This window comes from Macrotis lagotis, chromosome 8 (assembly GCF_037893015.1).
Source record: "Macrotis lagotis isolate mMagLag1 chromosome 8, bilby.v1.9.chrom.fasta, whole genome shotgun sequence".
Taxonomy (NCBI): domain Eukaryota; kingdom Metazoa; phylum Chordata; class Mammalia; order Peramelemorphia; family Peramelidae; genus Macrotis; species Macrotis lagotis.
The window spans coordinates 111,960,583-112,032,671 of record NC_133665.1 but is presented as its reverse complement, the minus strand read 5'-3'; the positions used below and the strand labels follow the sequence as shown (position 1 = coordinate 112,032,671).

The following is a 72,089-nucleotide window of genomic DNA, read 5'->3' as shown; positions in this document are numbered from 1 at the left end:
GTAAAGCACTGAGAATATAAAGACCAAAATAAAAAAGTTTCTGCTCTCAAGGAGCTTATAGTCTAAATGCCTTTAAGAAATTATTCAGGCTAACCTTTTCATTTTACAGAGAAGAAACTAAGGGCCACAAAGGAAAAAGGAACTTGTCTGGAGTTACTTACACATAAGAAACCTGAGGAAAAATCACAGTCCTCCTGATTCTCAGGATTGGGTAATGTCATTTCTGGAGAATTTATGGGAAAACTTTGACAAGAATAACAGGAAGAAAAGGCTTGGAAGGATTGCAAACTGCCCTAGTGGAGAAGTACCCACATTGATGAGATCATGGATCCACTGAGGTTTGATCTAAACCCCACCTCAAACCCTTTAGGATGAAAAAATAACCTGGAAGTCATGAATCACCAGATTTTTCCTGCTTTTATTCTTTCAGACAGCTGAGAATTTCCTTTATTGGTGTATATTGTTGTTCTGCTCCACCAACGAAGTGGACACACACACACACACACACACACACACACACACACACAAACCTACCTCAGAGGGAAGGGGTGGGTTGTGGGTCACTAAATGCATTGGGGTGGGTTGTGGGTCACTAAATGCATTGGGAAATGAGTAAAAAAAATTCAAGTAAAAATTAATTTTGATTTATTCTTCCTCCAAATCTCTCCAAAGTTTGAAAGGATAAGGATTCCTTCCTTTAAATGAATTTTCAGTTTTCAGTACTTCCTTTATCTTCACTCATGCAGAAGTACAAAAATATCCAAAAGCAGAAGTTCTAAGCCAAGTCACTGGGTGCCTCTTCTATCTCCTACCAGCCCCCAGCAACAAAGCTGATCAGAATTAAGTGCTTTAACTAATTTTTGAACTCTTTTTGACCCTCAACTTGAGGCCACCCTGAAAGGATCTATATTTGGTACAGACATTCTTTATAGGAAGGCTCAGTGGGCAAAAATCACAGAGGAAGTGCAAAAGGGAAAAAAGTGGAACAAAGTTTCCATCAAATAGATCATTTATAGCTTTATTCAAGAAGACACTCTTGATGCGGGAGAGGCATGAAGCTGAAGAAGGAAAGCAGTGCCTGAAAAATATTTAACAAGCTTTTAAAGGCTTTGTTGGATGATAGACTATGTAAAAAGGCTCTATAGTTCTCATGTTCAGGAACTTTGGATAGGCATAAGAAAAAGAAGTCAGCAAATGCATCATTGCTGACATTGGATAGAAAGTTCAGTAACCATGTGAGTGTGAGGAGTGTGTGTGTGTGTGTGTGTGTGTGTGTGTGTGTGTTTTAGGTGTGTTGTGTTGTGTCTATTTCTATATATCACAAGAGTCCTGAAAAGATGAAGAGACTAGTTTTTTAATGAAAGGAAAATAACCAAATAATGAGGGAAAATGAGTTCCAAGAGTTCTTGAGAAAAGCTTCCAATGAATGATTGGATGGATAGGTGGATGAATAGATGGATAGGTGGATGGGTGGATGAATGGATGGACAGATGGATGTATTTTAAAAGCATTTATTAAATATTCACTTATGCACAGAGCACTTTGCTGAGCCCTGAGGATGCAAATAAAAAAAGGAAGACCCTGTTTTTATAAGAAGCTTACATTCTAATAAGGAAAGACAATATATATAGGAGTTTCAGCTTTGAGTTGGATGGAACAGTCTCTATGGTCCTTAGATTGAAGTGATACATCTTCTTTATCCTATTATAATATTCCATTATTAAAACCCTATCTGTTTCTGATATTGAATCACTTGACATGCCAAGGATTTAGGTGGTAAGAAATTTATTTTTCCATTCCTTAGTAACTGTGACTACTTAGGAGTCAGGGACTGAAGCACTAGAAGAGGAAGTTGTCAGATCTTATCTCTACAATGATTATTTCTCTAAACTCTCATGAAGAGGCAGACTGGGAACAGGGCCTGTGGTAAGGAGCAAGGGCACTACTGTTCTCAGAGCTCTTGGGCTTATCTACCCATAGGTGGCAGGTGCCTGGAGGCTGCAGGGACAGCAGACCATTTCACCATAAATGTTGATGTGCTCCAATGTCCATTCTAAATTTCCATGTACCTTCCTTTAGGTTTCACTAGACTCCCTTTTCAGTTAAACAAATCCACATGATTTCAAAGAGAATGAACTGAAAAAAATCTGGGTTTGGACACTTTCTTTTTTTTAACTAGATATGTTTCTTTTTTTGCAATCTAGACAAAAGTTTTCCTGGGCTGGTAGCTTTTGAAACTTGATAATCTCATAAGATTCTTATTTCTAAGCAGAGAGCCCAAAGTCAGACCAAAGAATAAGAGAATGATAGAACTAAAAAATATCCTGGAAGTTATCTAAGTCCACACTTTAATTTCATAAAACCTAAAAAACAGAAGTGAAGTTGCATAGTAGAACCAAATGGCTTAACTCTAGTTCTATGGTTCTTTTCACTACTTAATAGTTTCCTCCTTGAAAACAGTCACACTAAGTCTAAGGTCATAGAATTAGACCTGGAAGAGACCTCAGAAGTCACCTAGCTCAATGCCCTCATTTTGCAAATGAGAAAACTGAGACCAGAGGAGATAAAAGACTTGACCATACACAGTGTGTTTGTGGGAAAGAGAAAGAGACAGTGACAAAGACAGAGAAAGACAGAGAGACAAAGACAGATAGAGGAGAAGGAAAAGGCAGAGAAGAAGAAGAAGAAGAAGAGGAAGAGGAGGAGGAAGAGGAGAAGGAAGGGGGAAAGGAGAGGGACAGGAGGGGAGAAGATAAGTGATAGTAGCAACCAACCCAGTTGGCATCAGCCAACATGGTGCCAACTGGATTGGTATTACAAAACTATACCAGGAATAAGATTCAAACCCAGAAGTTCTTATTTCAGAGAGGGTATTCTTTCTGTTTCTCTGTTTCCTTCTATCTCACATATTAAGCTTTTGACTGGTTTATGTTGTCTTCCATAGTCTGCAACTCGTTATCTATTCCAGCTCAGATAGGGTTGAGAAAAGAAAATTCTCCATCAGAGGAACCACACAGGGAGTTGTCACTGACTTAAGCCAAATCACTTCAAATTACAGAAAGAAAACATAGCTTATAAATCCTGTAAACCGTAAGACAAAGACAGGATGTGATACTTATCCATTTGAGCAGAGGTCTGGGAAAGAGTTTGCAAGTGCTAACAGCTAAATGGCTGTCAACATGACAAATCCCAGAATCAAACATTACCATTCAGAGACTGGTAGAAAAGGGGAAAAAAAAACCACTTCTTTTTATCATGCTTTCCCCCTCCCCCCCCAATGAGTAAAGTTTATAACCAATTAAAGAGTAATTCCTAGGACATGAAAATAATAACTAAAATGTAAAAGTATTTTTTTTTAATTCTGGAATCAAAACCATACATTCTCATGGATCTGTAGTCTCATAGAGGTGTTTAAATATAGCCCTTCAGTAGGATGATCACAATACATCTAAGCATTCCCATCCTTTGCATCTCTCATTCATGTCCTCTCATGAGTTCACTCATGCTGGGGCCCTTCCTTGAGTTTTCTTTAAATTGCAAGACTATCAGTTGAGCAAACGCTGTTCAAAGAATTTCAATATCTTTGATTCTTTTGCAACTCATGAAATAATCAGCATGAGAGAAATTAAATGTACAACCATAGAGTTTAGAGATAAATGAGACCTTAGAAACAATATGATTTAAAGTTCTCATTTTACAAAGAAGGAAGCTGAAGCCAGAGAGACAACTCAACAAGTATTTAAGTTCTAGCTTTTGGGTATACAAAACAAAGAATGAAACAATTGCTATTCACATGTGGAGAAGAGAGAGGGACACAGTAAGTGCACATTAAAGGTAGAGCATAAAGAAAAAATTTATATAAGCATATATATCCAAAATACAAGATAGTTTAGGAAGGATTTCACTTAAAATTGCAGATATGAGGAAAGAGTTCATGTAGAAAATGGTACCTGAACTGCCTCTTAAAGGATTAGAGGAGCATTCTACAAATGGAGCACATTGGTAATGGAGCACGAGGCAAGAAAATGGAAAATGGAGCATGATGAGTAAAGAAATAAGAGAAGACCAGTCTTGGCTAGATCACAGAATGTAGGAATGGGCATAATGTACAATGAAGCTGGAAAGAAAACTTAGGGTCACACTGTAAAAAGGTTTTTAAAAAGCTAAGAAGGGGAATTTATCTTTTATCTAAGAGATAATAAGTCTATAAGGTTGAATGAGGTGAATAATCAATGATCAGATCTATACCTTGAAGAAAATTACTTAAGCAGTATTGGGAGAGACTTGAGGCAGGAAGACCAGTTAAGAGGCTAAATAATAATGTGTAATAAACTAGATAAGAGGCAATGAGAGCCTAAACTAAGGTTATCTTTGTGAGTGGACAGAAGGGGTCAAATGTAAGAGAAATTTAACATAAGAACATTAAAAGGACAGACAAGATTTGGAAACTAAGTACAGAGTGAGTTACAGTAAGACATCATGTACAATGACAAGATTGGACACCAGAGGCACAGAAAAGATGATGATGCCTTTGACAGAAAGAGGGAAGTTTGAATGAGAGGAAAGTTTGAGGGGGAAGCTAATGAGTTCAGTAGTAGACATGTTGAGTTTAAGATGCTTCTGGGATATCCAGTTGGACATGTCGGATAGGCAATCCATGATTTAGGATTAAATATCAGGAAGGAGAGGTAGTTCACCCAAAGTCACATAGGTAATAGGAACCAGGACTAAGGTTTAAGCCCAAATTTTCAAGTCTCCAAATTCATTGTTATTACATTCCAAGGTAACTAATAATTTCTTAATTGGTAAATCTGATGGTTTATTCTCAGTCCTAATTCATGCTTGACTTCTCTGCAGCATTTGACAATGTCAACTACCTCTCTTTTTCAAAACCCCTTACATACATTTTCTTATGTTATTTGGTTCTCCATCTATCTGGGAAAACTAGGTAACACAGAGATTAGAGCTCTGAGCCTTGGTCAGGAGAACTCAACTCCCTGAATTCAAATCTGGCCTCAGACATTTAACTTGTTGTGTGACCTTAGGTAAGTCACTTAATCCTGTTTGTTTCAATTTCCTCAAGTATAAAATGAGCTGAAGAAAGAAATGGCAAACCACTCTAGTATCTTTGACAAGAAAACCCCAAATGAAGTTATGAAGAATCGAATATGAATGAACAACAAAAAATCTCAACCCTCACCTTCTACCTGTGTAATTTTGCACAGGCTATATTTCCAGGACTGTAAACATACTTCCTCCTTAATGCTAACTTTTGGAATTCTTGCTTCTTCAAGGTTTAACTCATGTCTCAACACCTGTGGGAATCCTTTATTACGAGTTGTTAGCATCCTCCTCAAATAATTAAGTTGCATGTAAGTTCCCTGAAGGCAGGAACTGTCTTTCATTTTGCCTTTGCATCCCCAAGTGGCTACCACAATTCCTTACACATAATTAATAGTATTTATTGCTTAACATAATTATATATATAATATAATTATACTTAATATAATCAATATAATCAAATAATAGGCATTTAATAAATGCTTTGGAATCAGATTGAATCACCTGATAGTTCAACTTCTGATAGTGAACCTCTACAAACTTAACTAAGCTGATCCTCAATGGAAACAATATATATATATAGTCCATCCCCAGATTTGTTCTCAAACCTTGGGTTGTTCTGAAGAACTTAGTAAATCAGTGTAGCAGTTTCTCAACTTTTTAAAGAAATGCTTTTCATTTTTACAAAAAATTATCATACATGTTCACATTTTTTCATTAAACAATCTATAAATGCAATTTCCTTGGCTTGCATTTTATTCAAATAAAATGTGAAATTTATTATATTTTTATAATAACATACAATTAAATATTAAACATAGAATTTTAAATCATGATGAATATAGATATTTGTTTTAAAAAATAATTTATAATTTTGATATTTATAACAAAATAATCACAATGAATAACAACGATCCATTAATAAATATTTATTTTTAAGTATCCACCACTGTTCCAGTATATTAAAAATACAAAGGAAGATAAAAATAATTTCTGCTCTCAAGGAGCTTACATTTTAATGGGAAACTCAACATGTAAATAAACAGGTACATACAAAATACTACAAAATATAGAAAAGGTAATCTTAGAGAAGGCATAGCAGCCAGAAAGCTGGATGACATTTGATCATCATATATTGCAGTATCTAATGATAAACATTTACAAAAAGGCTGCCATGAGCATAATTACTGCTCTGTTAAAACATCAATTTCTGAGAGTGAAGTAGTAGAAAAATACTGTTCATAACTTGTAAACAACCCCCAAATCATCAATTCATACTTTGATATCTGGGAAAGTGGGACAAAATATATGGAAAAGGAGGCTTCAGAAGTAAATCATACAAAAACTTCATTACTCTATATAATGGAGATTTTCTGCAAAGAAAGAATCCTACCTGGACATGCCAAGGACAGAACTCCATCATGAAGAATGAAATTAATTATAGTTTTCCCTAATTGACAAATGGTCAAAGGATATGCAAAGGCAATTTACAGATGAGGCAACTCATAGTCATATGAAAAATTACTCTAAATCATTAGTTATTAGAGAAGTACAAATTAAAGCATCTCTGAGGTACCACCTCACATCTCTCAGACTGGCCAATATGACAGAAAGGACAATGATCAATGTTGGAAGGGATGTGGGAAATCTGGGACACTAATGCATTGTCGGTGGAGCTATGAACTCATCCAACCTTTCTGGAGAGCAATTTGGAATTACGCCCAAAAGGCAACAAAAATGTGTATACCCTTTGATCCAGCAATACAACTATTGGGTCTATATCCTGAATAGATGATGAAAAAGGGTAAAAATATCACTTATACAAAAATATTCATAGCAACCCTGTTTGTGGTGGCAAAGAATTAGAAATTAAGTAAATGTCCTTCAGTTGCAGAATGGTTTAACAAACTGTGGTATATGTATGTCATGGAACACTATTGTTCTATTAGAAACCAGGAGGGATGGGAATTCAGGGAAGCATTTGAATGAACCAGTGCTGAGCAAGATGAACAGAACACCCTAACAGCAGCATGGGGGCGATGATCAACCTTCAAGGATTTGCTCATTCCATCAGTGCAACAATCAGGGAACAATTTGGGGCTATCTGCGATGGAGAATACTATCTGTATCCAGAGAAAGAATTGTGGAGCTTGAACAAAGTCCAAAGATTATTACCTTCAATTTAGGGGGGAAAACTGTTATCTTATTATGTAATTTTGCTATCTCTTATACTTTGTTTTTCTTCCTTAAGGATACAATTTCTCTTTCATCACATTCAACTTAGATCAATGTATACCATGGAAAAAATTTAAAGACTAAAAGATTGCCTTCTGGGGGGGGAAAGAAGCACGATCAGGGGAAAATTGTAAAACTCAAAATAAATAAAATCTTTTTAAAAAAAAAACTATATGTTAACAGAAAAAAAAAGATTTATTTATGGACACAGGAGTCATCCCTAAGTCAATTGTCTGTGTAATGCTAAAATCTGAATTTATAATCTGCAAGAAAAAAAGAACAGTATTGAGGGAAAGATATGGTAAACAGTTATGAATATTTAACCCTGAATTATTTAAACAAGCTGTTACAGATCAAAAATGGGAAAGTGATAACAAACATAAATGATATCAACATTGACTGTAATAACTTCATCCATATGTTGTCTTTATAAATAAATTAATGCAAGTAAGCTCATAGAGTCCAGAAAGCAGTTTAGTACACAAACATTTTAATTATTTAGAAAACAGAAATACCTACCAAAGACAACACTAGATTAAAATATAAGCCCTTCTGTAAAAATCTTTCAAAGGAAAATAGACAATGAGTAATATTGTTTCATAAAACAGAGAAGAGGTGAAGGGTAAAAAACTAGTCTAAATAAATTTGACAAGATATCCAATAAAATAGTTATCCCAAGACCATTCAAGGGTGAAATGAGAAAGAGGGTTACAAAGAGAAGGAAAAAAAAAGAAATGATTTACAAAAATTATTACCAAATACAATTTTCACAGTCAAGGTGAGTGCAACCTTAAGGTGCTTACAGAGGAAGCAGAAATGACAGCAAACAGAATGAAGACAAGAAAAGCAGCTAAGTTAGATCTCTCTACAGAGAGGAGACCCATATTAAAGGTAATGCTATTGTGAGGGCATGAGCACCTTTTTTACAGTATATCTGAAAGACAAAAAGATAACAAAGTCAAAGAAATATTCTCTGATCTTATTGATTTCATCTAGACAAAAATCTTTATGGGGGCTCTCTATATATGAATTGAGGGAATCCTCAATAAGGATCTTAGTCAGATACAAGTAGACCTGCAAATGCTATTCACCATGAACCACATCCTTACCAACTCAAAATTGACTGAATAATGAAGAGACTATAAGATTACATTGTGCTAATCATTTATTGATTATAAAAATGTAAAACAAAATGCTACCTCACTAAACAGAGAGATAGATATATGCTCACTCAAAGTATTTGTCACTGCAATGGAGGAGACCCAGCTCTGAGTCCAAGTTCAAGAGGGATCCCATATGAATGATATGGTCCTCCAGATACTCACACTTTGATAACTGGATGTGGATGACATTGTGGTAACTGCAATAAGACCCAAGGTATTGCAGAAACTACTAGATATGTAATCACTCAAAGGATTAATAGCCTAATCATCCTTCCACACAGGAAAGATCAAATGGATAAAGAATGTTTATTACCCATATTTCAATATGTTTCTGAATAGCACCCAATAGAGCTTATCTAACAGTATGTTTGGCTCCACAAACAGGTGATAGGCATCTTAGGAGAAAATACCAAAATTGATGACATCACAGATCATTTTAAATAATGATACAATAGGTTGCCATGTTTTTCAGTGCAAAGTCTCTCAAAACCTGGTATATTGATGATCATGCTACTCATAATTATATTTGAACCACAAACCAAGAACAATATTTTATCTTTAGAATAATAGCTACAGCAAACCCAGTTTCACACAAAGAAGTATTATAAGGAGAAGAAAAATTTACTCACTGATAAACCAAAGAATTCTTTATTTACCCATTCATAACAAGATTTTTATGTTCTAATCAGTGTTTCAACATGTTATCACAAAAGAAATATATTAATTATTCTTGTTCTAATGCAAAAAGACCATGTTCTTCATGCGAAATGAGTTCCTAATCTAGTCACATTTAGAAATACCAAAATCTTTAAAAATAAAAATAGAATTGATTTCATCAACCAATAAAATAATAAGAAAATCTTCATTTATTTGTAGGCAGAGCTTAAAATCCAATAGCACAGCTCTCAGGGTTACCTCCCTATCATGATTAGATATTAGAGAGAATATTTTGAAGATTTCTCACCTATAACTTGGGAATAATAATAATGATTTACCTACTTCATAATATTATTATAAGGAGATTTCTTTATAAACTGTATCTAGGGGCCATTAGGTGGCATAGTGGATAGAGCACCAGCCCTGGAGTCAGACAAACCTGAATGCAAATCTGGCTTCAGACACTTAATAGCTGCCTAGCTGAGTGACCTTGGGCAAATCACTCAACCCCATTGCCTTAAACAAATAAATTCTATATAACTGTATAACTGTATATCACTCCAGCAAGCTGAGCTACCATCATTATGCTGCACATTTCCCTAGAAACATTGTAGCTAGAGACTACACATGCTTAAGAAGTTGACTATTAAAAGTCACTTTCTTTTATACCCCCAGAATCTGAAGAATGAGACCAGGAATTTAAAAAAAATGTTTTGACAATCAAATTTATTTTAATTTTGGTATAGATAGAGAGACAGATAGATAGATAGATAGACATACCACTTGTTAAGAGATTATCAGTTTCAATCCCAAAACAAGTAAAATGTGGTAGGTAAGACGTAAGACCAAGAATTTTGGAATAGTTCAAGTCAAGGATGTTTTATTGCCTCTATTTAGGTGCCAAGGAGATTCTAGATCCTCACTCCCATTACATTGAAGTTCTTTAGGGAGCTAATTAATCATAAAACATAAATTCTATAAAGGACCTTAAAGATTATCTAGTCCAACCTCCCATCTTTTATGGGATATTCAACTATAGATCTCTTAATGCTATCCCTGAATTCAAGGAAAACTGAGCATATAAATTACATTAAAATCACATCTCACAAGGCCCCACCAGTGTTTTTTTAACCATTCTAACCCAGAAATGCTTTAATTTAGACATTTATTTATTGAATTGCTATAATAACAAAATAAGCATAGAGTACTCTCTCTCACATTTTGTGAACACATATGATCAGGAAACACATGTGAAAGAAAGAACACAGAGAGAAGGCATAGAACCAGGGCAATTCTGCCCCTAGGACTGCATCCTTACTAGAACCTCTCTGCCTACAAAGTTTTCACTGCTTCCTCACAGGTAGCTGAAAGTCATCAGTTGATTTTCTAATATCACTTGGATTTTCTTCACCAAACCTCAAGTTGCTTGGTGAACTGGACTACAAGCTACAACAGCCATCATCTACCTGCTCATCTAGTTTCACCACTACTATCTGATTTTTCTCTGTTTATCTGCCGCCATCTGCTGGTTCCACTGCTATGGAATGGCTTCCTTATAAAAAAAAAAATGTTCATAGCTCTTTTCTAACCCATAAATGCAGGACTATTGTCTAACCCATAAATGCAAGACTATTTCAACTTTTGGAGAGTCAGACAGACCCAAATCTGAACTCAATAACTCAAGAAACCCTTAGAGCAAATCTATTTTTTGAATTGGGTTGGTTCCTTCCTTGTGCAACTTTCTTGGGTCTGCCAGCTATTTGAGTCGGAAAGGAAAATTCCTTCCAACTCCCCTAATATCCTTTATCACTTATACAAATTCCAGACAAAATGCCTTGAAATTTCACTTATCAAAATTAGAGATGTTAGAGTAGCAATCTTTGTCCTGTTTTCCTGCTGACATCAACATTACCATTCATCTTAAATATTAATGACCAAGAGAATGATGGGTCACAGAGTAAGAGAGTGGTAGAAACAAAATTGGAAACCAGATTGCAGAATAGTCCTCTGCTATAACCTTACCCTGTTTGGATACTTTATTACTTCCACAAGGAGAACCCTACAGCTATCAACAGTTATAAAATCTGCTTTCATTGAGTCTGTATTTTCAGATAAGTTCACTCATTTAAATGAAGTCAATGTTAATTATTTCTGACCACTTTTATTTTGATCCAAGACCACTAAGGGGCTGTGAGACTGAGAGAGAGTCACTTTCTTCTTCAGGAATTGATTTACTCACCTGTCAAATCAGGAGTTTGGCTAAATCAATGCTTCCCAAATTATCTGGACCATGGTACTTTTGGGGCTTGAAATCCCAAAATCTTAGAGTTGGAAAAGAGTCTTATAAAAGTCATTTAGTCCCAATCCATATCCATTCAGAAATTTTCTTTATAGCTTCAATGACACATGGTCATGCCATTCATATCCAGACCAAAAAATAAAAACAAAAACAAAATAAAAGCACAGAATCTGAATGAACACTAGTCACTTTTTAAAAAGTTCTCTTATGATTTTCCTTTCTTATGATTTTCTCATGGCTTCCTTTCTTTTCCCTTAGTCCTAATTCCTCATACACAAAGTGACTAATAGATAAGCATGTTAAACACAAATGTACATGTACAGTGTTCACTAGACTGTTTGAAACTAGGGAGGAGCTTGGGTGGAAGGGAGGGTGGAAGAAAATTGTGTAACTTATAAATATGCAAGTGGATGAATGATGAAAAACTTTCATAATATGTAATTAGAAGAATAAAATATCAATCAAAAAAACTAAGTGGTCATTCAAACTGAATTTGAAAACTGCCAGTGAGAGAGGACATACCACCTTCTGAGGTATTCCATTTTATTTTTGAACATCTCTAATCAGAACCATAACTAAGGATGTTTTGTATCTAGGAGAGGTAAGGAAAGGCAGAAGGAAGGAGTAGAATGGGTCTGGGTGTAAGCTTACATCAGGTATAGGCACAAAGAGCAAAGAGTATTCCCAGAGACAAAGCTGTTAGCACCCTGGAGCAAAGCACCAGTTACCCTGCCCTTAGGTGTTTCTCTTATTCTAACTGCTAAATTATTCCTTATCTCAAGTTGAAAGCCCCCCTCCTTCATAGGACAACCCTATAAATACAGTTATCATGTCTCATCTAAGACCGCTCTTCTCCAGGCTAAATAGCTCTGGTTCCTTCCATCTGTAACAACAATCATAATAATTATAACACACCTCCAGGTTTTATGAATATGATGGAGAGTGGTTCATCATCAAATGGAACTTATGAAATGTTAAAGATCCAAGAGTGAAATCAAAAAACCCTCCATGGGCAACAACTGTATAAACTCGACCAACAATAAGATGAGAAAGAAGTATTAAACAAATATCTATGTCACAGGAATCTGTTTATAGAAGGGAAAGACTTATGATGGCAAGTCCAGATTGGGTCATCACCATCAGAAAATATAGAAAAGATGCTATCCTTAAGGAACAAGAACTAATTATTGGTGCAGATTATTCAAGTAGAAACTGTGCAGAACATCATGATCTATTGTAAAATTTTATCACCTATGGAATATCTAGTAAAACATGAACTTTTGATGAATTATATGCCAGAAATTTTTCTGTCTTCTATAAATTAACAGGCAATAAATTCCCATTCTATAAATATGGAACACAAATATGGAATCCTTAAGAATACAACAAATAATGCTGTCCTAGAACCTGAGCAGAATCACTAAAAGAAAATCATTCCACACAAGTAGTTCTGTGAATATGGATCTTGGTTCTTTGCCTACCCCAGCATTTGTTCTTTTATTTTAAATGAAAAAAATTAATCTGAGGCTCTGGTATTTTAAGGTTCATCAGGTAAAAAGAGAATGTAATCCAGTGGTCTGGGAATCAAGGCCTTATTTTACAGTTGAGAAAACTGAGGCAGACAAAGGTTTAATGACTTGCTGAGGTTCACACAGCAAGTAAATATATGAGGCCACATTTGGACTTCGGTTTTCCTGACTCCTGACTCAGCTACTTTTAAGAGCAAGAGCAATGTTTTACATGTTAGTAAAAAGGAAAATAAATCTAAAAAGTAAATAAAATAGTTTTTTATTTCCCTTTACTACCTGTATGACCCTGGTTTAAGTCATTTATCCTCTCTCAGACTCAGTTTTTTTCTTCATTTGTAAAATGGAATTGATAATATCTACCTCCCGGGATTGTTATAGGAATCAAATGAAATAATATATGGAAAATGTTTGCAAACCTTAAAGGGTCACATAAAAAGTCATATGAATCTTTATTATCATTATTACTAATGTAATCCAAGTGTAACTGGAAGGGGGTCTCTCATCTCATTAGTGGAGATCAATGTCACACCTGGGGTAGATATTCCTTTCCCAGTTTCTGTTTGCTATTGACTCAGGGGAAAAATGGGTTTCTTTGTTATTTCCTCCATATGATCACTGTGGAACCGATATTTGGTGGGAAATGAAACCCTGAATATAGAACTTAGGGTCCTTCTTTCCCCACTAAGAAACAGTGATCATAAGTGTAGCTTGTTCCTGAAAACTTATCTCCAAGACTAATAACACACAGGGAAGTAAACAGCTATCATTCTAACTTGATATCCCTTTTCTCACCTAAGAAGAGCAACCAACCTCCTGCTTCCTTTCCTGGAATGAATTAGTCTCCCTTACAGAAGGGTAAGGAAGAAGAGGCTAGAAATGGCTATCCTACCTTCTTCTGAGTCACACAATGACATCTCTGTGCCTCATTTGAGGGGTAGCTTTATTACTATCATCATTGTTATTACCTTGCAAGTAAATATTATAATACAGATCCTTCCTTTGGCCTCATCACCAAAGCCTGATTAAAATATTGTCATTAAAGAGAGGAAAAGATTTTTCAGTCTACTAACAGAACTCTTTCTTCCAGATTGTAAAAAGTCTATCCTCGTTCAGTCCAGCCTGAAGCTAAACTGTTCCAAGAGATAGAAAAAAATATTTTTGAGCAACAAGACAGCCAGCTGTTTGGAAAGTGAGTTTATTATTCACAAACAAAACTGACTTTTTCTAAAGCACATTTTAATGACCCAAGTCATCTTGATTATTTTCCTGGACTGAGTTCTTTATTAAAAGCAAACATACTGTGTGTTTCCTTCTTCCTTCAACATAACAATAAGAAAGAAAGAAGAAAGAAAAGAAAGAGAGAAGGAAGGAAAGAAGGAAGGGGGAGAGAGAGAGAAAGAGAGAGAGAGAGAGAGAGAGAGAGAGAGAGAGAGAGAGAGAGAGAGAGAGAGAGAGAGAGAGGAGGAAGAGGAAAAATAAAAAGGAACAGATATAATAAAGTCATAAGGTTTTTATTTCAACTTATTTTCATTTCCTCCAGGGAAATCCTATATTAGCTCATCCTGGGATCTTGAAGGCTGTCTCAAGTAGACACTGCAGGTTACAATGAAGTTTCTGATCAACCTATAATGAAAATGACTAATCCTACTACAACAAGTAATGGATCTACTCCAATCTTAAATGTTTATGGTTTCCCAGAATTTTCTCAAAGCCTCATCATCTTTGTAAGGGCTCTCAGAAAAAAAAAATATAGCTTACCACAGTAAGAATCACAAGGTTTCAGAGCTGGAAGAAAACTTAGAAAAGGTCTAGTCCAACTCTTTCAACGTATGTAAGAGGAAAATGAAAGTCAGAGGTAAAGTGACTTACTCAAAGTCATACAGTGAATAGCATTTTTGTGTTGCAGCTGGCTACATTCCAGTACCCTTCCTTGACTCCCAATGTGTTTATCTCTCATTTGTCTAGGAAGCTGTGACTTCCTAGAAGGCAGAGAACCAGGTGTTTTAAAGTGACAGCAATGTATACAGAGCACTAATGATGGTCATGATAAAGCTGACATTTACAAGCCACCTTAAAGTTTGCAAAGTGCTTTAGATGCTCTCCCTCTTTCCTCCTCTCTCTCTCTCTCTCTCTCTCTCTCTCTCTCTCTCTCTCAACACCCTTTTGAGGCTGGTACTATTATTAACTGCATTGTACAGGGACACAAACACCCGTGATAACCATAACCATTCCCAGTACATTGTCCCATTCATTTTCACTCATTACAAGAAATTCTCCTTTGGGAAAATAAAAGAAGCCAGGTTGAAAAGACGTGCTGTAATGGGGACCCGTCCCTATTGTTATATGAAAATCCCAGGCCTGCTGGCGCCAGTGGCAGTGTGGTTTGCCCATATCCAGAGACAGAATCTAGGCCCCTGGCGTCCAGGGTGAACCCAGCTCATTCATCAAGGAAATTCCATTCTTCCAGAACTCCTTTCAGTTACCTTAGCCTTCCTATACAAATAAAGGAGCACTAGGGGAACTATCACAGCCTCACTGACCATGCTAAGCCCTCCTGTTGAGTTCTCCCCACCCCAGTAAGAAAGATTACAACCAGAAAGTCAGCCTATGTTGCCCTGGTTGAAGTTTCTCTCAAGGTTTTTGTTTCCAAGAACACCTGACCCCCTGTGTAAGTGAGAGCCAGAAGGAAAAAAGAGGAGGGGAAGGGAAGAGAAGGAAAAGGAGAGAGAGAGAGAGCTCTGATAGGTCTAGAAAAATAAGATATAGCTATTTCTACCCATATCTATAAATAACTAGAAATATGTGTATATGTATGTATTTTATTTGACCTAATAGGTATAAAAATTCCCAAAGCCTATTCATTATATATATATATATATATATATATATATATATATATATAGAGAGAGAGAGAGAGAGAGAGAGAGAGAGAGAGAGAATGCTACAAGAGTCTTAGTGCAGGTTTAAATAGCTGGGAATTAGTTTTAAATTGCACTGAGACTTTTGGGACAACCCATCTTTCATGCACCCATATGTATATGTATATGCACACACACACACACACACACACACACACTTGGAGCACTAGCAATAAAAACACATGATAATCATATCACTATATATATACAGATATATATAGATACACAGATATATATATGAAAACTCCTATTAAACAGGAAAACCCGTAAGTAGGGCATATGCAAGGGAATATGGTAAGGAAGTAACCAAAAAATGTGAGGTCTGGCTACTTTGAGCTATAGCTGGATATCAAAGCTCTTTTTTCCTTCCTTCTTCCTTTCTTCCTTTCTTGCTTCCTTCCCTTCTTCCTTCCTTCCTTCCTTCCTTTCTTTCTTTCCTTCTGTCCCTTCCTTAACCCAACAAGAAATAATGTGGGGCCAGTAACCAAAATCGCATCACTTCTGATTACCCCCATCCCAAAATGGTATTGTATATAGAAACAGGCATCTAAAAATCAAATATTCCACTTGACCCTGCCCACCGCATACTCTCTCCTTAGTCATAAAGAATAAAAGATGGTGAGGCGGCTAGATGGATAGAGCACTGGCCTTGGAGTCAGGAGTACCTGAGTTCAAATCTGGCCTCAGACACTTAATAATTACCTAGCTGTGTGGCCTTGGCAAGCCACTTAACCCCACTGCCTTGCAAAATCTAAAAAAAAAAAAAAAGAAGAAGAAGAAAAGACAGTTGAATTTAGCTGACTTTAGCTCATCAGCCCAGTTGTTTAGTTATAGCTGTATTTTTCTCCCCTTTTCCCTATACTTAGCTGTCCTTTGTTTTCACCAAATTAGTTTGTAGCTCTTATTTCTTTGCTTGAACTTACTGTCTTCTTAAAAACTCACCTTCTTTACCTTTCTAAAAAACTTAATTTGTGAACTTTTTGCAATAACCTGTGGCCCTTGTACAGTATCTTGTGAATTAAAACGTAAGCCCTTTCTTTAAAAAAAAAAAGTTTAAGTCTCTTTCAGCTTTCTCTTCCCAGAAATATCTCCAAAGTCAAATCCTGAAGTCACTACCAAAGTGATCAAATCTGGCCCAGAGTCTACTCTCCATTTCTATGGTCTGATACCTCAATGGCCATGACTCTAGATGGGGCTTCTAGAAGGCAAGCATTACAAACTTGAGGTCAGGATAAATATGAGAAGCTAAGACACAGTCCGACAGAGAACCTGTGCCTCTTCCCATGAGTGACTTTTCCTGCTTGATTGGGAAGATGGAAAGGTTACTTTGGGGACATGACTAATTCTCCCATAGAAGACACAAGTAAAAAGATGGTTACCAGTCACTGAGCAATGAGTTTGGGGAGAGTTGAATATTTGATTTAATTCCAGGTTATTGACTCTCACTCTGCTTCACAAAATTCCTTTGTTTTAAATTTAGTCATTGACATTGGAGACCATTAGAAAGTAAGGTCCTAAAGGGAAAGAAACGGACTTTTTTTGCCTTTTTCTACCAACAAAAGCTCATTGACGGGCTGGTTTTAGCTTAGTAAATGGAACACTGATGGGAGCTTGTGAGCGGTTGGTTTAAATAAACTATTACCCCAACAGTACCAGGGACAAAGAGGGTAGCTTGAAAGGAATATTGGGGGTGGGCTGCAAAGAAATTGGCAAAAAAAAAAAATAGCTTGCAACACACTCTGGTTTTATCCAAAGAAAAAACATGATGATGAAAAAAAGTTATGTGAGGAAAAGAAATTTTAAAAAACATTTTCTAAAGTATAGCCCAATGGAAATTATTTTATAAAATGATATCATCCTTCTATTAAAAGAAGAAATGGGCTTGTTCTTTCCCTCTTTCCAGTAGTATTTTAATCCTGCAAACCTCAAAATATAGGCTTGGTATATATCATATTATTTTTATTATTATTATTATTACTATTAGAACTAATTGCATATATTTCCCATTTAATGAATTGAATTGCATTGTGTTATACGCAAATATATCTTTATGTGCAGATTTTTATGTTCTTTTCAATGACAAATAATATTAATGATCTAAGAATACACACATCAACAGTTTTGGATTAACATCACAAAGTACTTCCATAAACCAAAGTCGTGAGTGAATATTTTTTGCTTTAAATTAAATTTTATGGGATTCTGATTCCTCTTAGTCAAGAGGAATGGACTCAGTTGTCTCTAAGATTCCTTTAAAATCAAACACTTTTCAATGATTTATTCAATAAATACTTAATGAGCATTCATTATGTACAAAGTACTGTCAAGTAAGATACAGGCCCTGTGCTGAAAAAGTCACAGAATACAAACACAATAAAATAATTCATTTACAGATTGCAAGTGGATCAACAACAATAAGAAAATCTAATCCTGAAAAAGTAGATTAGAGATTATTTTGTAAATCTTTAAGGATCATATAAATAGGAGCTATTAATTATACTACCACCCCACCCACTTTTTAAAAGTTAATTTGAAATGTAACCCTAAAAATATGAAATAAAAATTTGAAAATATATTTAAAATACATAAATTAGAAGCTACGTATACCTACCAAACAGAAATTCCTACAGCCAAGGGGCCTCCCAAAAAACCACATTGGTTTGAATTCCTCCAAGTATGCTATGAGGTCCTGGGGGAAGAAGGGAGAACAGGAGAAGTTGGAGGAAAAGAATGAAACCAGGTAAAGGCAACCAGATTATGAGTACAAGACCATATTCCTTAAGGAGAGTATGGAAAAGGAAAAACCAAATGAACTGAAAATACAATATCAAAGGGGTTTTAGTAACCTTCAGAACAAAGAAATGATCCATAAGGTACTTTGGTGAGAGCTGTGTTGGATAGTAATTTGACATGTCCTATTTTGAATTTGTTCCCTTTAAAGTCAAAGTTAGCACCAGCTGCTGTCAGTTAAAGGAAATATCAAGATCAAAGGGAGAAGAATGTTAAAATATGTGCAATGAAAGGGTAAAAAGAGTGGACAAGGAACTTCTGGAAACTGATTTCAGTGTCAAAATAAAAAGCAAGAACTAACCAGGAAAAAAACCATAAAACTGATTCTTGAGACAAATTAAAGAAAGTCTTAAATATAAGTAGAGGAGTTTGGAATTTACATGGTAGGTAATGCAGAGCAACTGAAGGTTTTTGAACAAAGAGATTGTCTCCAAGCAAGAAACTTTGAAACCAGAAGAAAGGGAGATGAAAATTCTTGCAAATTATAAGATGTTATCTTATATTTCTCTCATACTTCTTTATCAGATTGTATGGGAGTCTTTTCTGTAAAACTCTAAAAAGCAGGACTAAAATATCTTGTAGCCATCTCTAACATTCCTAGAGATTAATTCTAGAATTCTTAGATATCTGAATATGGAGAACTTTTAATCACATAAAGTTGGATTTAAACAGTATAATTATATAATAAATAAAACATATAACATACTTTATATATTATATAATATATAATAATGAGAATATATACTATACAATAATATATAATAAATCATTTCTCCTACAGGGGCATCATGTAGAGATAATAGGAGTTTTAAACTAGAAGGTCTGAGTTCCCTTATAGTCCTCCATTTGTAATTCTCATTGCCACTGCCTCTCCCTCCATACTTCCTTGGATAACTCTAGTTAAGTTATATAACCTTTCCTTAGACATTTCAAATAAAATGGTCCATTCTTTTAATCATTGACTGGTCACTACCAAAAACAAGTGTCAACTAGCAAACTTGTTGACCACTACTCAGTCCCAAATCATAGATCCAGAGCCAACCACAAAGGGTACTTGTGCCCAGGAGGAGTGTTCTTGGAAAAAGAACAATAGAAAACCCTGGGCTATATATGTATATTGTGTGTGTGTGTGTGTGTGTGTGTGTGTGTGTGTGTGTGTGTGTGTGTGTGTGTGTGTGTGTGTGTGTGTGTGTGTGTCTCAGATCCCAGAACAGAGTTCTGGCTTCTAGTCACTTTGAAGCCTGTAGAGTATTACCAGCACAAGGATCCCAGACCAAAGAGAAATTTGCAGATCTGTTACTCTAAACCAGCAGAGTTCTCCAACAGTTCTATAGGCAATGTCTAGGAGCTAACTGCAGTTGCTCAGAACCAAACGCAAGTCAAGAATTAATTTGCCAGTGTTGATGGGATTTGGGAGAATAAGCTCAAGGGGAAAGCTAAACCAGTAAAGTGTACCATCTTGGTTAGCTAAGAGGCACTTGATTTAAATATCCATTTTCAAGAATATAAATTTGAGGGGCAGCTAGGTGGCACAGTGAATAGAGCACAGGCCCTGGAGTCAAGAGGACCTGAGTTCAAATGTGACCTCAGACACTTGATAACCCCATTGCCTTGCCAAAAAAACCCTAAGAATATAAATGTGATGCCATGATAAAAATTCTAATTTTTAATCACATTTTGATCCATCTGTACACAAAAACAAAGAAATAAAATTCCTAATCATTGAACAAAAATGAACTAAAGGTGCTTCACAGGAGAATCAAATGAGCCAATCAATGTTTAATGGAATGAGCCCTTTTATTTGGAATGTCTAAGGAAAGGAAGCATAGAGGGAGAGGCAGAGGTAACAAGAGTCAAAGATACAGAACTACAAGGGAACTCAGACCTTCTGTTCAACACTCCATTTTACAGATGAGAAAACTGAGTCCCTGGGAAGTTAAGTGCCTTTCCAAGATCATATTTCAGGTTGTTAAGTAGCATTTGCTTGAACTTTGTAATATTAGACACTCCAAATTATCAGATTTGGAATTGTGGTTATAGGTTTCATTTGACAAGAAAAGAAGACAACATTCTCTAATGCTAGTTGTAAAGTCTCGCAAATGAAAGTCAAATTTAAGTGTCGTTTCTGAAGTATTATAATCTGACTACTCTAAGATCATTCTTTTCAAATTATATTTTTAATTAAACTATATTTTTAATTAAGCAAAAATCTGTCTCCTACCTCTCCTCTACTGAAAAGAAAGAAAAAAAAATAAAGGCTTTAACAATTATGCATTATCTAGCAATACCATGTCCAAAAAAATGCATGCCTCAATCTGTCTTCTATCTCCATCATCTCTCTGTCAGGAGGTGAACAATGTTTTTAGCCTAAGTGCTCTGCAATCATGATTAGTCATTGCATTGATTATAACATACAGGTTTTTCAAAGTTGTTTGTTTTTACAAAGTATTATTATTGTATAAATTGTTCTCCTGGTCTCTCATTTCATTCTACATCAGTTCATACAAGTCTTCTTCAGTTTCTCCCTTCATTTCTTACAGTATATTAGTATCCCATTACATTCAATATTATAATTTATTCAGCCTTTTCCCAACTGTTGGCCAAGATAGCATAGCATTATATTTCTTTTTTAATTTTCATTTCTATTAGAAACTTAACAACTTTCAACAAACATGAACATTTCAAGAACCAAAGATCAGAAAAGAAAGTTATATATGAAACAAAACTTTTGTTAAGTTTGGTTTGTTTTTAAAATATATAGTAAATTAAAACAAGTTATTGTATACTGTATTAAAGAACAAGTCTTATATATCTGTGTCTCCTTAAATACCTTCTGCTCTTTTCCTCATTTTTTATTGTTTAATTGATGCAATTTCATTTCTTCCTTTTCGCATCAATTTCATTACATAGCAACTTCAAGAATTTTTTTTTTGGCCAGAAAATTGTTTCTAAACAGTGAAGGGGGTTGTAATCTGAGTCAATGGGACAAATGAAAACTCTTTCGGTGGATTGCCTGTTCTCCTAATGATCAAAATACTTATCACCCCAACATTGCCCTTTCTTACTATCCTGTGAATACAACTCAAATATCACCCTCCTCCATTGCCCATAGCTAAGCAATTACCCTCTGAACAGCAGTCATGTGTCCTCCCATCCAATACAGTACTAGGAGTCGAAGGGGAGAAGAAGGAAGACAAAACAGTCTCTCTCAACATTGGGAGGTTTGGGGTACCAATGGGGAAAGGACTATACACATATTAAACTGGTAATATTCTAAACCAGTAAGAGACTGAATCTATCAGGAATTACTTGAATATGTATTTTGTATATGTGTGTGTGTGTGTGTGTGTGTACATTTGTGTGTATATAAAGATAGATAGAGATAGAGATAGCGATAGCGATAGAGATAGAGATAGAGATAGAGATAGAGATAGAGATAGAGATAGAGATAGAGAGAGAGAGAGAGAGAGAGAGATAGATAGATATGTTGGGAGTCAGGGTCTCTAAGCTGTTTGACACAGTCACAGCAAGAAGACTCAATGCAGTCACACTGCCTGATGGAACAACATTTCCTTCTTCAATATATATATAGGGATTTCATATATATCAATATTTATAGGTTTATTATTGATTGCAATATTTACTCACCCTAATAGTGGAATAACTATAAAGGAAGGATTTCAGAAAAATTCCTTGAATAAAACAGATTGTAAACTCTATCCAAATTTAACAGGACTGCCTCTCCCTGAGGCATACAAAAGGCTTCAACATTATGAAATCTCTGGAAAACCCAGTGCTGGGAATTCCAAGGAGATGTCAGAATATATACAGGGAAAACAGATACGAGATGGGTCAGATAGAATTCCAGGAAAATTAATAGTTTTGTCCCCCCTTACCATACAGAGGAATATATGAAAAAGATGGTGAGAAAATAGTTAGTACAGGTGACCGATATGTGAACTCCAGCAGCCTTAGTTTCATGGGAAAGAATAAAAAAGTCACAGAAACTGTGATTTCTACCAATAAAGCCAGAAAGAAAAATAGGTTATTGTAAGAGTTAACGGATGGGTGGACAAGCATAAAGACCCTCACTATAGATTGTTAAGGAAGTGTATCGAAAAACATTACTTACACAAAAAAATATAAAAAACTTTCCATTAAAAGAATTGCTTAATTAATAACTTTAAATGAATTAACAATTATACAATGTAGTAATAAATAAGGTAACAGACAGGTTGAGGTCATCATGGTCTGAGTAGGGATAAGAAATCAATTAACTATATGATTATTAATTAAACTTGTAATCACATGATTAAAACTTGTAACTATATGAATTATATGATTGATGATGAAAATCATACACTTTTGTAACCAAGGAAATGATCTTAGCTTGCTTGCTTGAAATATACATGATTCTGAGATTATAAAAATAAATCCAAGCAGCTGACAGTCAGTCAACCTGCTCCTGCCTTTACCCCCTTGTTGACTCAACTCATTTTGCCGACTCTTCTATACCTCCTGTCAGGTTCCAAGGACCCCACGGAGGCTGGACCCCCATATATATATATTTTCCATGCCAAAAGAATTGTGATGAGTAAGGCAAAAGTGACTCACAGATAAAAGAGGTCTTTGAGATCATCCAGCCTACTATCCTTAATTTAAAATGAGGGAATGGAGTCAGAGAGGTGAAGAAACTTGCCTAGGGTTCCACAGTAAATAAATGGAAGAGTTAGGAAGCCTGGCTCCAAAAAACAATGGTTTTTCCAACTATTAAAACTGCAGAACCAATCCACATAGAATAAAGTGGTCAGAAAAGGATTCTTGGAAACGATTAGAAACAAGATCGTAGTATTTCCCTTCCTCCCAAAACCACCATCATCTCATTCTCCCACCCCAATTTCCCCTAGTTTTGAAGGGACTTTTCAGTTATATGATGACAACAAAGTAACACAAGTCCAAATGCTCAATGTGGTCCCTTTTACTGAGCAGTGATTCATAGGAGGAGTCTGACCCTGACTGCACCATAGAGAGACACCCCACCTCTAATCACCAAAGGTTCCCAAGGTCTCTAGGCCAGGTGAAATTCTTGTTTCATCCACCAGGAGTATTCCTTGCCAGACTTTATCTTCCCCAAGGTCACAGTGAAGTATCGATCAATATAAATAGTTGTATAATTTGCAACCATAAGCCCCTGGATAGAGCTTTCCTGATGTAGTGCCAACAGACTTTAGCCAGTGTTCCCCCATCTTCTACACCACAAGCCACCTGGATGGAATTGATAGAGACTAGGATACATTTTCAAGATTCTCTTTAGGGCTCTTTAGAGCCCTTGAACAACTGGGAGTGGTGAATTTTGAAAAGTATTTGGGGTTACCCCAAAGGATCCTCTCCTCCCCAATCTCCCCAGACATTGTGTCAGCAAAGATATTCTCACAGTGATATAAGTAATGACGTATTTGCAAAAAAAAAAAAGAATGCAGGAGAGGGAACTAGGTGGCACAGTGGATAGAGCACCAGCCCTGGAGTGAGGTGGACCTGAGTTCATGTCAGATCTTAGACAATTAATAATTGCCTAGCTGAGTGACCTTGGGCAAGTCACTTAACCCCATTGCCTTAAATAAATTAAAAAAATTTAAAAAGAGAATGCAGGCTACTATGATAACTCAGTTACTTGCTCCCTGGGTGACCTTGAACAAGTGATTTAATCTTTCTGGATCTCATTTTCCTCATCTATAAAATAATGACTTTGGATTAGATGAATGCTAAGGTCTCTTCTAGCTCTTAAACCTAGGAGACTTTTTGCTCTTGGAAGATGGTCGTCCATACTATGTTGATTGACATCTTGTTGGTTAGTCCTTCAGTCTGACTATTCATGACCCTCTGAACCATAATACCCCAGGGTCTTCTATTCTCAACTATATCCCAATTTCTATGTAAAGTCTGTCCATTGTTTCCATGGCACTATCTATCCATCTCATCTTCTGCTATCTCTTTTCCTTTTCCCTTAAATCTTTCCCAACATCAGGGTTTTTTCCAATGAGTTCCATTATGTAGCCAAGCATTTAAACTTCAGTTTCAATATTTAACCTTCCAGTGAATGGCCTGAATTAATTTGACTCCTTACTATCCAAGGTTCTTGTACAGTACCACAACTTGAAAATGTTCAGTTTTCCTTATAGTCCATAGACCTTTCCATAGAAGACAACAACCACGGGGCAGCTAGGTGACGCAGTGGATAGAGCATTGGCCCTGGAGTCAGGAGGACCTGAGTTTAAATCTGACCTCAGACACTTAGTAATTGCCTAGCTGTATGACTTTCGGCAAGTCACTCAAACCCCACTGCCTTAATTTAAAAAATAAAATAAAAAAGAAGACAATGACAACCAGAAGAAGCCCCATTCTTGAGACCTCTACTCCATTGTAATTGCATAATAAAAGCTATGACCTGATCTGGGTCTACCACCTTGTGACAGGATTAGGTATTGCAACCACCTCTAGTGAGCATCTCTTGCTCCCAGCATCAGCTCCTGATACTGAAATACTGTCCACTGAAATACTAACCCAGAGAGCAGAACCAAGAGAACATTGTATACATTTACAGCAACATTGGGAGTTGACCAACTATGACAGATATAGCTCCTCTCAGCAGGTCAGAGATCAGGGACAACCCTGGGATATCTGTTATAGGCAATGCTTTCCTCATCAAGAGGAAAACAAAAAAATACAACAGAATCTGAACAGAGATGCTATGTTCACTTTTTTTTTAAAACTTCTCTTATGTTTTTCCTCGCTATCTCACAGTTTTCTTTCTTTTTCCTTAGTCTTGACTCTTCTTCCACAAAATGATAATATATAAACATGTTAAACACAAACGTACATATACAACTTTTACTAGACAGTTTACGGAGGGGAAAGGGAAGGTGGTAGAAAAGATGTGTAATTTATAAATATGAAAATGAATGAATGTTGAAAAACTTTCATATGATTGGAAAAATAGCATTTTTTAAAAAAGAAATACCAACTCAGAGTTGAGTATCTCTGTAAGAGACTGTTGAAGGTCACAGGACCTTGCCCACGTACACCAATGGCCTACTTACCTGGGTGGGCTTTCTGGATCTTCCCATCTGTTCCCTATGTTTTTGGCACTTCCTGGAACATTGTGCACACTGGAGTTTTGACTTGTAATTAGAGAATGCCTTGGGATTAGGAGTAAAAAAGGGTATTTAAGCACTTGCTTGGGGTTGAATAAATGGAGAACTTGCCATCTTTGCCTCCCGCCTCTAATAATCACCTGAGAACTCGACTACAGCTGGACTGAGTCAAATCATAGGTTTTGAGTAAAGGATACAGTTAGCCAGTAGGCACACAATATATCTCTCCCCCAGAAAATCTATCAATCTGTGATCAATTGAACTAAGAGCCAGTGAATATGGGGAGAAAGTAGAACAAGGATTACTGCTCTCCCTTTCACTCCAATCCCCAGGTCTGTTTCTGAAAGAAAAGGATATTTAGAAGAAACCAGGGGAATCCAACAGTTAAAGGGATATTAGAAATTATCTTCTGAAATAGAACAAAGCCTACAGTGGTGCAAAGTGGTGATGATTAGAGGCAGTAAGGCTTTCAAAGACTCTTCCTGATCTGGGTTGATCCTCTACATCCCTCAATCTTGATGTTTTTCTCTCTCCCCAGTGATTGCTGCCACAATCCCCAGTACTACCCATAGACTGTCCTAGTTCCTCATCCACAAAGTGATAATATATAAATATGTTAAACATAAATGTACAATATACAACTTCCACTAGACTGTTTACCACTGAGGGGAGTGGGAGGGGGGAAAGGAGGGTGGTAGAAAAATGTGTAAATTATAAACATGAAAATGAATGTTGAAAAACTACTGGAAATATAAACTAAAAAATAAAATATCAATTAAAAAAAAGAAGTGCAAGTCCTCTGTCAACAAACATAAGGCTGTTTCCTTTAATATCATTCTGCTCTTCAGTCAATGAATCCAAATAAGTATAGTCTTAAACACTGTGACGTTACATAATAGGCCTGACTTCTCCAAGTTCTTAGTCTTAGATTAAGACAAAAAGCACTTAAAAAGAGTGTCTCAGAAGAATTGGTTAAATTCTTCTGTACTTTATGGAAATAGGTTTTATTGTTTTATACTTTCAAATATGTTGTTGATATTGTTGTATATCTTTTGTATCAAAGACCAAAGACATCATGATGAGTGATGTCTTAACTCACACAAGTTGAATTTAAACAAGGACTGCTGATGGTTGGGGATGTAGCAAAGGACCTTGACATGTTCAATGTTAATCAGGCTCTATAAGCATTCTCCTACTTCAAATACCTTCATGACCACTGGAACAAATTGTTCCCATGGCCCATTTTGCTGGGTGCTGTCTTCACATGCTTAAATAGACATTCACCTAATTTCCTGATGGTTTTAAGGTCTGTCAACCTCATCCTAGTTTAGCCTGTCCATTCAGTTGGGTGACAGGTGGACATAAGCAGTCCTGAAAAGGGCTTAGCAAGTCTTCATGCCAGTCGTTAGATCTTCCTAAATACTCCATACACCCCAATTTCAAACATAAGGGAAAGGCATAAATATATACAAAGAAGTGTCAAGTTAGCATGCAGCACTACTTTGCATAGCTCAACCTCACTAAAATACAACTCATGTGTAAGACATCACCTTAAAGATATGATTGGACCTCTTCAAAAACTAAGGAGGGGAGCAGCTAGGTGGTGTAGTGGATACAGCACTGGCCTTGGAGTCAGTAGTACCTGGGTTCAAATCCGGTCTCAAACACTTAATAATTGCCTAGCTGCCTTGGGCAAGCCACTTAACCCCATTTGCCTTGCAAAAAAAAAAAAAAAACTAAGGAGGTACCACAACAGCTATTCCTGGCCCTTTAAATGCCCCTGCCCTGAGACAAATTTCTTTACCTTTAAGAAATTCCCAACCCTGGATCAAAGTTCATTACCCACCCTAGTTATGGCTCTGATGTTTCCTGTTTCTGACCACCAAGTCTTTACTTCCTAAGCTAAAATCCCCAGTTTTTTCAACTTATGCTTTCAAGTCTTCCCCATCCATCCATCCTGGCTGTCACCTTCTCATGGACTTGCTCCAATTTATCAATTTCCTTCCTACTCCCTCTCTCCTTGACCTTAAGCTCTTCCTATCACATTCACTGACAGCCTTGGATCACCCGGGTCAAAGAATGAGGCTTAAAAAAACAAGAACCACCAAGTAAATCTTGCTTCTCACAGATTCAGATTTTATACATTCAGATTTACACATTTACACATAGTCCTTTTATTCATCTCACCAAGGATATCTAAAAAATGCTATTTGAATGTATATAGATATTCAAAATATCTCTTTACATCAATCCCCCACATAATCAGAGCTGGAAGGGAGCTCAGAAGACATTGTGTCTAATCCTTTAATTTTACAAAGGAAGAAACTGAGTCCCAAACATGGTCAGTCATTTGCTCAAAATTATACAGGTAGCAAGTAACCAAAGGAGGATTTAAACCTGTTTTCCAACTCTAAATCCAATTTTTTCCCTCTCCATCAGTCATTCCCCCCCTTTCTATTCCCATTAACAGTAATTTAGTCATTTTGATACTTCCTTCTCCAATTATATCACAACCCTTCCACATTTTAATTGATCATTTCTTCTCTTTATTGAAACAGCAAGTGTCTATTAATTCCAAATCTAATTAATCTCCTCTTGGAGTTAGTGACCCACTATGCCAAAGAACAGATTGAAAATAATTCTATCATTCTGTAGTATTATTTGTCTTTTTTAATATACAACACACTGTCATTTCCCAGTATGTCATCTAAAAATGCCACCAAAAAAGTCAATTGGGACAAAGAAAATCAAAGCAACCACATCTAACAGCATATGAAACATTTCTCACCCAGAGTAACCCACTTCTTTTGTGAGAGAAGAAATACATCCATCTTCTATTCTCTGAAACCAACTATTGCTCAATGCAATATTTCAGAGTTCCATTGCTGTCTTGAGGTTTCTAAATCTATATTATTGTAGTCATTGTGTTTTTCTTTTGATCTTGCTTTTTTTCCTTCTGTTATTGACCAAGCTGAGCAGGGCATAAGAAAGTGAAGTTCAGCCAAATGTTCCTCTGAATCACCTGTCTCCCCTGGAGAAGCCTCAGACTTCCTTGTGTTTCCCTTTACTTATGATGGCTTCCTATTACCTTAAGAATAAAAATATAGACTCTCCAACTTGGGATTCACAGCTAATTTTTTGTTCTCTATCCCTAGCATTCCATCTGCCACCTCCATGGCTTTGACCCTTCTTCCTCACCTCAACTATTTGAAATACCTTGGGGCTCTTTTCCTCTGTAAAGAAACTGATCTTTCCTATTCTCCAACCTTCCCCAAATGATCCTGGTTTTGCTTATCTTGTACATGGGATCATAGGTTTAGAGCTGAATTTAATCTTAGAAACCATCTAGTAGTAGTAATATAAATTTGAAGCTTAAAAAAACCTAGAGAGATCATTTGATCCAATCTACTTTTTCAGATGAAGAAACTGAAGTGAAACAACATACCAAGTCTCACAGGTAGCTGAAAATAGAGTATAAGAGATTAGTTCATGTTTGTCAGTGTACCCTTACAATCTCAGTAATCTTTGAATTCTCATTGAGGAAACTCCCTCAAACAATGTAGATGGGCACCTGCTCTACACTTTTTTCTTAGAATTATGTGAGGCATTGAGAGATTAAACCAGTCTGTGTGACAAGCAGGATTTACATTCAGGTCTTCCTGACTCTGAAGTCATCTTTCTATCTGTTCTACCACAGTGCCACTAGAAATGATGTTTGTCCTTCATTCTTGAAGACCACGATTCCATGACAAGTACATGGATTGGATTTGAGTGAGGGGGATGCTGTACTAAGACACCAATCTCACTTTCTCCTCTAGAGCCATCTGGATTCAATGGCCAGATATGAATCAGGATGGCTGGGGACGTCCTGGAGGAGAGGCAATCAAGGTTAAATGACTTGCCCAGGGTTACACAGCTAGTAAGTAATAAGTGTCTGATACTGTATTTGAACTCCTGTCCTCTTGACTCCAAGGGCAGTGCTCTATGCACTGTTCGACCTAGCTGCCTACATCTCTAGAAATATGAAATAATCAATGGTTGTTGAATTAGATTAGACATTTCATATAAGTATCCCCCTATTTCATTAGTTTCTCTTAATGGATGATCTCTGCGAGTTGCCATGTCCCAAACAAGGACTCTCCAAACTTAGCTGGTATTTAGAAAGCAAAGCTGTTCATTACCAGGTGAATGCTCAAAACTTTTCCAATATAGTAGGACCTTCTGGAGTTTGCCAATTCTTCTCTGGTATAGTCTCTTAGAACCAAGAGACATCAGCTCATAAATTAGTTCAATTTCAATTCAGTCAAATAAAATGATAAGCATTAGGTGACATAAAAAGATAAAACAAGACAATTTCTCCTCTAAAGGATTTTGTATTCTAATTAAAGAAGCCTCTAAACTGGTCTCTCCTTCTAATGAGTTTGGCTGTCTAATAAAGACTTATTACATTCTTAAATGGATGGATGGAGCTTGTTTTTTATTTAATTAATTTTTATTTTTTCCCTTGGGGGTAAGAGAGAGTTGTCATGGAGCTTCCAAAAAAGAAAGAAAAGAGCAGATTGTTAAAGTTTATTTTTTAAAATGCTTAGAAGAAAATAGGTCAGAAGGAAATAATCAGGTCAACTATGAAAGTTTCATGTTAAACTCTGTATGTACTTCCAAGGAAAAGCAAACTATATGTAATAGAGATTCTTCTTTAGCACATAATTTTTTTAAGGAACACTGATACAAAAAAAAAAATAAAATTCATTGCCTGTCTTCAAGGAGTTTATGTTCTAATAATGGGAAAAAAAACACATAAAAGGAAACTAAAAGGGATGAAAGCAGAAAAGATACCCATGGTAGGGGCATTAGAGAAAAGTATGGAAGAGCACAACAGGGTGGGAAAGGAAAACCATATACTAATATGCTAATACTTCTATCCAAATTAAATCTGCATTCCAACTCTCCAAAAAGAAAAAAGAAAAAGAAAGATGGAATTTCATGCCAAATATATATTTTTGTTCTAACTTGGTTTTACAAATTATGTTCAGGATCCAGCTGGATGGAGAGCACTTATAATTATTTATGTAATTCTATCTAAGTCAAGCTGAAAACTATAAATTTACTTGAAATAATTGAATTCAAAAAATAGAAAGGAAACTTATATGATTTACAATATTCATCTCTTCATCCCTTTGCCCTTACTCTTACTACCCAGAATCCAAAGATAAAATAGATAAAAGGAAGTTGAAGAGAAGGAATGTTTGTGGCTAGACTGCCTCCATTACTACTGAGCAATTCTTTCCTTCAACTTTCTGCCCTTTCCTCCTCCTCTCAGAATTATATAAAGTAATCATAGTAGCTGACATTTCTGGAATGTCATAAATTTGTAAAGTTCCGACTTTCATTACCTCATTCAAGTATTCTAATACTGTGAGGTATTATTATACCAAATTTATATGAGGGTTATCCCTCATACAGAGCATGAAGCTGTTGCGTGACTCAAAGGAGAGCGGAATAACCCTCTCTAGCCTCTTCTCCTCCCCTCTCTTCTCCAAAGGAGGCTTTAATTCCTTCCAGGATGGAAAACAAGAGGTTGCTCTCCTCAGAGAGAAGGGCCACTGGGCTAGTTATATCTATCAGCTTTCCTAAATATTAGTGGTCTAAGGGAGGTAATTTTCAGATTAACCTAACTTTTTAATCACTGTTTAATTATGGGGAAGTGAGAGCTCAAACTTTATGTTCAGGTTTGATCCCTTTCCCATCAAATGCCAGTTCTACAATGTACACATGGAGGAAGCAGCCAAGAAACTCATTTATCCAATTTGATATCAAACACAAATCAAGGGACATGTACAACCTGTACACGTCTGCCTTGAAAAAATCTTTTAAAAAGTATATATAATGTGTATCAGACTATTCTCTGCCATGGGAAAGAAGAGGAAAGGGAGGTAGAAAATGTGGAACTCAAAATTGCTTTAAAAATGACTGATGAAAACTATCATTAAGGTGATTTAAAAAAAAAATTTAAAGAAAGAGAATTGGGAGAAAGAGAACTTAGCCGGGTCCTGGGTCTCAGTCAAGGGGAAGCTCCCCAAAATCTCAAGTGTAGCAAGCAGGAGATGTGGTGGGCTTTGTCGCCCATCTTTTCTTCTCCAGTGTGGGGGCCAGGGGCGCCACGGGGAGACCCTTGAGCTCCAAGAGGAGGGAAGCTCCCCTCTCTCCCGCTCCACCCTTGGAAGGGGCTGTTGTGAGGGGAGTGCTGCAGGCTGGCATCACCTGGTGTCCCCGAGCCCCACAGCCTTGTCTCACTGATGAGTGCCAGGGGTGGAGTGGGCCAGGGGCTGGGGAGGACAGTTAAGCACTTGTATCGGGGTCAGTAAAGGGAGACTTTGCCGTCAGTCATCCTCGTCAGTCAGTCATCCTCGTCAGTCAGTCATCCTCGTCAGTCAGTCATCCTCGTCAGTCACTCGTCCTCGTCAGTCACTCGTCCTCGTCAGTCAGTCATCCTCGTCAGTCACTCATCCTCGTCAGTCACTCATCCTCGTCAGTCAGTCATCCTCGTCAGTCAGTCATCCTCGTCAGTCACTCATCCTCGTCAGTCACTCATCCTCGTCAGTCACTCATCCTCGTCAGTCACTCATCCTCGTCAGTCACTCATCCTCGTCAGTCACTCATCCTCGTCAGTCACTCATCCTCGTCAGTCATCCCTGGCTCCGCCCCTTCACCTCTGACCCGGGTAAGGCTAAGCTGCCCGCAGCATCGAAGGCATCCTGAGGCGCGGGTCGCGCTGGGCACTGCCCGCCGTGAGGAGAGTCCCCTACCCACGGCCTGGGGGCAGGACCCAGCTCGGGGGGCGCCGCGCAGCGCGAGGCCCGGGCCGGAGCGGGGGGACTGAGGACAGGGACCGCCGGAGCCCAGGCCCGGAGCCCGCGGCGGGACAGCGGGACAGCGGGGCAGAGAGGCGGCCGGGCGGCCGGGCTCCGTCCCGGCATCCCCCGGGCGTGGGCCCCGCCCCTCGCCCAGTGCGCAGCCGCGCCCCGGACCCTGGCCCGGCTCACCGCCACTTCCGGAAGTGATGGCGCCTCGGCTCTGGAGTCCGGACGCCCCGAGTTCAAGTGCGCACTCACGACGTGTAGCTGTCGTGTGACCTTGGGCGAGTCACTTAGTCCTGTTGCCTTGCGGAAAAAAAAACACAATTTTTAAAAAAAGCAGACTGAGCTTTAAAACGGATTGCGCATGCGCTTTTCTTGCAGCGGCACCTCGGAGACCCCCCCCCCCCCACCCGGGCCTCGGCCTTTGCCTTCTGTTAGGCCCCGGCAGAGCCGCGGCGCCAGGGAGTCCCGCCGCCGGCCCCCAGGGGGTGCTGTGGAGGAGGCGCCACGAAGGGGCGGCGTGCGCGGGCCCGAGGAGGGGCGGGGCCCGGGCGGCGCGCGCCCGACGGAGCCGGAAGGAGGCGGCCATGGCCGCCCGGGTAAGAGCCGCCGCGCGAGGCCCCGGGGCGCGGGGGAGGGGAGAAGGCGCCGCGTCACGTGGCCCTCGCCAGGTGCCGCCGCCCCGGGATTCAAAGGCCAGCAAAAAGTGGTGGGAAACGAGCTTTACCCGAAAATGGGGAAAAAATTAGGGAAAACCAGCCAAGGGGGGCGGGGCCCGGGGGCGGGGCCCGGGGTGCCTGGGGGCGGGGCCCGGGGGGACTCACACCACACCTGTCCGGCTCGCGCCTCCAGGGCCCCGTGACCTTTGACGAGGTGACCCCGTACTTCACGGAGCAGGAGTGGGGGAGCCTGCGGCAGTGGCAGAAGGAGCTGTACAAGCACGTGGTGCGGGCCAACTACGAGACCCTGCTGTCGCTGGGTGAGCGCGAGAGGGCCCAGGGGCCTGCATGCATCCAGTCTTCTTTTTAGAAAGTTGTATGAGGGGTGGCTAGGGCCCCGGCCCCGGAGGCAGGAGGACCTGAGTTCAAATGCGGCCTCAGGCACTCAATAATGACCGAGCTGTGTGGCCTTGGGCAAGCCACTTAACCCCATTGCCTTGCAAAAACCTAAAAAAAAAAAATGTGTGTGTGTGTGTGTGTATGGTACAAATTTTTTGCTTTGGTATAAATACTTGGACTTCAATGAGTGTGCAGATAGAGTTTGATAAAAAATTTAATTCAAAAGATGCTTTTGTGAGTAACTCTTTGTATAAGCCAGAAGAAGGAGCCTCCCCTCAAATGATCATCCCATGTTTAGATCCTCCACTGGCAGTTCTCAGAAACTCAGGAGTGCTTGGACTTTAATGAGGATAGAAGACAAAATTCAATTCGAGTCATTTACTTTTCTTTTTTCAAAGTTCATTGTCTTTAAAATATTGCCGTTATTGTACAGATGGTGCTCTTGTTTCTGCTTATTTCACTTTGCATCGGTTCATATAATTTCTAGCTTCTTCATCATTTCATAAAGCCCAACAGAATTCTATCATCAAGTCATTTACAAAGTAGGTACTAGGTACCAGGTGCCAGGAATGTAAAAATAAAAATAAAACAGTAACACAATAGCAACCAAAACCATTTAGTTGAGACAAATCACCTAGAAATTGAGGGGTTTATTCAGTGTATGCACTCAGCCTGTGACACCATGCTCCCTCAGGTCTATGACCATAGCCAATAGCCTCTTCTGTATTTATCACTGGTGTCTGTGTCCTCAGCCTAGCTAACAGTAACCTCCCCAGGACTGAAATAGTGAGTGGTATTCTCAGTTTCCTCACTGAATCTGATTTCATGGTTAACATCTGCTTCATTTCAGTCTAACAAGTATCTAATAAATGCCTGCTAACATTGAAAGATGCCTCAAATTTTCCTGCTGGCTTTTTATCCTGTGGTTCTTTTTGCAGCTTTGATTCTGCTATACCATTTTGAACAGTAGATCATGAAAAAGTCTTCTCTAAGCACACCCAACAAGGATTCCAGAGACTCTTAGTATCTGCCTATATACCAGAGTATCATTAACCTCTTTAATCCATCTATTAGAATTTTTTTTTCTGTACCCACTCTGTGAAAGTTACTTAAACTTCTCGAAAGAATAAAACTCATAAGAAAATACCTGTTGACCCTCAAGGAACTTGTTCTTTATGGAATTGTAATAGTGACACAAGAAGTTTTGTTTTAAGTCAGTATAGCAATGTAATATGTTAAAAGGCAATGAATGATTGGTTGCAAGGCATGCTCTTAAGAGTCAAAGGAAGAAGAAACCACTGAGGGCTGGAATGAGGTTGAAAAGGTTTAAAGAGAACAGTCATCAAAGTAGTTCAAAACAAAGATCTAAATGAAAGTTACAGAATAAATAGAATTGTGAAATCAGTAATTGCTGATAAATTTAACTGTAAAATACTTATAAGTGACCTTCCTAGAAAATTTTTAAACAGAGTCATTTGGATAGAAAACAGGTTTGAAGAAGTTAAGACCAAAAGCTGAATCACTACAAGCTCTGTTCACCAGATTCTCCATCTCATAATCAGCACCATCCAACATTCAAAACCCAAGTTTTTTCACTTTTTACTACCCACTTAAGAGACTTTTTTATTCAGCTAATGGTTATAAGTGCCTAGTACTCATTTGGACATTTTATACTAGATGGTAGTATAGAAACTAACCAGCCTTCTGATCTTAAGGATCCTGCCTTCTACTGGAAGGAACAGTATGTACATGGAAAATCACATACAAATAATTTCTGAATCAGGAGAGTCCTCTTATAGGTGGAGATCATCTTAGAGCTGCAGTTTGAAGACAGATAGCATGCTAAGAAGGAAGAGAGGAAAGGAAGACAGGAGATGCAGGGTGATGTACAAGCAGTAGCATGCTGTCTTCTTTGTCTAGAGTTTAGACTGAATGAAAGGAAACCTAGTGTGATGAGCCTGAAAAGATAGGCCAGAGGCAGATCGTGTAGGAATTGAAAAGCCAGGGCTGTTTTATTGATCCTGTGGGCAAAAGCAGGAGAGTAGCATGGTCAGACTTGTCTGTGCTTTAGGAATAAATACGGTGGCCACCAGGAAGATAGATTAAAGATGGGAAAGACAAGAGCAGAAGACAGATGAGAGTGATTATTGCATTTTATAAGAGTCAGTGAGGGGGTGGCTAAGTGGCAAAGTGGATAAAGCACCAACCCTGGAGTCAGGAATACCTGGGTTCAAATCTGGTCTCAGACACTTAATAATTACCTGGCTGTGTGGCCTTGGGCAAGCCACTTAACCCTGTTTGCCTTGCAAAAAACCTAAAAAAAACAAAAAAAAAAGTTTCCAAGTCCACTGAAATTCCTTGTTTAGAAGATTATGAGGATATGAGAGTTTTTATAAGTTGACATACATTCCTAAAAAAAAATATGTGACATACATTATTTACAGAATAAAAGCTTAGTTTTGAAGTGTCTTTATTTAAATCATTCAGTTCTAAGAATATGGTCTATCCATTCACTCTGAAAGGTAATAGAAATTTGTTCCAAGAAAGCTATAGAAAATTTCTTCAAACGTCAGTAGCTTTCAAACTCTTGTGATGTGATGCCTCGTCTCTTGACAACCCAGAACATTATGAGTCCACTCAAATAGCTCTCAAGGAATTCTCAAACCAAAAATTATTTGAGTTTACTTTATTACGGGTTATATATCATATAATGATATTTTGAGGATGAAAATGGGGAGATATGAAACAAATTATGGGTGGCTTAGGACCATATACATTAAGCCTAACTGCTACAGTGTGAATAGTTATATTCTTCTTTATAGCACACCAGGACTCATGTATTTTTGCATAGGTTGGCCCTACAGTTTGTGTATCTAAGGTAATCTTTTAAAAATTAAACATAATTCCTTCTTTGTGACCTCTATATAGGCTATGACATTCCCAAGCCAGACTTGATCACTTGGATTGAACAGGGGGAAGAACTTTTCATCAGAGAACAGGGAGACTCAAAAGACTTGGCATTTGGCTCCAGAGCTGAAGAGCATCTTGATTTGAAACACACCAAGATACAGCTACTTTGTGGTGAGTGAAAAAGAATGATAATAATTAAACCAGAAAAGTACATTCCGTTTTTCCTAACTGGGAAAATTTAAATCTTCTTAATGTTGAACTGAGCCAGGGTTTGGTGTCTGCACTGGATAGGATTCAGAGGAGTGAAAAGAGATTCTAGGCACAAAATCCAAAACAAACTTTACTGTCATATAGGAGTCTTCACTCCATTCTTCAGGATCCCTGAAGTTCTGGATTTAAAAAAAAAAGCAAAACCTTTCATGAGTCAGGTCTTTCATGTGCAATATCTTTAGGGGAGAGGTTTCATTTTTGGCTATTGATTTCCAATGAGTTGAGTCAGGAATGCTATTGATGATAAGGTCTAAAATTTTGTCCCAGGATGAAGAAAAGTAAGATTGAAGGGTTCTTGGGAGGTGAAGAATTTAATGAGATTCCTACCATCTCTTTTACTTAAGTAAAAGACATAAAATAGGCAGGGAATCCCAAAATATGGTCAAGATTCTATCTCTCATAGGAAACAAATTTGAACCCTTATCTGATTTCCTCTCCTGGGGATAGTTCTACCCCTTCTAGTAGCCAAAGTTTTCTAGAGACATGTGTCAAAGCTCATCAGGATCTGAAAGAGAGGAGTGGAGTGGGAACCAAAACTGATAATCCTAACCCAGAAGCATTGTCCCTTCTGAATTTGAGAAAACTGACTAAATGGCTCCCTTCCAGATCTTTCTCTCCAGTGAATTTTAGAGAGGCAGTTGTCCCCACTGCTCTAACTACCTAGGCAGCCAGGTGGCACAGCGGATGGAGCCTTGGATCTGGAGTCAGGAGGAAGCGGGGTCATTCAACCCTCAGACACTCATTCATTGTATGACCCTGGGCAAGTCATTTAACCACCATTTATCTCTTTCTTCATCCATAAATAAGGTTCATAGTAGTTCTACCTCCCAGGGTTGTTGTGAGGATCAAATGGGATCTGTATAAAGCCCTAAGCACAGGGTCTGACAGCAGAGGTACTCTTAACTCCCAGCTATTACTACTGTTACCATGGCCACCCACAAGTTGTACAACTCTTAAGTTTGTTCACTCACATGTAAAATGAGGAAATCTAAATGCAAAGCATTTATATTCGTGACTTCACAGGACTGTTGTAAAGGTCTTGTGCTTAAAGGGTCATTGTTATGTTAGCTATTACAGATTAATTGTAAGGAAGTTGGATTAAACCTATAAAACAATACCTTAGCATTTCATCATTTGTTGTTATAAACATTAGTTAAACTCATTTGCCCATCAGAGATCATGGGAAAATCAATCCATTTTTGAAGAATTGGAATTCCCAGTGCTCATTTTTTTCTGCTTCCACCTCCTGGAGATCCATTATACCAATTCAATCCAATACCATTGCTTCTTCCTGGAAACTTTGAATGTAATGGTGAAATTCAAAGAGTAATGATGTCCTTAATTATCTCAAAGACCTCTGTGAAAATTCTCTCAAGAAGTGGCTAGGTGGCACAGTGGATAGAGCACTGGCCCTAGAGTCAGGAGTACCTGAGTTCAAATGTGGCCTCAGACACTTAATAATTACCTAGCTGTGTGGCCTTGGGCAAGTCACTTAACCCCATTTGCCTTGCAAAAAAAAAAGTTCTCTCTAGGCATTTCTCCTCCACACCTGCCTGGCTCCATGGGGGGGAGGGGGGAGGAAGAGAATTAATGGACTAACAAAAGTTTTAATGTCATTTGACAAGGTATTCGAGACCTTAGTCGTGATGGTGATGAAGATGGTGACAATGTTTGTCCTTCCTTGCCAAAAGCCAGGATATGAAGTTAAGTGGTTTTGAATGAGGGAATCCTGAGGTTTGCAGCTCCAGTTTCATCCAGTCTAAGCAGTCTAATTCTATTCCATTGCACTAATTAAGAAATGAATTTAGGGGAGCAGTGATTGCCTTTCTGACAGCATAGCACAGGCCAGGCCAAAGAGTCACTCCTGGGACAAAGCCCTGGAGTGGTAAAATGAGTTCAGCAGACATTATTGCTTTATAAATATAAAGCCTTTTAGGATTGAGTGTGCAGGGTGCCATTTGGTCCACATGGTGTTTTGCATGTGAGGCTCAGAGGAGTCCCACAGCTGATACATGTCAGAGCTAGGGCCCAGATGTCTTATTCCAAATCTAGCATCTCCTCCCAGACAGTCTGCAGCAGTGTTGGGCTTCATCCTGAGCAGACCCCAAAGGTAAATAAGACATGTTCCCTGCTGTTGGAAGAAGTGCACTGACCTGAATGCAAGAAAGATCTGGGTTCAAATCTTAATAAGTTTTCTGCATGACTATAGTCTCACATAAGAGTTGCCATTCATAAAGAGGGGTTGCTTAATCTCCCAGCATTGTCATGGGGAACAAATAAGATAAAGTATGGGAAGCACACCACAACACTTCGAATGCCCTGGTTGCAGTTGTGGTCACCACCGAGTCACCCCATGAGGACTGACTGGCTCTTTTTCATTTCAGGAGATTCTGGATCTTCAAGTTCAAGACAACAGGAAAGTCTTGTTCCTAGCCCTCCAAACCAGAAGCGGGCTGAGCCCCTAGCCTTTCACTGCAGTGAGTGCAGCAAGGGCTTTACCCATAAGGCTCAGTTAACTAAACACTTCAGGATTCACCGACGAGAGAAGCATTTCTGGTGCACAGAGTGCCACAAGAACTTTGCTGGAAAATACGAATTACTCCGGCACCAGCTTCTGCACACTGGAGAAAGGCCTTTCCAGTGCTCTAAATGTGACAGGAGATTCCGCCAAAAGGGGCATCTGCTGCGGCACCAGCGCCTGCACACTGGTGAGAGGCCCTTCCGGTGCCCCGAATGTGACGAGTGCTTCAGGCTCAAAGCTGACATGAAGGCCCACCAGCGCCAGCACAGAGGAGAGAAACCCTTCTCCTGCAGTGACTGCGGAAAGAGTTTCACCAAACATTGTTATCTCACTGAGCACATCCGCCTGCACACTGGAGAGAGGCCTTTCCAGTGTCCCGAGTGTGGCAAAAACTTTCGAATGAAAGCAGACATGAGAGTCCACCAGCGAAGACACGTCAGGGCCAGGTCCTTCTGCTGCAGTGAGTGCGACAAGGCATTCCCCAAGCAGTCAAAGCTGGCAGCCCACGTGAAGGTGCACACGAAGAAGCAGCACTACAGAGCTCTGCTGTTTGGTCTGATGGACCTTGACTGGGGTTGAGGCAGAAGCACAACATGCAAGGTGGGATTATCAAGTAGACTTAGAGGCAGTGTGACAGTTGGAAGGGACTCTTATCTACTACCACTACACTATTCTTAGATTGACCTGGAATCACATCCCAAACATGCAGTTATAGTTCTGTGTGAAGGAAACTGTTCTTTGGAACCCCATCTACATAGCATCACTTCAGTTGTTCTGAGTAAAGTCTGTCTGATTATGTGTGACCAAACTGGGAATTGCTGTCTTGGTTCAAAAATAAGGTAACACTAAGAAGTGAAGGGGATGGTGTTCTTGGCCAACGAGAAAGAGGTTATCAACATGATCTCACTCTTTGTAATAACCCAGAAAGTTAGGTCTGAAAGACTGAGAGACAACCTTGAATAAGCTTAAGCAAGGAATAATCAATATGACATGACACGTGGAAATCTTCCCCTGCCCCCACCACCACCACCACTAACTCAAACATGAATGGGTACAGCTCCTACTCTGCTGGACACTGATTGAAGAGCCTGTAAAATGTAAAAAAAAACCTACTGTAGTTGAGGACTTTGGTGTTTCCTTGGTGCCCTTTGCCCCTCCCAGTCTGAGAATCATATGCTGTCTCCCTGAGTTATATAGAGCTTTCTGAGGGAGGAGACACAGTCAGCACTCGGTCAGTCTGATGACTAAGATGCCTTAAATACAGTGGCTGGAGCACTTCCAAAGAAACATGACCACAGATGAATGTAGACAAATCTATCTCAGTGGTTCCCGTGGACTTGAGAGCTCTGAAGACATCAGTTAACATTGTCAAAATTTACCTGAAAAGCCTGCATATTGTATTTTGAGCTGGCTTGGGAAGATAGGTGAGAAGCATCTGAGGCGAGGGAAAGGCAGTGCCTGCAGGTACTTGTCAGGACCAACTTCAGCTGGAGAAAATGGAGACCTAAAAAAACAAAAACAAAAAGAAGGGGGGCTAGGTGGCATAGTGGATAAAGCACCGGCCTTGGACTCAGGAGTACCTAGGTTCAAATCCGTCTCAGACACTTAATAATTACCTGGCTGTGTGGCCTTGGGCAAGCCACTTAACCCCATTTGCCTTGCAAAAACCTAAAAAAAAAAAAAACAACGAAAATTGAGAGCAATAGTAAGGGTTTTGTAGTGGGAGGAGGGCTCAGGAGGTTAAATTCGATATAGAGACCCTGGAAGGAGTCAAATAAAGTATTTTTGAAGTCAAAGGGTTTAAATTGCTCTCCACATTTATTAGTTCTGGAACCATGAGCATGTTTTTTAGCTCAGAACATCAGTTTCTGTTATATAATATGTAGATAATACTAATAGATATACCTCACAGTTTCTGTAAACTCGAACTAAACTACACCTAGAAAGCACTTTAGAAACCTTAAAGCACTATCTATTTTGTTAACTTGTCTGAATTCTCCACTGTGAATCTTCAACCCAGTGACCCTTACTGAGGGCGTCATCCCACAACTTGTGTCTTTAGACTCACAAATCTTAATGTTTCAGATTCCAGAATGAGGAATAATGATTCCTGGGAATTTGTCAGGGATCCATGAAACCATGAGTCATTCTGTAGTTTTCATGTTTTATTTATGTTCATTTTTCTAATGGTGTTTTACTCAGTTTCGTTTAAAGAATGGTAATAACAGTATATATCTGTGTATCTTATGTCTGTATTAAATGGTTTGTTACGACTATAAACCAATGTACTGCAACGATTTAAACCTGGCAGCAAACTGACTTATTTTTTTAAACTCACGTTTTATTCAGAATCCTGAATATCTTTTTAATTACCTACTAAATAAGAAGCATTTAGTGCTGTTAGGGGGCGCGGTCACCCCGGCCCCTCCCCGACTCTGCCCCGGCTCCAGGCATTTTGTCTGGCCCGGGCAGCCCACGGGGCGGGCAGACGAGCTGGCTCCAGGGCAGCGGGGGCCCGAGGGGGCCGGGCCGGGCTCCGGAGCCGGCTCAGCACAGCGCAGGCCCGAGCGGGCGGGGAGCCGCCGGGGCGGAGAAGACGGCCTGAGACGGGGGAGCCTCCCCGGGGCCGGGGCCGGGGCCTGGGACCGGCCAAGGAGAGGGGCGGCGCCCCCGGCCCGGCGGAGCCCCCGCTGCGCCCCGAGCCATGGCCCCGGTAAATGCCCCGGTAAGTGCGGCCAAGCCTGGGGCAGAGGCCCGGCCTAGGGGGCTCCCGAGGGGCGGCAGGGGCCTCCCCCAGAGGCCCGGGGACCCCAGCCCAGCGGGACTGGAACCGGGGCAGCCTCCGGGCAGTCAACAAGCATTACCGTATTTTCCATGTAGAAGACGCACCTTAATTTGGGGGCCGAAATTTGAAAAACATAGATTACATAAAGTTAGTGAACTCGGTATATTCATCATGAGATTCAAGGACGTTCCATCCGCGGCTTTCAGGCCTCTTTTGGGCAAGCCTGGTGCGTGGACGCATGCTTTGTCCATTCGGTGGCCTCCTGCTGCCCTTCTCCTCATCCTGTGCTAATTGTTTCTCGGGGAGTCTACAGTGGGGTTCCTTCTTCCCAGAGCCAGGCTCGGATTGTTTTCTCAGTCGGAGGGGGACCAGGCGAGGTTCAGCAGCACGATTACCATTCAATTTTGTGAACTGGGTCGCTTTGAACTTGAATTCAGTACTGGATGAAAATCTTTTCTGGGCAGAACTTGGCAAACCTTAACCTGATAGGCCGGTAACAAATGCAAAACAATGAGCACAAAGACAAGCAGGAAATTAAAGTAAAAACATCCACAACCACTGTATTAGAGGCTCCCAGTTTTTAGACCCCAAATTTTTTGGTTTGAAAAAGGTGAGTTTTATACATGAGAAAATATGGTAATATGCACCCCAGCCTACCTGGAGGGATAGGGCAACTATAGGTGAACCTGGAGCTACCACCAGAATACAGGGCCTGGGTGGAATGAATGGGGTGGAGGAAGGGTTCCAAACCTGAAGGTGGCTGCCTGGAGCCCTGCAGAGCCCCCAGGGGTTACCTGTGTGAGGCTGGGACCAGCATCCGAGCAGAAAGGGCTCCCTGGTCCAGGCTGGTGTGGATGCCGACAGTGAGCTTGAAGAAGGAAGCAGTGAGAGAAGAGATGAGCTCCGTTCTGCGTGCTGAATCCAAGAGGTCTGGGACAGGGAGCTCGGGGCAGGATGAGGAGTTCTGAGAACCAGCTGCTTGGAGATAAGACAATGATGACAGCTTTGGGCGCTGATGAGAGTGTCCCAATGTAATGATGATGATAATAGTACAAAGTTTTTCACAACTACATTCCTGCTGGGAATCAGTGTCAAGCATCTCCCTCCTAGGAAAGAAATGAACTAGCAAAGGGTATTGTCTGAATGGTTGATGCTGGTGCTTGTGCTTCCAGTGGGCCGTGACATTTGAGGATGTGACCATCTACTTCACAGAGCAGGAGTGGAGGACCTTGGAGGAGTGGCAGAAGAGGCTTTACAAGCACGTCATGAAGACCAACTATGAGAACTTGTTCTCACTGGGTAAGAGGTTCCCATCAGGAAGTCTGAGGGCGTCATAGATTCATATTGTAGCAGACCTTGCTGTACTGTCCATGAGCTGCAAGTTGTTCTGGAAACCCCAGACTGATGGATGATTTCTACAACTTCACCTTATTTAAAAAGTTTCAATATACCTTTTACAACAGTAATTTCCCAGTGTAGGGACCCCTTTCCCTTTAACAAAGAGAGACAGTTCAAGAAAACAAATCAGGAGAGCTAGGTGGTGCAGTGGATAGAGCACAGGCCCTGGAGTCAGGAGGACCTGAGTTCAAATCCAGCCTCAGACACTTAATAATAATTACCTAGCTGTATGGCCTTGGGCAAACCACTTAACCCCATTGCCTTGCAAAAAGAAAAAGAAAACAATAAAACAGTTTCATATACACTATATGTAACATTCTGTTCCCTTGGTCTTCTTACTGAGAGGAAGGAAATATATTGTGTCAACTGTAATCCTGGATCAAGATTGAGCATGTCAATTAACTTGAATTCTGTGTCTTTTTTAAGTTGTTTTCATTTATATAATTGTATTTTTATATATTGTTCTAATTTTGTCTACTTTGCACCCTACCATTTCAATATGCTTTACACTGTTTCTCTAAATCCCTCTAACTTATTCCTTGTTTTTTTATGGAGTGATAGTATTTCATTATATTCATATACTGCTATTTGTTTCACTTGTTCACCAACTAATGAGTATCTGTCTTGTTTCCAGTTTTGTGTTAACACAGAAATTGATGCTCCAAATATATTTAGTATATTTTATACATTTAAAAAAAAAAATCTTGGGGGTGGCTAGGTGGCGCAGTGGATAAAGCACTGGCCCTGGAGTCAGGAGTACCTGGGTTCAAATCTGGTCTCAGACATTTAATAATTACCTAGCTGTGTGGCCTTGGGCAAGCCACTTAACCCCATTTGCCTTGCAAAAAATTAAAAAAAAAAAACTTGGACATTAATGACAAGATGGATAGTAATATTTTTCAACTCAATACACTTTAGAGGCATAAGATGCATACAAAAAGGAACAAGTAAACCTTAATAGCAACCATAATCATTATTTAGTTAAAATTAATCATTTACAATTGAAAAGGTTTGTTTACTGTCCCAACACAGGCTGTCATGGTCCCTCTTTCCCTTCAGATCTATAAAGTATCCTTTACACCCCATAGCATCTTTTTTTTTCCCTAGTAATGTTTACTAAGTCTGGCTAATATTAACCTCTGCTCACCAAGGGGACTCAGGTGCTATTGCAAATCATTTCACTGCTTCTCATTTCAGGGTTCCCAAAAAATCTAATAATGAAATGTGGAAATAACTAAATATGGAACTCAAGTTTTCTAGCTTGCCAGATATTTTTTAGTTTTCCCTTTTAACATTTTTAGTGCATAACATCACAAACAAAAATTTTCCCCAGTGTGTCCAACAAGAATTTCATAGATCCCTTGTGCATACTTCTTGAAATAGAAGTAGAAACATTAACTCCGCTAATCAATCATTTGATAAATACTTGTTTCATGCCTACTGTGAAGAGCCCTTTATTAAATACTAATGGGACTAAGTATTTGTCCTAAAGGACAAATTAATAACAGGATGTAAAATGTATAAAGACAAATAACAATGCAAAACAATGCAATAACAGTTCACTGTAGCAATAAAATGTATGTAAAATCAATGGGGCCAGTTATTTGGGCCAAAAGATATTTCCTGGGAGCTAAGTTACTGACTTTGAAGGGATTAAAAAAAGCAAAAAGAATTATAATTGGTATTATTTAATCACCATACACAAAATATGTGAAGAACTTAACTCACAGGACAATTAGAGCCAGATTGATTGGGCATCACTCTAAGAACTCCAAGTTACAGTCTGGACAGTCATGTTATATTTTATAACCCCTGAAAGTCTCCATTTTTTTATAGATGTTCCCAAAACTTGTGCTTCTAGGGATCTTAAGGAAAATAAACTTAACTGCTCTATGGCCTTTGTCCAGGCTATGCCATTCCCAAATCAGACTTGATAACCCAGATTGAACAAGGAGGAGAGCCATTCATCAGAGATCAAGGACACTTGAACACAAGAGGACTGGCCTTCGGTTCCAGTGCTGAGGAACATCCTGCCTTGGAGAGCATACAGGGGCAGCTGTTATCTGGTGAGTGAGAAGTGAAAGGGCTAAAACTAAAGATGGAATACTGAAGTTCTCCTCCTTCTGGAGGAGGAAATCATGTCCAGCTAAGCTAGGGTTGGATGTCAGGGCAAACTGGGTTTCAAGAGAGCAGATGAAGATATCAGCTGTCCAGAGCTTCAAACCCCAGACAGTTTCACTGTCACATGGGTCATGCACAGACAGGAGCTCTGCTATGTTTTTCTTATAATCAAGAAACCCAAGATTCTGGAATTTGAGAAGGAAAGGCAAATCTGTAAATGTCAAATGTTAGCCTCATAAGGGCAAATTGTATCATACTGTTAGCTTCATTATTGATTTTCTAGTTGCTTAGAGTTGAACTTCCTTTGAGAGATCTTTTCATTTAAATTGTCTTTGTGTTTATTCTTTTACTCCCACATATTTAACTCTATATCAATGGCTAAAAATGTTTTCTTTTTCCTGAATTCCTGATAGTCAACATTTCTTAAATTTAGTATAATTCTACAATCATATCTAGCCACTGTCCAATTGATGGGCACCCACTTTGTTTCCAGTTTTATAAATATCACACACACACACACACACAACACACACACACACACACACACACACACACACACACACACACACACACACCCCCCTACCTTTATAGTATTTAGTGTACCAAATAGGAATATAGTCTTTCCTACCTAGATTAAATGACTAATATTTGACATTCATTTGATACTCATTCCTACTTTGTGAGAGGCATTTAAAATTCTAAAGTTATATATACTATTTGTGACACCAAATAATTTTTTTCACCTATGGTTTATCCCTTACAACTTATCTTCATAGACTGTCTAGGGACAACTTGGTATAGTAGAAACCAGGCACTTAAAAAGAGCTACTATAAATATTTTTGTACATTTTGGTCTTTTCCTAATCTTGAAATGATCTCTTTGAGATACAGACATTAAATCAGTATTACTGATTAAAAGGGCATACACAGTTTTATTGTCCTTTGAACCTATTGCTCTCCAGGATAGTTGGATCATTCACAACTCCACCAACAGTACATTTATTTCCCAAATCCCCACCAACATTGATCATTTTCCATTTCTGTCATTTTAGCCAATCTGATAGGTATGAGGTGGTACCTCAGAGTTGTTTTAATTGGCATTCTCTCATCAATAATGATTTGAAGCATTTTTCTTCAAAAGACTATAAATAGCTTTAAATTTCTTTGTCTGAAAACTGCCTTAATTAGAATGTTTCATGACAGCCCAGCACATCCTGAATCTCTTCAAGTGGTCTCTAGGAATTTTTAAAATAAAAGTAATTTTAGTTGACTTTATTGAATCAATTTAAAACGCACAGTTCTTTTAAAAATGTGGGCAGAAATCAAACAATTCATTGGTAGTTAAATATCAAATGGGTAAGATATCACTCTGCTACAGTGTTAACAGTTGTATTGTACTTTTTTATAACACTTAGACCCCAGATTTTTGTATGTGTTCCTACATCTTGTATCTCTAATGTAAGCCAAAGGTAAACAAGCTTAATTGCTTCTTTGTGGTTTCTATCCTGGCTATATTCCTCCCTCTGTCAGATTCAATGACCCATCGTGAACAAGAAGAACCACTCATCAACAATCATAGGAACCTGGAAACAGGAGACTTTGCAGTCTGCTCCAGCAATAATGAGCATCTTGATTCGAAGAGTACAGAGGTACAGCTGTTTGGGGGTGAGTTAGAAGGGATAAAAGGAGTGAAACTAAAGGGTGGCATGTTCTGAATCTCCTCAGACTTAAGTGTTCCATTCATGACAAACTGAGTTGGAGTTTGATAGCAGGACAGGATTGAGCTTCATGAGATCTCATGAAGAAACCACCTAGTGAAGGCTTCAGACCTAAAACAACACCACTGGGACCTGTCCTTCTCTTAAATACAAAGAGATGCCCTCTATTTTATTTTTCTTATCATGATCAGGAAATCTGAAATCCTGAATTCTGAGAATAAAATCAAACCAGTAATTGTTTGAGGAGACCAAAGTTCAGCACCCCAAGGAAAGATATTACTTCATTTTTGCTGCTGCTTACCAATAGATAAAAAAAAAAATCAAGAGCTCAGTAGAGAATAAGATTTAAGATTCTGGTGGCAGCTAGGTGGCACAGTGGATAAATCACTGGCCCTGAAGTCAGGAGGGCCTGAGTTCAAATGTGGCCTTAGACACTTAATAATTGCTTAGCTGTGTGACCTTTGGCAAGTCTCTTAACCCCACTGCCTTAAATAAATAAAATTTAAAAAAAAAGATTTAAGATTCTGGCCCAGATAAGGGAAGATTGGTTTCCTGGTTAGTCTGTAAATTAGAAAGGAGAAGGCACAGGTTTTTTCGCTTCTTGATATTTCTATCATCTTTTTAGTTAACTAAAATAAGCATACTTGAAATTAAAAATAAGGCCAAAATCCTAAGATAGGATTTCTATTCCAGAACAAAAGGATTACATTCTTTTCAGTCCTCATCCTGCTCCATGTCTCTGTAGCATTGGACACTATTGACCACTCTCTTCCTGGATACTCTTTGTTGTTTAGGTTTTTGTGGCACTCCTCTCTCCTCCTCTTCCTCCTCCTCCTTCCTATTTATCATCCATAAAATGTGTGACTTTATCTGCTTGCCTGGGTTTAATTATTCCTGTGCAGATGTCTCCAAGATCTAGCAGGCCCAATTTCTTTCCTTAGCTCTACAAACTGGCTATTAGACATTTCAGAAAGGATTCCCATGGATATCCCAAACCCAAATTGTCTGCAACAACTCATTATCTTCCCTCCCTACCTCCCTTCTTTCAAACTTGCTTTTCTTTTTTCCTGAAGGTACCAGCATTCTGGAGTCTCCTCATAACCTCAAGGTTATCCTCAGATTCTCAGTCTCCTTCACCCATATATTTGACTAATTGCCAAATCTTGCCATTTCTTCTTCCATACCATCTCTTCCCATGTGGATATTATCCCTGCTTACACACCTACAACCTTAATTCAGGCCTATTCACCTCTCAATGAAACCAATGCATCAGCCTCGATGTTCTCCCTTTCAGGGCCCTTCCAGCTGCTCTGGTTTTCAAGCTCTTCATCTTTCCAGATTCCTTAGTCTTCCTTCTCACCCCCCTCTCTCTGCAGACCAGCAGACTGACCTGCTCACCAAGCCCCACACAGAGCTCCACTCCCCTCTAGGCCTGTGCCCAGCTGCCTCCTTACCTCAGTCTCCCACTCAGATACCACTGTCTACAAAAGCCTCTCTAGATCCTCCCTCTTTTTGGTTTGAATTGCCTGGTATTTATTCTGAATATTCTTAAATATGTTCTTGTCTCTCCCCACACAATTTAAGTCCCATCATAGTGGGGACTATTTCATTTTTTTGTCTTTCTTTCCCCTGATCCTGGTACATAATAATTGCTTAATAAGTGCCTGTGGTTTGATTGTTGTAGATTCATAGACCTAAAATGACAAGAGGCCTCAGATCACCAAATCCAGCCCCTTTATTTTATAGATAAGGCAACCTCATTCAGAAGTAAATGCTGATTGATGTACCCAGGACCACACAGGTAGTTAGCATCAGAGCCAAGAAATACCCAGACTTTGGATCTTGTAGGGCAACAAGAGTTCCTGACTAGAAATTTTTTTCAATTCCAGGGAATTCTGGATCTTCAAATTCAAGACAACAGGAAAGCCATAGACATGGCCTTCAAAGTCGGAACTGGTCGGGGCCTTTACCATTCCACTGTAATATCTGCAGCAGAGGTTTCACCCACAAGTCTCAGCTGGCTAATCACATTAGAGTTCATAGGCCGAAAAAGCACTTCCAGTGCCCCGAGTGTGAAAAAACCTTTGCCCAAAGGTCCCACCTGCTCTGCCATCAATGCCTGCACCCCGGGGAGAGATCCTACCAGTGCCCCAAGTGTGGCAAGAGCTACCACCAGAAGGGACAACTGCTCAAGCACCTGCCCCTGCACACGAGGGAAAGACCTTTCCAGTGCCCCAAGTGTGGCAAGAGTTTCCGAGTAAAAGCTGACATGAAAGCCCACCAGCATCAGCATAGGGAGGAAAAGCCATCCTCCTGCAGTGAGTGTGGTAAGGGCTTCACCATGCATCATTATCTCACTGGTCATATCAGAATTCACACAGATGAAAAGCCTTTCCAGTGCCCAGATGACAAGAGCTCTCAAATGAAGGCAGACAGTGAGATTCTACCAGGGTGCCTGTGGCTTAAATGATTGTAGTAAGTTCATAGACTTAAAGTGACAAGAAATTTCAAACCATCAAATCCAACCCCCTTATTTTACAGACAGGCAAAGTCAACTTCATTCAGAAATAAATACTAATTGATTGATGTACCCCAGGATCACACAGGTAGTAAACATCAGAGCCAAGATCTACACCTGGTCCCTGGTCCCTGATCTCTAAGTCTCTTGGACCTTCTGTTGTAGAGCAGCCAAGAGTTTCTGACTAGATCTTTTGTTTTTAATTCTAGATTCCGGATCTTCAAGTTCAAAGCAACAGGAAAGCCACAGACATAACCTTCAAAACCAGAACTGGTCAGGGCCCTTACCATTCCGATGCACTACCTGCGACAAGGGTTTCACCCACAAGTCTCAGTTGGCTAATCATATTAGAGTTCATAGACCGAAAAAACACTTCCAGTGCCCAGAATGTGGAAAAACCTTTGTCCAAAAGTCCCGACTATTCCGGCACCAGCGCCTGCACACGGGGGAGAGACCCTACCAGTGTCCCGAGTGTGGCAAGAGCTTTCACCAGAAGGGGCACCTGCTCAAGCACCTGCCCCTGCACACAGGGGAGAGGCCCTTCCAGTGCCCTGAGTGTGGCAAGAGCTTCCGAGTAAAGGGGGACATGAAAGCCCACCAGCGCCAGCATAGGGAGAAAAAGCCATTCTCCTGCAGTGAGTGTGGTAAGGGCTTCACCATGCATCATTATCTCACTGATCACATCAGAATACACACAGGTGAAAAGCCTTTCCAGTGCCCAGAGTGTGGTAAGAGTTTTCGAATGAAAGCAGACATGAGAGTCCACCAGCGCAGACACAGCAAAGCCAGGTCCTTCAGCTGCAGCGAGTGCGACAAGGCGTTCCCCACGCAGTCTGAACTCACGGACCACATTAAGGTGCACACGAAGAAACAGCGCTACAAGGGTCTGCTATATGGACTGATGGACCTTGACTGGGGTTGAGACAGAACCTGTGGCTGCAGAGTGTGACTGTGAAAGTCAGAGAACATTATCTAGTTCAGATTCTACCACATTCTTGGTCATTCAACTTCTGCTGGAATATCTTGAGTAACAGGAACCTCACTACCTCATGAGACTGGCCATTCCATTCTGGCCTTGCTCTCATTGTTGGGAAGTATCTTCTTGGCTGAAACCAGAATCATGCTCTCTATAACTTCCACCTTTTGGTCATGGATCTCCTCTTAGATCAAACAGGTTAGTACTTGTCCCCATCATCACTGTTGGGTATAATCTGGCCAATGAAGTGAGTGATGAAATTGACTACTACTGGTTTTTGCTTGTTTTTTTTTTCAAAAACAAGCTATACCATCTCAGTAATAATGGTGTGTTATATAGCTCATAAACTAGCTCTAAAGAGATTACCAAGATGTCACAAATACTATCCATTGCTGAAATCCTCTGTCATTCTTTCATTACTTTCTAAAAGAAATTGCCAGACTTCCAGAAATGGGATTCTTTCTCCTGCTAGTTCCATGCCTGAATAGATAATGCCAGCAGTCATCTAGAGAATCTGAAAGCCAGTGGAATGTGGTCTGAATGCTGTGGAGGCATTGCATGATGGGATGGTTTCTGTTACTGATGATGACAAGAGCATCTCCTGAATCTCTCGGGGTGAGGATGCCACTGCCCCGTGTACTATTTAGCCCAATTTGAAGCAGTCTCTACTAGATAGACAGTGAAGGATGACGTAATTGAAATAGTTTTGATATTGCTCTCATTCTGAGAAAGATTCTTCATGTATGGTGTACACAGGAACATAGAAATCACAAGGGAAGGAAGACAAGCACATCCGAGCAATTACTGTTGATATAAAAGCTTTGGGGAACACCCTAAAAAGGGGGAAGGGAAATCTATGGGTTCCTGGAAAAACTTCATGAAGCTTTTTGAGCTGAGTTTAAAAGAAATTAGGCAAGTGTCCTGGGGAAAACTAGCAAAACCAAATGTGTTTGACTGGAGAAAAGTGACTGTAGTGGTGTTATTGAGAAGGGAAATTTTTGCAGCGGCAGGAAGACACAGAAACAAAGATTTAGGGGCTTATATTTGAAAGCGGTACTGTGATATGGTGGAAAAATCCAGGATTTGGTATAGACTCCCTGAACTATATTAGCTTTCTGACTATAAAGATGCCATTTACTTAACTTCTACTTCCTCAATTTCATTCTGTCAAATGGAGATAACAATACCTATAGACCTACTTCCCTGGAATATTATTGGATAATAATAATAATAAACTGGATAATGCCTGTAAAGCGTTTTGAAATCTTCAAAAGCATTAGATAAGGGTGGCTAGGTGGTGCAGTGGATAGAGCACCAGCCCTGGAGTAAGGAGTACCTGAGTTCAAATCTGGCCTCAGACACTTAATAATTACCTAGCTGTGTGGCCTTGGACAAGCCACTTAACCCCATTGCCTTGCAAAAACCTAAAAAAAAAAAAAAAAAGCATTAGATAAATGTCATCTATTACAAGAGGCCTACAAATAATTGTGGAAACACATCCAAGCCCTTGCCTTTTCACTCTGGCTTCCTTCTAGGAAGGGCCAAGTAAAAAGGACCACAACATCCTAATTTCCCCAAGTTCTTAAAAAGAAAAGAAATTGTCAGAGCCTGGGGTGCCCCTGCTCAGGCAATTATGTAAACAAAACAATCATAATTCATTCAGAAAATGTTTACTGAGCATCTTCTATGTATGCAGAATGACAGGGTACTCAATGCACATCTCACGTTAAACAGTAATGGGCAAGACTTTGTTGTCCAGTTAAGATCTCTTAAATTAATCTCTGCCTTAAATCAACCTCTCCAGGTTGCAGTCCTCTCAAAATTCAGTTTCATGATTCCTGTCTTGATGCATTATTCATTCCTCTGCCTGGAAGCTTCTCTTAAAATACAGGCTCAGCCCATCTTTCAGAGTTTGCCATGACCTGCTTCTGGATCACCTCCTCCTCTGCTCCCTTTGCCCACACCTATGTCTAGGTCAGTATTTGAAAGAAGTCTCAAAATCATTAACTAGACCCAAACTCGTGCTAATCTCAGCTGAGTCCTAAATGATGCTCAACATTCATTTCATTTAATCTGTTTGTTCCCTATTATATTCCTTCTAACATTTGCTCCAAAATTCAAACTTCAGGAATATCCCTTATTCAGCAACTGATCTCTTTTCCTACTTATCTAGGGAACCTAAAGCCATATGACAAAATCTCTAACCCTCCTTGCTTCCAACTATTTCTGCCCCTTTCCTCTCCACCCTAAAAATAGCTGTACTCACATCTCTATACCACTTCACAACAACATTTTTTAAGCACCTTCTCAATATTTCAGTGGAAGAAGTAGCCCTCTTCCTTTGAAGGGCTCCTGACTCCCACATCCTTGATTTAATAGACATCTAACCTCACCAGGGCAATTTATCCCTTCAATCTGAGTAGATAGGATGAAGACCTCCCATTCCTTACCACCACTTAAAGAACTGGAAGAAGATAGTGCCACATGCTTTGCACTCTACTTATGATTGCCATGCCTAATATCTCTTTAGAACAGTTAGGCATTCATTTAAACCACCCAGTTTCCTTTTTACCTACCTCTACATCACTCTTCCATTTTTTTTTTTTTTTTAGTTTTTGCTAGGCAATGGGGTTAAGTGGCTTGCCCCAGGCCACACAGCTAGGGAATTATTAAGTGTCTGAGGCCAGATTTGAACTCAGGTACTCCTGACTCCAGGGCCAGTGTTCTATCCACTGCACCACCTAGCCACCCCTCTCTCTTCCATCTTAAGTGATTTTAGGACCTGCTTCACCCAAAGCACCTTCCTTATGCCAGCCATTGAAGTAAGTGTTGGGGATCAGAAGACAAAAAATGGAAGAATCCCTCTCTTCAAAGTTCTGCATAATCCAGGCGCCTCCTATCTTTCCAGTCTTTTTACTCCAATCCAGTAGACTGCCCTCCTGGCTAATCCAGAAACAAGACACTTACCTTGCAGCTCTGACCATTTTCTCTGATGGTCCCCCATACCAGTTGCCCTCCTCTATTCCACTTCTGATCCCCTTGACTTTATTTCAGTCCCAACTAAATTTCCTTTTATTGGAAACTTTCCTTATCCTCTCTTAATTCCAGTGCCTCCCATCTGTTAATTAGTTCCTATTTGTCCATACATAACTTACATATTGTCTTCCCCATTAGACTGTAAGCTCTGTGAGGGCAGGGACTGTCTTTTATCTCTTTTTGTATCTTTCTATATTTGTTCCTAACCCAGTTCCTTAATCTCAATAGGTTCTTAACTGTTTACTGATTGATCAATTAATTAAAGGTATTTACATTCTTTTTTAACTTTATGAAATCTGAATTTAATTAATACCAAAAAGAAACATGTCCATGAAATAGAACAGAAAAAAAGAACATTATATGCAAAATTATAAATCTATTATGTAAAACTTGCTTTTTTTAATAACATATATAATAAATTCAACATTTTTTCAAGTTGTCTTATTCATATTTCCTTTTGAACTTCTCATTTATATATTTCTTGCAGTGTTTCAATGACCATCTTTTCTTTTGGACAGTAATACTGTTATAAGTGCTCATAAAAATGAAACAGCCTGGAGTGATGGAAGGATTTATTTTAACATTCCTGCACTTAGGCTTGTGTCTTTTCAGCCTAAACAATAACCAGACTCCAGTCTTTGTAATGTACTATTCTGACAGATCCTAACAGCCACTCTCTCATATCCTGTGGAAATCAAATACTCAGGAATTTCTCACATATTGGTAATTCACATCTTCCCCCCCCAAAAAAATCTTTCCTAAATAAAAAAGTCCACATTTCTTCCAACATATAGGCATAGTCAGGTCAAGCAAATCTCAATTATTACCGTGTCCAAAAATATATGCTTAATTCTGCACCTTGAATTTATCACCTCTTTTAGGAATTAGGTTCTACATCATCAGCTCTTGGAAGTGATTGATCAGAGTTCTTAAATCTTTTGAAGCTGTTTTTCTTGATAATCATTAAGGTGTTTTGGAATTGTGAAGAAGTTTAGTGATTAAGCAGGAGAAATCTGGGGAACTTTTTTTTTAAGTTAGAAAACAATTTGAGATAAAGGAGGATATTCTGAAAATATATACTAGAGTAAGAACCGTAAAGAAGACTCAAGGAGAAAGTAGTTGGCAAGCCAAAATAAGTAAGAAAAAATAAAATAAAATTATAAGAGAAAGATAGTAGTAAGAGAAGAAAAAGAAAATTAAGTGGAATTATCTAATTGTCTGGGAGTGCTAAAGGAGCAAGATGTGATTACCTGAATAGAAATCACAAGCAGTTTGAGAGACAGACTCAAGTCCTTGACTCAATGAAGAGAGAAATTGGTGACAACTTGAGAGAAAAGAAATCCTGCTCTTCAGGCTTCCGGTTTGGAGGGAGAAGATGTCCTTTTTCAGACTCTCTCCAAGTTCCTAGAGGAAAAGAAAAACTGGGAAGGGGCTAGCCCACAATCATGTTCCAGACCCCACTTGGCATACTAGAAACTTAAGATCTGAGTTATTTTACACTCAGTGAGATGGACCTTTCACTTCATTATCACATCCATGCTTTCTCTAAATTTGTTTGATATCTTTTTTTAATACATGGGCTTATTTGCCATGTGTATTTCATTGTGGAACTGTCATCTAGTGGGAAAGGGAATCATGACTTGGGTGCATAGCTTGGGACAATCCTTCCCATTAAGAGATGGTGATCAAAGCACGATTTGAATCTAAAAAGAAATTCCCCTATCCATCGTAGTACCCTCTGTCTTTGAGGAGAGCACAGTGGTCAACTCTATCCCTCACCCTCTGTTTCATGGAAAGAATCAACAGTTACCTTGGAGGAGGGTGGGGGAAGGAGGATCTAAGGATGTCTATTCTTCCCTCTCTGTGAACTGCATCCAGATAGATCTATATGGACATCTATAACCTAAATGAGCAATATGGACAAATTACAAAACACATCTCTTACATTTATACTTACAGATGATGGAAAACTGAGATAGATAGATGAATGGATGCATTTATATTATAGATACAAATAATAGACTATATGACATTATTCCAAAAGATCTTAATAGATTAGGATTGAATTGTCTTACTCTAGTAATATAAAATATAATAGAGACACATGTTAAGCCTTGCACTTGGATTCAAAAAGTCAACTTTATAAAAACAAGGAAAGCAAAGGAAGACATTTGTCTAAAGGAGATATAGACAGTTTAGTGAAACCAAAGTGATCATGATATGATGGTCAAAAAATGTGATGTGATCTTGAGTTACAATTAGGCAGACAGAGTAGTAGTAAGGTGATAGTCCCACAATATTGGACCCTAGTCAGACCACATGGCAGTGTATTTTAGGAAGGACACTGATAAACTGGAAAGTATCAATAACAAAGATGGTTAAGAGCACCAGCTTGGTGCCATAAAAGCATCAGGTGAAATCAGGGCCATCTATTGAACAATTAGAGGAATTAAGAACCGGTTGGGTGGCTGGACCAGCAGAATAGTCATGAGGCTTTGTCGACCAGGAAGAGAAAATTTGGAAGAATGTGATAGCTGTCCAATCATTTGGAAAAAAGATGAGGCTTTTTTGTTTTGCTTGACCCCAAAGAACAAATCTTGGAGTAATGCATGGAAGTGGCAAAAAGACAAATTGAGGAATAAAGTGGAAAATCAAACAATTACATATATGCAAATAGGGCAATGTCCTCCCTCTGGAGATGGATTCTGCCATATTGTAGGTCTCCAGGCAAACCCTATATGATAACTTGTAAATTATTTTATAAGTATATATATATATAATATAGATTATTATAACATAATATGTAAAAACTGTATTTTAGTAGGAATTGTATTTGTTATGAGTTAGTAAATGACTACTGAAGTACTTCCACCTTTAAGAATCTTTCATCTGGATACATCTTAAATTTAAAATGTCCAAAGTGAAAATCATGAAATTTCTGCCTCGCCTCCCATCGCACTTTCCTGTCTTACAAAAAGCACCACTACTTTTTCCCTTCTCCAGGTTCCCAACCTTGGAGCCCCTCCCGGCTCTTCCTCTTTCTAACCCTCACATACTCAAGTAGTGGCCGGTTAGTGTTGATTTGAACATAAATCTCTTCTGTCCGCCTTGCCTTCTCTCTGTTCATTAGACTGAGCGCCTTCAGGGAAGGGACCGCCGGCTTCGTTTTGGGGGTGTTTTTAAACCTTTACTTGTGCCCTCAGCCCTTAGCACAGCGCGTTTTCATGGATGACATTATGCATAGTGTCTAACTCGGTTCTTTCTGCTCCCAGTGGAATGTTAACCCCTGGAAGACTTGGGTTTCCCTCCCTCCGGCACTACACGGTCTACGTTGCACACAGAAGCGCCCCTACATCTGCTCTGTTCTGGCGGCAGCACGGCAGGCGGCGTGTGCGGGTCAGCGCGGCCCGACCAGAAGCTAAGAATCCGCGGCGGGGCCGGGGCCGGGGCCGGGCTGGGGCCGGGCCGGGGCGGGGCGGGCCGGGCCGGGGCCGGGCCGGGGCCGGGGCCGGGCCGGGCCGGGGCGGGCCGGGGCCGGGGCCGGGCCGGGCCGGGGCGGGCCGGGGCCGGGCCGGGCCGGGCCCTTTCAGGGGTGTTCCCCGTCCGGCCGCAGGACGGCGGGTCCCGGCACTCGGGGCGGCCCGCGGCCCGGAGGAGGAGGAGAGGCCATGGCCCCGGGGGCGCCTGCTCAGGTAAGGCCGAAGGCCGGGACCCCCGAGGCGGGAGGCGCGCAGCCCGCGGAGGGGCGAAGAGGGGGGGCCCTGAGTTTCGAAGACTCGGAGGCAGACCCTGAGCCAGCCCGGGGGCCCCACTCCGTGCTGGGGCGTGCCCCAGAGCGGCTGCACTGGAGGGCGCTTCCCTCTCCGGGCCCCCCGGGGCTTCTCGGGCTCCCACCCTCCACCACGCCCAGGACGCGGGGCCCGTCTCCCAGTTTTCTCACGGTTACTGGGAGGGGAGACACCCGGGGCTGGACTTGTCACCCTCCGGCCCCGGCACAGGGAGGACTCGGCTCAGTTTGGTTCTGATTGTCACCATCCACCAAGGAAGAGTCAAGGGTTGTGTCAGCCGAGGGAAGCCGAAGCTCCTCAGCCGGAAGAGTGGACCCCGGTGGGAAGCAGGTCCAACAGAGGGACCCCTGTAGAAAGTGGTATTCCGGGGCGGCCGGGTGGCGCAGCGGGTAGAGCACCGGCCCTGGAGTCAGGAGGACCTGATTCAAATGCAGCCTCAGACACTTAATGATTACCTAGCTGTGCGGCCTTGGGCAAGCCACTTGACCCCACTGCCTGGCAAAAAAAAACTAAAAAAAAAAACAAACTGGGAAATATTTAGCAAAAAGAATGTGTTAACTTAGTATTTTTTAATGAGATTCTTTTCTACATACCAACAAGTAGATAAGTTACTGGAGGAACTATATATACATATATATGGATTTAAACAAATAAAAAAGCCAGAAAGCAAAAACAGAATATAGAAAAGTTATGGAACATTGACCAGCCAGTCTGAGTGTATAAACCTTAAAATTTTAGAGTTAACATAAAATGACAAAATATAGATTAGACATGAAGTTTTTTTCTTGTAATTTTTACCAAGAAAGGGCAGCTAGGTGGCGCAGTGGATAAAGCACCGGCCCTGGAGTCAGGAGTACCTGGGTTCAAATTCGATCTCAGACATTTAATAATTACCTAGCTGTGTGGCCTTGGGCAAGCTACTTAACCCCGTTTGCCTTGCAAAAAAAAAAAAAAAAAAGATTTACCAAGAAAATCTATAGGTGGAAGCCATCTATCTAAAATGATCACTCCCAACCACATTTAACCATAAACAAAGGATAAGGAAAATTGTTAACCTCCTATCCTAGGAGACGTCTTTTAAGTTGCACGATATTAAGTTTAACAATTGCTCACCAAAGAAGTGAATTCTGTTCTCTAATATCTTACCCATAACTTGTAGGTGGAAGCCATTCTGAGATAATAACCACATGATACTGGGAAAAAAACTGGACTTCATGTCATTTGAGAAAAAGGAAAATAATTAACCTTCTTAGTACCCTTAGAAGTTGCACAATATTGCTGCCTGAAATCTGCTCCTCAAAGATTATCATCTTTGTCTCTTGTCTCTTCCTGGGAGGGTGGTCTCCTTACATCCTGATTACTGTTCCCTTAGATTTGTGATTAACAATAGGAAGAGACTTTTGGAGTCTTAATTTTTAACTAGGGAGCAAGGTGATCCATAACGAAGCTTCATATTCTCTAAAGGGGATTAATCTTCTGTCACAATATACTTATGAGAAATTATTCTTTTATATTTTGATCACAGCTGGCATTATTATGCAGCTGTAGACCAACTAAAAGGGTGTAAAAAGATGAGGGGCATATAGAAGAGAGAGATAGGCCTAGAGACCCAGGTCAAAAGAATGGATAGGCAACAAACAAGCTAAAAAGGGGGATAATCAGATGGACAATGCTTTTACATATGAGTGCAGACAGGCCCTGCTCAATATTCCTGTCCATCCAAGTCCACAGGGCACCAAAAACTATAAATCCTAAAATTGTAAGAATCTGAAAAACATAGGGTTAAAATAAAATAAAAACAGAAATATAGGTTAGACATTTTTAAGTTTTATTCTCCAAGATGTTTCCCATAACCTATATAGGTGGATGTCATTCTGAGATAATGACCACACAGTACTGAGAAAGAAACAGGACTTTATACCATTTGGGAATAAGGAAAATAATTAACCTCCTTAGTGACCTAAACATAGAAATCATACAATTATACAATATTGCTACCTGAAAACTGCTCAAGGATTATCGTCTTTATCTTGTTTCTTCCTGGTAGGAAGGTCTCCTTTCATGCTGAGCACTGTTCTCCTAGATTTGTGATTAGCCTGGGGGAGACTTTTTGAGTCTTAATTTTTAAGTAGGGAGAGCAAGGTGACCCATAATGAAGTTAGTGTTCTCTAAAGGGAATTAAGCTTCATCACAATATAGTTATAAGAAGTTATTCCTTCACAAAGAATATCATCTATCTGACGAATTTTATCTCTTCCTGGCTTTAAAATATTATGAAGGCAAGACCAATTTGTCTTTCTGAGTTTGTAATTGTCATATGAGGAGATAACAATCCACTTCTTACAACAAAAAGAAATCAAACTTTTTTTACCAGGATTATAGGATTGAAATACTTATTAAATATTTTCAAGTGGAACCTGATTTAGGTGGGGGATCTGATATACACCTGGCTCCCATTTCTGTTTCCAGGTTCATTGACCTACCATTACCCCTGCATACTCCCACCACTTAGTAACTGCCTGTCTTTCAAACAAGCCTGGGTCTATAATTTCAGAAAGAACAAAGCAGACTCCTCAGGGCCGTCCTTCAGTGATGCCACTCCAAATGTAAAGCTTCATCAGCTGCCTTGGGAAAAGGGAGGTTCTCACTTGGGTGTCCCACACCTTGCCTTAGCATACTCTCTCCAGATTCAGACTACAGTGTGATTAGTGCTTGTCAATCCAGGAGTTGTGGCACCAGGGTCACTGGGCCATTCTTCTCCCAGTCAAACTTCCTCCAGCTCGAGCTCAAGATCCACCTCCTCAGGAAACTTAACTTTTTGGATTTTGTTCATCTTGGTCTCCCCCTGCCTATCTTGTCCCTCACTTTCAGAGAGTCTGATTTACAAATCAGTCCTAAATTTTAGTATTTGCTTTTCAAGACCAGGCATTCTGTTGCTGGGGTACAAAAGACAAAATTTTTAAGAGTCCCTGCCCCCAAGGCAGGGAAGAAGTCAATTTGAGTACAAATACACATATATAAGTAGATAGAATACTAGGTAACTTGAAATGACCCCATTCACAACTGGGGTTTGGGGTCTCAGGGAAGGAACAGGAAAGGTCTTCCCCAGAAAATAGATGTTTGAGCTGAATCTTGAAGGAATCTAGAGTCAAAGAGGCAGAATTGAGGCAAGGGCCCAGACAGTGCAAAAGTTTGGAGATGGGACATGGAGCCTCCTGTGTGAAGAATAGCAAATATTGCTGGGCCACCAAGTGCCAAAAGATAAATAGTGAGCAGGAAACCTACCCTGAAAGAGAGGGGGATATGTGAAACAGAGCAAGAACTAGAGGCTCTCTGGATCCACTGGAATTTTTTTAGGCAGTAGGCTTTTTAAATAGGAGTAGAATAAATGACTCAACTTTGAAAACAAGAATAATGAATTCTTCAAGGAAATTCTGCCTAAACTCTGGAAAGTGAATCAGCATATACACAGCAAAGGAAATAGAAAATCTATTAAAGCAGACTCACATTTCAGACTTCAAAGAATCATTACTGGGGCTTCTAGGTGGTGTAGTGGATAAAGCACCGGCCTTGGAGTCAGGAGTACCTGGGTTCAAATCTGTGTCTCAGACACTTAATGATTACCTAGGTGTGTGGCCTTGGGCAAGCCACTTAACCCCATTTGCCTTGCAAAAAAAAAAAAAAAAAAACCTTAAGAATCATTATTTAGAATTTTAGAAAAAAACAGTCCAGCTAAACTGTTTGCTTGGAAAGTACTCAGAGATCTTTTTCACAGAACTTCCCCCCCCCCCTTAAAAGAACATGAATTGGCTCCCACAGCTTTTGTTCTTGAAAATTATTAATCCACTTTATAAATCTATGTTTGGGTTCTAGACAGCAGCAGATAATGGCATCCATTTTTCATACTGAATTTGCTCAGATTTAATCATTTCTTTTCCAAAATATTTTTTTATTTCTATCTAATTTTCTTGCTGCATGAGTCAATTTTCCAGCTTACTTGAATTATGTCTGACTCCCTCCTACAACTTTATATGCTTGTTATTTTTATTTTATTGCTTTTCATCAATATGTTAAATAGATTTGATTGATATTGAATAGGGAAAAGGACCATTTTGTTCATCTGATCACAGAGAACTTGGTGACTAATTTGGGGAATAGGGAAGAGGGAAAAGTCAGGGATAACTCCAACATTGCAGACCTTTGTCAGAACCTTGAAATTGAAATAGTATAAGTTAGATTAAGTTTAGGGAAAAAATAACAAATTCTATTTTAAATATCATGAGTGTGAGATACATATGAATTTTCTCAATGGAGATCTGCAAGCAGATAATATGGAAGGAGAGCTCAGAAAAGGTTGTTTATGTAATTGGGAAATTATCTCTTTAAAAGAGAGAGTTGGCATGCAAATGCTTAAAACTAAAAGCTAGAATATTCTCACACTTTCAGGGCAGGATCCTGCCTAGAGACCAGGAAGTGATTAGACAAAAAGGAGGCAAACTGGAAGAGAAAGTACCCTGAAGGAGAGAGCATGTCAGCAGGTTCTAACACTGCATGTAGGCCAAGAGGATGGGAACTGAAGAAAGATGTAACTTTCTGGAGAACAGGATGAGTCAAGCACAGAAATAAAGGCAGTGAGGACAGCTGTTTCCAGGGGTTGGTTATGTTGTGCCCAAAACGTGAGATGGAGACCAAGCTATGAATTTTGGGGAGTAGAGTTTATTACCAGTGACTATGTGGGGTTACAACTGCAAAGCACATAGCATCAAGTGTCCAGAGAACAAGGTTTTTATGTTATTGGGGGGGGGGGGGTTGTGAGCAAGCAGGGTACAGAAGCAGAGATAGGAGTTAGATATATTTCCTTGTAACATGTTTCCTGTGACATAAGGAGTCGAATGAGGTTTACTCTCTCATAGTCCCAGTTGCATCTGGGGAAGGGGATTTTTGGGAAGAAGCAGAAATTTTGCAGATACAGCAAAAAGGAGTAGTTAACAAGAGCATTTTTGAGAGTCTCAGACAAATTTATGGTACATTTTGTGACCCCAGGGTCAACCATTTGGGTCCTGTCAGAATGTTCTCAGGCCTAAAGGCAACTAGCCAAATTTTTATTTCTGAGGAGTTTCTCAGGACTCAGAAAAGTGTCAAGGACCCCTTTTACACAGGGATTACACAAATATTGTACTTCAGTTATAGAGGATAAGTGCAGGAGGACCTGCAAGAGGATTTGGTAGGACCAAATGAGATTCTTTTTTAAACATTAGTGAAATCTAAATGTTGACAGGCAACAGGGGAATAACCGGGAAATAGGGAGAGACCAAAAATAAAAGAGAATGAAAAGGAATAAATAATGAATAAATAATAAAATGATCAAAGGAATAAGATCCCAGAGAACACAAGAAGGGGATTGTAACAATGACACAAGTAACCAGACCTTGCCTTGGCACTTCTTCTTTTACTAGAACAAAGGAGTATAAAGTGAGTGTGGTATTGTAGGGATTTTAATATGTAGAATACAGAGGGAGGCTGGGATTGATGGTCTCAGTAACTCCATAATCCAGTGTTTTGTGCTGACAAGACCAGGGCAGGAGGTTAGATGGCAAGAGGATTAGTGTCTGGACCCTGGGCCAGAGTTGGGCTTGATAGAGAGGCACAGGATGAGACATCAAAGTAGTATTTTTGAATTTACATTGAAAAACGAGTTTAAGGATTGTATAGTACAATTGTCTCATTTTATAGATGAAGAAGTGGGTAAGAAGGAATGAAACTTTCCCAAGACTCAAGATATCCCTAGGAAATTTTGTCTCCCAAGGATAATAGATCTCAGGCCTTTTCACAATGAAAATCACTTCATTTTAGTATCTTCCACCTGTATTACTATTGCATTTGAAAAAAAATAGTTCTTAAGCTGTCTGTCAGAAATTGGCAATAGATCATCATGTTACAGCAAACACCAAGATAATCTCCAAATAAATGGATTCATGACTTAGAAAAGGAGACATCCTAAACAAATTAGAGAAACAGGGTAGGGCATGTCATCTGCAAGTATATATAAAAATCCTTGACCAAACAAGTTATATATAGTAGGAAACATCACAGAATATAAAATGAACAGATTTTAAAAACTGTTTTTACCCAAACAAAACCAATGTAGATAAAAATAGAAGAGAAACAGATTATCTGGGGAAAAGAATCTTTGAAGTAAATTTGTCACATAACCAAGAAATTTAAGAGACTGCTTCAAATTTATAAGGAGAAATGTCACTTCCCCAATAAAAAAATCAGTTTCCTTTTTATACCTTTTATTTAATGAATATTAGATTAGTATTAATATTAATATTGATTGTTATTGTACCAATTTCTAGGACATAGGTTTGGTTATATATATATATATATGTATATATATATATATATATATATATATATATATATATATATATATATATATGGGTCTTGGTAGAAAATTGTGGAAGAGACTATGCACACAACTTAAACTGGTCCTGCCTCTTGAGGGAAATGAAGAAAATGGATGGAGGATTATTTAATCTTATTTTTTCCCTAACACTGGGTCCCTCTGGTGAAGGAGAGGTTTCTGGTTGGGGACTTTCTAAGGGATATTCAACTCTGTGTTTTCCTGGTTTCTATAGTTCTGTAGACCACCATCCCTCCTTTTATAAGTCAGCATAATAATCACAGTCTGAATTTAGCTGGCATCGGTAAACCTTATGTAAATTAACTTAAATAATTGTGGAAAAGGCTGCTCTGACTCTAAGGTATGGCTTTGATCACTGAACTCTGTTGTGCCAATTACTAACCTTGACAATATGCTTGGGAAAAAAAGAAAAAGGAGTCCTTGTTGTCTTGGAAGATGTATTTACGCCCAAGTCTTCTTGTGGGCTGCAAAGTCAACTTTAAAATGATAAAAATGCATCTTATGGGAATAAATTTGTAACATTTGCCATGGATGAAAGGAATAAAATGATTTGTGAACTGATACAGAGTAAAGTATGCAGAAACATGAAAACAATCATATATATATATATATATTATATATATATATATATATATATATATATGGATAGCAAAAATAGAAAACTAGATTATAATGATCCCAAAGAAGAACTGGGAAAATTCACTCCTCTCCTCTCTTTTCAAGAAGAGGGAATCCTGTAGTCAGATCCCATTACCATCCCATTCCATTGCCTCTCTTGACCCCAACACCCTAGCTTCCACCTTGGAGTCTTGCACTCTTGACTGAAACTGAGTCCCCATGCCTAAGCGTTTCCCTTCCAAAATATCTCTCCCTATCCACTGGGCTCCTTAGGTATAAGTAAATTCATTTTTTGCAGTTTTAACCCCAGTACTTAGCACTGTATTTTGGCATGACTACAGCACACTATTTTTTCATATAGTGGTCGGTTTTGTGCTTATTTTCTCCATTTTGTTCTTTGTTACAAGTTATGATTTACTGACTAGGAGAAAGGAGGATTATTTTTAGAAGTGATACTACAGAAAAATGAAAGATATAAAAATGGAATTTAAGAAAGGAAAAAATGTTTCTGAATTAGTGGTGAAGAGTGAAGATAAATGTGATTCACATTTGTGGTTCCAGGTACCTGTAACATTTGATGATGTGACCATGTATTTCACGGAGCAAGAGTGGAGAAGCTTGGAAGAGTGGCAGAAGGAGCTTTACAAGGATATGGTGAAGACCAATTATAAAACTCTGGTCTCACTGGGTAAGACATCCACTCCATACCTTACTCACATGAAGAAAATGTCTTAGAGAATCTTATACTGGAAAAGACCTCCAAAGGTCTTCTGGCTCAAGTTCTTCAATTTGGGTAACTACTATATATAAAGATGGTAGGTGCTAGGAATACAAAGATAAAAATGAAACTGCAACATCAATATTGACAAAGATCCCCTAGAAATGAGAGGTGATTTTTACTGTACAAACTTGGACTGTCATGCTGCGCTAACTTGTGTCCATACCAGCTCCATCCCATCAAGTGAAACATCCACCCTACAGCATTTTTCTATATTTTTGGTGGCATGTATGTCTTTGCTTGGCTAATGATAATCACCTCAAGAATGGAGCCTCAGGCTAATCTTATTTCACTACTCTCATTTGAGTCTGTCTCCTTTTCAGTTCTATAAATATCTCATGAATACCCACAAGAATAAATGATAATTCAAGTTTTTCATCATGAAGTGCATCTCTTAATTCTTTCCTTTTAACAGTTTCATTATATCTTCTGAATTTTAGGACTCTTTTTTTGTCAAAACAGCAATCAGAATTTTACACAGGCCTCCTGTTTTATTGTGCTATTAAAAGAAGATTAACTTTATATGTCTGACAAATACTTACCTACTATGTGAAGAGCACTATATTCAACTTTGGGGAAAAGAGAAAAATTTATATATGTGTAAATGTTCACCTATGTATGTAGGTAGATACAAGAAATAGAGAAAGGACTTGAACCTACATCTTCCTGACCACAGCTCTTTTTCTATCTTTTATCAATAAGTATCAAAATCACTGCCTGTTTAAATGTAATTGGGAAATGTTTATCAGAATAAAAATACAACATAAGTAATGTTAATTTGTGGTTTTCTAAGACAATTTTCTACCAGCTAGGATCTGTTTCTATTTGAGTTTCAATGCCCCTGCTCTAGACCACATTGCCTCTCTTATCAGTATAAAACATACAACCTCTTTAGAACCTAATAATCTCTTTGGAGAAACCAAAAACAAACAGTATAGGATGTAAATATTCTAGTAATAGTAAAGATTTTGTGAAGATGGGGAATTGTATGACTTGAGAATTCCCCACACATATGGCAATAATTTAGTAGATATATGTTAGAGAATTGCCCCATCACTGGTGTCATTTGCATCCCTTCCAGGCTGGGAGAGTCGGGTGATGGTCAGAGTGCTTGGCTTGCCCTTGGCTCCCCAGAGAGGGTCAGCCACAGGCCCTGACTCAAGCTCTCTGCCCAATCTGCCACACTTTTTTTCTGAATTACAATACTTTGAGAGATGTTCAGTGATACAGGAGTTGTCAACGATGTGAAGCAAACACTGGTAAATGATTCCCTCAGAAGAGGGAAGAATGCCCATGAACTGGAATAGAGTGAAAAAGCTTCCTAATGGAGGGGAGTTGAGAAATTTCCAAAAGAAAGCTTTGATAACCAGAATATGCAGAGTCTACAGAGAATGTGAAGTGAGTAGGGGTGGATCATCCTAGCCTGTGACCTTCATGGGAACAGTTTGAGCAGAGCGGTCAAAATGGAAGCCAGGTTTGAAGAGCTGGAGATGAAAACCTATGCCCAGCAGATTTTCCCCACGTTGAGCTACCCTGCTGCATTGGAAACCAAAGCAAGTCTGGTCAGGCTCAAAGACCACTTGTTGAGATGGAAATCCAGTTTAAGATTCCCAATCTTTCCAGTCTTCTCCCCTCCTCAGCATTCCACACTCTGATACAGAGATACTGGCCTCCTTGCTCTTTCCTGAACAAGACACTTGGTGGCCTGCCTGGGCATTTTCATTGCTCTCCTTCCTTCTCATCTCCACCTCCTGGTTTCTGGGGCTTTCTTCAAGTCTTAGCTACAAATCCTACCTTCTAGAGGAAGCCTATCCTGATCCCCCTTAATACCAGGGCCTTCCCTCCATGACTCTTACTGATCTCTAATATCTATCTTGATGTGTCTCCCACATGAGGCTAGGAGCTCCTGGAAGGCAGGCTCTCAGTCTTTTGCTTTCATTTGTATCTCTGGTACTTAGCACAGGGCCTACCACATGGCAGGTATTTATTGACTGAAAAGGGCCTCAGAAGTTAGGGTAAGCAGACCTTTGATGCAAGTCCCAGTCTTTCTTTGCACTTGAGTTTCTTAATGTTGAAAATGGAAATAACCATCTATCTACCTCATAAAGTTTTTGTAGACCTGACTGCACCCTAAAAGTTGACTTGATTTGGGGCAGCTCCTTAACTCCAGGCAGCTCATTTAAGATAATGGGAATTGATCACCCAAGAACATTAGAACATTTTACCTAAAACCAGTTGTTTTTAAGACATAGTCCTTCAAAGTCCATATCTTGAGTCAACTCAAATGACTCATCATGGAACTCAAAAAACAAAAATATTTGTAATTTAATCACCATACACAAGAGATGAGAAGTTAACTCATGGAAAGCTTTGAACAAGATGGATTGGGCATCCTCTAGGAACTCCATGTTAGGATCTGGACAGTCATGTTCTATTTTATAGGAACTGAAAGCTTCCATTTTTTTAGTGTTCCCACAACTTGTGCTTCTAGGGAACTTAAGGAAAATAAACTTAACTGTCTTTTTGTGGCCTTTGTCCAGGCTATGCCATTCCCAAACCAGACTTGATAACTCAGATTGAACAAGGGGCAGAGCCATTCATCAGAGATCAGGAACTGGCCATTGGTTCCAGTGCTGAGGAACATCCTAACTTGAAGAGCACACAGGGGCAGCTGTTTTCTGGTGAGTAGAAGAGACTAAAGAAGTGAAACTTAGGATTTCTCCTCCTCTGAGACTTAAATTTTCATGTCCAGCTGAGGTTTGATGTCAGGGCAGGATTGGGCTTCAAGAAAGCAGGTAAAAAGGTCAGTTGTCCAGAACTCCAGACCCCACTGTCACCTGTGTCATACACAGACCCAGGCACTGTCTTGTTTTTCTAGTTTCAGAAACCTGAAATTCAAGCTTCTGAAAAAGAAATGTCATAGATTGGTGAGTGAAATTTGTAGCAATATGATAGAAAATGTCTTGCTTCTTTTTTTTGTCTATTGCCTAAATAGACTAGGAATTCCTAAATAAACTAGGAATTAGATCACTAAAAAAAGAAGACTGCTTCAGGGTGAGGAAATGTTGAGTTCCTAGTTAATTCCACAAGGCAATAAGGAAAAGACCTATAGTTCTGTTCAACTTCGCTGAAATTTCAACCCTCTGTTTTTTTAGCTGACTATAATAAATGGCATAGCTATAGTAAAAATACTGGGGGAGAGGGCAGGGTTGCAAGTTGAGGAGGTAAGGCCTGCAGTATGACTAGGCCAAATGAGACAAGACTTTTCACCTGAAAGCAGTATGATTAAGATGAGTATTCCTCATAAGAGACAAAATCCTTAAGCATTTAATTTCCTTTCCCAAAGGGTAGATCCACCTCAGTAGCCATAATGTTATGCTAGGAAACATTTGTTCCAGATCAGTAAGAATCTGGGGGATTACATTCTCCACAGACTGGCTCAGGAGCATGGTTGAACTTTGAATCTGCAAAGAAAGGAGAATGGAACAAAGTGGACCCTCCTGATTCTTTTTTTTACTCATTGTCTCTAAGAGAAGCCACATGGTATTGCAGAAGGAACACACTGCACACAATATGACTTGAATTATACTCCCACATGTACCAGTGACCACAATCCATTTAATCTCTGAGCTGTAATGTTCTCATCTGTGAAATGGGGATGACAATGCTTGTACAGCATATAAGACATTATTTCACAGAACTGCTGTAAGAGTCACATGTATATAAAGTCTTAGAGACTCACCATTCTTACAGGGTAAGATCTTCCTTGAACTGTGGTAGAATTTTTGAGATTAACAATGTCTCTCTATCTGATCTCCATGAGTCACATCAGAGACTGGGGAAGATGTAGCAGCCATATACATAAGCCTTCCAGATTATTTTAATTCATATGACTGCCTACCTTCAAGAGAGAAATCTTTGGACTTAACTGTACTTGGCTGTAATGATGAAATGAAAAAAATGAATTTAGGGGCAAAGCAAGAGAATCTCTGATCATGAAATTTTGGATTTTTAGGACAGTTCAGAGTCAGTATCTAACTTTGTTAAAGGCATAAAGAAGTTAATTTGTTTCTAGAAATATTAACACCATTTATATAGTGCTTAATAGATTTACAAAACCATGTGATTTGGTTCACAAAATAACTCCTTGAAACTGGGAGTATGTGTATACACATATACAAAATATATGCTTCCAATGTAGTAAGTCCCTTAGCCTTGACATGGCACAGCCATGAATACTGACAGGATTTTTTTGTTAATTCCAGGGAATTCTAGATCTTCAACTTCAAAAGAGCAGAAAAATCTTCAAAACCAGAACTTATCTTGGCTCTTACCATTCCGCTGTAGTGAATGTAACAAGGGCTTCACCCACAAGTCTCAACTGGCCAATCACATCAGGGTTCATAGAGAGAAGAAACCCTTTTTCTGTCCTGTTTGCCAGAAGAACTATGGCCGGAAGGACCGATTGCTGCACCACCAGCACCTGCTCACAGGGGAAAGACCCTTTCAGTGCCCTGAGTGTGACAAGAGCTTCCACCAGAAGGGGCAGCTGCTCAGGCACCTGTCCCTGCACACAGGGGAGAGACCCTTTCAGTGTTCCCAGTGTGACAAGAGCTTCCACCAGAAGGGGCACCTGCTCAGGCATCTGCTCCTGCACACAGGGGAGAGACCCTTCCAGTGTCCTGAGTGTGACAAGAGCTTCCGGGTGAAAGCTGACATGAAGGCCCACCAGCGCCGGCACAGTGGGGAAAGGCCCTTCTCCTGCAGTGAGTGTGGTAAGAACTTCACCAAACATTGTCATCTCACTGGGCACATCCGACTGCACACTGGGGAGAGGCCCTTCCAGTGTCCCAAGTGTGACAGGACTTTTCGCCTGAAAGGAGACATGAAGAGTCACCTGCAAATCCACAGCAAGGCCAGGTACTTCTGCTGCAGTGAGTGTGACAAGACATTCCCTAAACAGTCGAAACTCACAGCCCATGTGAAGGTACACACGAAGAAGCAGCACTACAAGGACCTGCTATGTGGACTGATGGACCTTGACTGGAGTTAAAACAAAACCTCTAGCATACAAGGAAGTAGATATCCAAACTCTTTACATCTTTCAGCCAGTGGTCTGATGGAAAACCTACGTAGTACCTCAGGAGGCAGGCCATATTCCATTCTGGGAAATCTCTGATTGTTGGGATGCTTTTATTTAGATTTCACTAGGATCAGTCTCCTCATTGTTTCCACTTATTTTTCACATTTATTTCTGGAACCAGGCAGAAGTTTAGTACCCTGGTCAGTGAAGTTGGTAAATAAACTGTGATGCTTTTTTTTGATGAAAGCAAAACATGCCATTTTATTTGAATGCCACGGAACAAGATGCCCCCACACCAGGCACCCCCTAGTATCTCCACCCCCCACTTTCCTGCCTTCTTTTGTGTGTTGTCTGCCCTTTAGATTGTAAGCTTCTTGAGGGCAATGATTGTCTTTCTTTTCATTAACAGTATTTCTAGTGTCTGACATATCAGAGGTGCTTAAAATGTTTATTAAATTAGTTGGAACCTTGAAGCCTCTTGGTGTAAACCAAGCTTCCTTTTCTTTTTTTTAATTTAAATTTATTTTTTATTAAAGATATTATTTGTTTTACATTTTGCCCCAATCTTGCTTCCCTCCCCCCTCCCCCCCCCACAGAATGCACTCTGTCAGTCTTTACTTTGTTTCCATGTTGTACCTTGATCCAAATTGGGTGTGATGAAAGAGAAATCATATCCTTAAAGAGAAGTCTAAGAGGTAACAAGATCAGACAATAAGCTATCTGTTTTTTTTTCTGAATTAAAGGGAATAGTCCTTGTACTTTGTTCAAACTCCACAGGTCCTTATCTGGATACAGATGGTACTCTCCTTTGCAGACAGCCCAAAATTGTTCCCGATTGTTGCACTGATGAAATGAGCAGGTCCTTCAAGCTTGAACATCACTCCCATGTTGCTGTTAAGGTGTACAGTGTTTTTCTGGTTCTGCTCATCTCACTCAGCATCAGTTCATGCAAATCCCTCCAGGTTTCCCTGAAATCCCGTCCCTCCTGGTTTCTAATAGGATAGGACAATAGTGTTCCATGACATACATATACCACAGTTTGTTAAGCCATTCCCCAATTGAAGGACATTTACTGGATTTCCAGTTCTTTGCCACCACAAACAGGGCTGCTATAAATATTTTTGTACAAGTAATGTTTTTACCCTTTTTCCTCATCTCTTCAGGGTATAGACCCAGTAGTGGTCTATACTGGGTCAAAGGGTATGTACATTTTTGTTGCCCTTTGGGCATAGTTCCAAATAGCTCTCCAGAAGGGTTGGATGAGTTCACAGCTCCACCAACAGTGTAATAGTGTCCCAGATTTCCCACATCCCTTCCAACAATGATCATTATCCTTCCTGGTTATACTGGCCAATCTGAGAGGTGTGAGGTGGTACCTCAGGGAAGCTTTAATTTGCATTTCTCTAATAATGATTTAGAGCATT

General features: G+C 39.5%; 3 protein-coding genes across 5 annotated transcripts; all 3 read left to right on the top strand.

Moving 5' to 3' along the window:
* Positions 1-32,799: 32,799 nt before the first annotated feature.
* Positions 32,800-41,215, top strand: LOC141496104 (uncharacterized). The gene is made up of 4 exons (XM_074198239.1): positions 32,800-33,259; positions 33,513-33,639; positions 36,647-36,799; positions 39,283-41,215. Exons 1-4 carry the CDS (start codon positions 33,248-33,250, stop codon positions 39,996-39,998), a joined length of 1,008 nt encoding a protein of 335 aa, XP_074054340.1. The 5' UTR covers positions 32,800-33,247; the 3' UTR covers positions 39,999-41,215.
* A 702-nt stretch (positions 41,216-41,917) lies between these two features.
* On the top strand, positions 41,918-57,394 carry LOC141496101 (uncharacterized). 3 transcript variants are annotated; one of them, XR_012470932.1, is made up of 7 exons: positions 41,918-42,144; positions 43,377-43,503; positions 45,510-45,668; positions 47,254-47,388; positions 49,331-49,768; positions 50,169-51,133; positions 57,244-57,394. XR_012470932.1 is itself a non-coding variant. In XM_074198237.1 (6 exons), exons 1-6 carry the CDS (start codon positions 42,124-42,126, stop codon positions 50,879-50,881), a joined length of 1,593 nt encoding a protein of 530 aa, XP_074054338.1. In that variant the 5' UTR covers positions 41,918-42,123; the 3' UTR covers positions 50,882-54,307. The 3 variants fall into 3 exon arrangements, 1 of the variants encoding a protein (XP_074054338.1); XR_012470933.1 differs by lacking the exon at positions 41,918-42,144 and adding an exon at positions 42,230-42,814; XM_074198237.1 differs by lacking the exon at positions 57,244-57,394 and having other exon boundaries at positions 50,169-54,307.
* Positions 57,395-57,594: 200 nt separating this feature from the next.
* Positions 57,595-71,186, top strand: LOC141496103 (uncharacterized). Its single transcript, XM_074198238.1, has 4 exons — positions 57,595-57,663; positions 65,366-65,492; positions 68,123-68,263; positions 69,848-71,186. The coding sequence occupies exons 1-4, from the start codon at positions 57,640-57,642 to the stop codon at positions 70,633-70,635; spliced, it is 1,080 nt and encodes a 359-aa protein (XP_074054339.1). The 5' UTR covers positions 57,595-57,639; the 3' UTR covers positions 70,636-71,186.
* The last annotated feature ends 903 nt before the right edge of the window (positions 71,187-72,089 follow it).

What these genes read in the sequence shown, in the direction of transcription:
- LOC141496104 (XM_074198239.1), top strand. An exon ending in CGAGACCCTGCTGTCGCTGG is followed by an intron (nt 33,640 to 36,646) that starts GTGAGCGCGAGA and finishes ACCTCTATATAG; the next exon opens with GCTATGACATTCCCAAGCCA. An exon ending in CAAGATACAGCTACTTTGTG is followed by an intron (nt 36,800 to 39,282) that starts GTGAGTGAAAAA and finishes TTTTCATTTCAG; the next exon opens with GAGATTCTGGATCTTCAAGT.
- LOC141496101 (XM_074198237.1), top strand. Translation starts at nt 42,124, where the DNA reads ATGGCCCCGGTAAATGCCCCG. An exon ending in AGAGGTACAGCTGTTTGGGG is followed by an intron (nt 47,389 to 49,330) that starts GTGAGTTAGAAG and finishes TTTCAATTCCAG; the next exon opens with GGAATTCTGGATCTTCAAAT. An exon ending in ATCCTCCTGCAGTGAGTGTG is followed by an intron (nt 49,769 to 50,168) that starts GTAAGGGCTTCA and finishes TTTTAATTCTAG; the next exon opens with ATTCCGGATCTTCAAGTTCA.
- LOC141496103 (XM_074198238.1), top strand. Translation starts at nt 57,640, where the DNA reads ATGGCCCCGGGGGCGCCTGCTCAG. An exon ending in TAAAACTCTGGTCTCACTGG is followed by an intron (nt 65,493 to 68,122) that starts GTAAGACATCCA and finishes GCCTTTGTCCAG; the next exon opens with GCTATGCCATTCCCAAACCA. An exon ending in ACAGGGGCAGCTGTTTTCTG is followed by an intron (nt 68,264 to 69,847) that starts GTGAGTAGAAGA and finishes TGTTAATTCCAG; the next exon opens with GGAATTCTAGATCTTCAACT.